The 72089-nt window shown below is 35.3% G+C and overlaps 3 protein-coding genes across 3 annotated transcripts; 2 read left to right on the top strand and 1 right to left on the bottom strand.

Annotated features, from left to right (window-relative positions):
• The first annotated feature begins 45982 nt into the window (after positions 1 to 45982).
• Positions 45983 to 47845, top strand: LOC131804179 (syndetin-like). Its single transcript, XM_059126663.1, has one exon. The coding sequence runs from the start codon at positions 46004 to 46006 to the stop codon at positions 47843 to 47845; it is 1842 nt and encodes a 613-aa protein (XP_058982646.1). The 5' UTR covers positions 45983 to 46003.
• A 12681-nt stretch (positions 47846 to 60526) lies between these two features.
• LOC131804285 (DNA replication licensing factor Mcm5) lies at positions 60527 to 65206 on the bottom strand. Its single transcript, XM_059126899.1, has 4 exons — positions 64934 to 65206; positions 63765 to 64875; positions 60770 to 61591; positions 60527 to 60712 (listed from the first exon to the last, which is right to left on the bottom strand). The coding sequence occupies exons 1-4, from the start codon at positions 65086 to 65088 to the stop codon at positions 60596 to 60598; spliced, it is 2205 nt and encodes a 734-aa protein (XP_058982882.1). The 5' UTR covers positions 65089 to 65206; the 3' UTR covers positions 60527 to 60595.
• A 4406-nt stretch (positions 65207 to 69612) lies between these two features.
• Positions 69613 to 71153, top strand: LOC131804286 (protein arginine N-methyltransferase 1-B-like). Its single transcript, XM_059126900.1, has 4 exons — positions 69613 to 69771; positions 69829 to 70068; positions 70118 to 70347; positions 70409 to 71153. Exons 1-4 carry the CDS (start codon positions 69769 to 69771, stop codon positions 71028 to 71030), a joined length of 1095 nt encoding a protein of 364 aa, XP_058982883.1. The 5' UTR covers positions 69613 to 69768; the 3' UTR covers positions 71031 to 71153.
• Positions 71154 to 72089: the final 936 nt, after the last annotated feature.

Genomic DNA, 72089 nt, shown 5'->3' with positions numbered 1-72089 from the left:
TGACCAATTCGAACAAATCTAAACTTATTCTAAAATTTGATGTTATTTCCGACATTTTTTGCTTTCACTCAATAAAATTTTAAAAAAAATGTAAAAATTATGCTGTTTGACTTTGTTGCAGTTTTCTTATCTCACCCTGTATTTTGCTTTATACGTTAACTTTGACTGTGAGAAACTTTACATATTATTTTTTTATTATACCCTACACCACAAGATGGTCAGGGTATTATGTCTTTGTGCATTTGTTTGTAACAGCCAAAAGGAAACGAGATAGACCCATAGTTCCTTTTGACGATCTGCATAGAATCACATTCTGAGTCGATTTATACATGTCCGTCCGTCTATCCGTCTGTTCATGTATTTTTGCAAACAAAGTACAGTTCGCATTTATTTCCCTATCCAGATGAAATTTTGCACAAATCATTTGTTTGGCCCAAAGACGAACACTATTGCAATTGGAGTTAATCGGTCAAAATTTAGATATAGCTCCCATATATATCTTCGTCCGATTTGCCTTTTATTGTGCACCAGACGTGTAATATCAGTCCGAATAGTATGGAATTTTGCACGTACGATCAGATTGGACCTGAAAATAAGTATCCCAAATTTGGTGAAGATCAGTTTAGATATAACTATAGCTCCCATATATATGGTATTCCCATATATATTGTTCATCTGATTTGTTATATTTGTTACCCACAGCCGTAATATGCACTCCGTAACAACGATATTCAAGAAAATATATCAAATACAACTCAGAAATATCTTTGCCAAATTTTATCGAGATCGGTTCCGATTTGGATATAGCTCCCATATATATTTTTATCCGATTTCAAATTAATTGTGCACCAAATGGGCAATACAAGTCCGAATTTAAAAGATACAAATGCTTCGGCATATTTAGTCCTTTAGTCCTGAACTTTAAATTATAATTTTAATCATAGCGTGTATGATTGAATTCTTCCAGAAAAACTTTTAATTGTCATGCGCAGCTCTACTAAATTAGCAAAGTGGTGTAGGGTATCATAATGTCGGCCCCGCCCGACTTTAAGACTTTCTTTACTGGTTATCATTTAATATCGCGTACGACACTACTACGATTATTGAAAATTAAAAGTGAAATCTAACAATTCCAATTTTTTTGAGCACATTAGTTTTATTGTGAAATATTAATTTTGTTTAATTTAACGTAAGCTTTTGAAATCTTTATTACAATCAAATTTAAACGTTTGGATACGAACGATTCGAGTGAACGAAGTCAAAAACCGCCTAGATCTTCGTTGCATTGACATCTTTTCATTGCCTGGTGTATGACAGCATTGTAAGGCATTGGTTTTTATACCCTACACCACAAGGTGGTCAGGGTATTATGTCTTTGTCGTTTATACATGTCCGTCCGTCCGTCTGTCCATGTATTTTTGCCCTATCCAGATGGAATTTTGCACAAATCATTTGTTTGGTCCAAGGACGAGCCCTATTAAAATTGGAGATAATCGGTCAAAATGTAGATATAGCTCCCATATATAACTTCGTCCGATTTGCCTTTTATTGTGCATCAAACGAGTAATATCAGCCCAAATAGTATGGAATTTTGCACATACAACCAAAAATTTGATCGAAATCGGTTCAGATATAGCTATAGCTCCCATATATATTGTTCATCCAATTTGTTATTTTTGTCCTCTGCAGCCGTAATATGCACTCCGTAACAACAATATTTGGGGAAATATATCAAATACAGCTCAGAAATACATTTGCTAAATTTTATCGAGATCGATTCAGATTTAGATATAGCTCCTTTTATTGTGCACCAAACGTCTAATATTTGTCCAAATGGAATGGAATTCGGCAATTACGACCGAATTGAGCCTAGACACTAGTATGTCATACTGTTCATCCGATTTGTTATATTTGTTACCCGCAGCCGTAATATGCACTCCGTAACAACGATATTCAGGGAAATATATATTTAATATAGCTCAGAAATATCTTTGCCAAATTTTATCGAGATCGGTTCCGATTTGGATATAGCTTCCATATATATCTTTATCCGATTTCAAGTTAATTGTGCACCAAAAGGGGAGTACAAGTCCGAATTTAAAAGATACAAATGCTTCGGCATATTTAGTCCTTTGACCTTTAAATTATAATTAAAATCATAGCGTGTATGATTGAATTGTCCCATAAAAACTTTTAATTGATATGCGGAGCTCTACTAAAATAGCAAAGTGGTGTAGGGTATCATAAAGTCGGCCCCGCCTGGTTATTATTACAGTAGATCGTTCGTGCAAAATTCCATACTATTCGGACTGATATTACACGTTTGGTGCACAATAAAAGGCAAATCGGACGAAGATATATATGGGAGCTATATCTAAATTTTTACCGATTATCTCTAATTTCAATAGGGTTCGTCCTTGGGCCAAACAAATGATTTGTGCAAAATTTCATCTGGATAGGGCACTAAATACAAAATGTACTTTGCTTACAAAAATACATGAACAGACGGACGGACGGACATGCATAAATCGACTCGGAATGTGATTCTATGCAGATCATCAAAAGGAACTATGGGTCTATCTCGTTTCCTTTTGCCTGTTACAAACAAATGCACAAAGACATAATACCCTTACCACCTTGTGGTGTAGGGTATAAAAATTAATCAAGCAACCAAAAAATCTGGAGGATCTATAACGTTTTTTTCTGGAGGGTTACCAGCATAGTTCAATGGCTATATGGACCGAATTGAGAAAGGCGATTGAAAAGGTGAACAGCGGAGAATTACAAAAAAAAACATTGGGAGTAATGGAAGAAGGGACCAATATTAACGGCGTGGCCAAATTACGTTGTTGACACTTTAGAAGGGTTTGATGCAGTCAATACCAACTCTGAAAAGGTGCAGTTCAGGGCAAGCTGCAGTTAATGAATAGTTGTCATATGTGGAAGACATTCACTTTAACATGTATAGGTATCATTAGGTCCCGACATTGGTCGGTTACAACGCTGAACTTTATTATCTACTAGCAAGTGTCAGCTACTTCGTCAGCGAAAAGTTCACCTTAAAATTTAGATTCGGTCCAAGAGTTTGTGTTAGGCCTTTTTATACCCTCCACCTTGGAAGGGATTGTATATTAACTTTGTCATTCCGTTTGTAACATCCTTAAATATTCGTCGTAGACCCCATAAAGTATATATTCATAATCAGCATAAAATTCGAAGTCGATTTAACGATGCCCGTCTGTCTGTCTGTCTGTTGGAATCACGATACAGCCCACATTATTTGACGTAGAGCGCCAAAATTTAGCAGAGCAATTTGTATTGTGTCTAGGATGGTTGGTATTGAAAATGAGATATATCGGTCCACGTTCTGGTATAGTCCCTATATAACGGTACCTCCCGATATTCGGTATTTTGATTATTTTTGCCACATTTTTTCATGGATTTGTCTAATGGGTTCCAGCAACGGTAGCGAAACATTGCATGTATGGGTCCACGATTTGGTATAGCCCCTTTATAACGGTACCTCCCGATATTCGGTATTTTGATGGTTTTTGCCACATTTTTGCACTGATTTGTCTAAAAATTGGTATTTGTGGGTCGTAATGGGTCCTAGTTCGTGTGGCGAGTCATTGTAATTATAGGTCAACGTTTTGGTATAGCCCCCATATAACAGTACCTCCCGATATTCGGTATTTTGATAATTTTTGCCACATATTTTCGCGGATTGGTCTAAAAATTGGTATTTGTAGGTCATAATGGGTTCTAGCTCCGTTGGCGAAACATTGCATGTGTAGGTCCAAGATTTGGTATAGCCCCCATATAACGATACCTCCCAATATTCGGCATTTTAATGGATGTTGTCACATTTCTTCTAATGTTTCCTTTACCCTAAGGTGGAGGGTATTAAAAGTTTGGCCCGGCCGAAATTAATGTTTTTTTACTTGTTAGTACTCAGAATGCACATCTTTTTTTGACAGAATTGTCTAATCATAACTGCATATATCGTACTTCATTTTAAAAGGTTTCTATATTATTCAAGTTTTTCCCTTTTTTGAAAGAATAATAGGAAAATTTTATATCTTTTACACCAAAAAGTCTTAAAAATCTCTCAATTTCAACTTGACCGAGTAAAATATTAGTAAAACCATTGCAGAACTGACCCACATCCAATTTTTTTGTTCAAAACTATTTCAACGTCTCTAAATGTAAAACCTAAATGTAAAACGAAATTTGAAACAGTTCCTGTGAATAATGTCGCTAAGACCATGAAAAACCGAATATCTGGAGGTGCAGTTATATGGGCCTTTACGAAGACGTGGACCTGTATGATCATAGGATATTGTACCCATTACGAACATCAAATTACAAATTTGAAAAATTTCCGTTCAATAATATCGCTATAATCATCAAAACACCGCATATAGAGAGGTACAATTATATGGGGGCCTGTATAAGAAATTTTCTGCCATAGACTGTAGGAACTTCAAATACGAAATTTGACACAATTCCTGTGAATAATGTCGCTAAAATCATCAAATTACCGAATATTTGGAGTTACAGTTGTATGGGTCTATACCAAAAGGTGGACCTATATGGCCCATTCTCAACGGCTGCACACCTAACACACACCTGAGTAAAATTTTATGAACATACTTCAATTCTTTCGGAAGCTAGAGTGATTTCCACAGACGACAGACGGACGGAAGGATAGACGGACGGACATCGCTAAATCAACATAGAATTCTATGCTGATCTAGAATATATATACTTTCTGAGGTCTAACGTTTATATTTCGAGGTGTTACAAACGGAACGACAAGCTTAATACACCCTCCATACTATCGTGGAGGGTATAAAAATATGACACTCGTCTAGCTTATGAAATTATGGGATTCACAAAGTCACAAAATTCTTTGGCGCTTTACACTTTTCGCAATTAGCTGTCCACTCGGAAATACATTTTTTTCAGCCGTTCAAGTAAAAGATGCGTCACAGATATTTGTTGATGTCACAGGTTTTGTGTATTGTTTTTAGTGGAGATACCCAGAAAAATTACAATTCTTTTAATCTACATTTTGACGCTTCGTCCTGCTGCGACTCCTGAAGTGGTTCTTGGTAGCGATGTGGCGGTGGTTCGAGGAGTTCTGGCTGCCAGCGGCTTGTGCAAATCGATATTCCAAATTGATAAAATCTGGAAACGTGGGATACTCGGTCTCCCATGAATGTTGGACTCGAGGGAGTTTATTTCTCGGTTTGTACTGGCCTTCCAGAACTGCTTTCTAAGACTCACTCCTCGCCCGTTTAACATAGCGGCGAAGTAATTTGGAAGACTTCAACGCATGGAAACAATGTGGTTGGGTGGTTTATGAAAATTCAAGCTCGCTGGTCAGTTGTGAAACAAACTATCCAAAGGCCACGTGGCATACCATCATAAAAATGTTCGAGTAACATCGGGAGATTCAATGGACAATATTGTATCGGACAGGATACCTGACACAATTGTAGCTACCTGATGTGAAACATTAATTTCTAACGTATTCCCATCACAAATGCCTACTGGAAACTGTAGTTACACACATGGCTCGTTGTTATGGGGATAGCGGGACTGGGACTTTAAAAAAAACCATAGACCGTACTTGCCCGGTCATAATACGACCAGGACGCACAGCTCAAATAGGCTTCTTTAAAGATTCGAAGGACATGTGGTTTCAGGCTTTCGAATTTCATTTGCTTGCCAGAACTGCTTTCTAAGACTCACTCCTCGCCCGTTTAACATAGCGGCGAAGTAATTTGGAAGACTTCAACGCATGGAAACACTGTGGTTGGGTGGTTTATGAAAATTCAAGCTCGCTGGTCAGTTGTGAAACAAACTATCCAAAGGCCACGTGGCATACCATCATAAAAATGTTCGAGTAACATCGGGAGATTCAATGGACAATATTGTATCGGACAGGATACCTGACACAATTGTAGCTACCTCATGTGAAACATTAATTCCTAACGTATTCCTATCACAAATGCCTACTGGAAACTGTAGTTACACACATGGCTCGTTGTTATGGGGATAGCGGGACTGGGACTTTAAAAAAAACCATAGACCGTACTTGCCCGGTCATAATACGACCAGGACGCACAGCTCAAATAGGCTTCTTTAAAGATTCGAAGGACATGTGGTTTCAGGCTTTCGAATTTCATTTGGCTGCCCAGCCACTGGTGCTTGTAAAACGTCTTGCTTTTAGAGGTGCACGTTTGCTCCCCAATTTCGCTGGTGTTTGACGTTTAAAATTGGAGAAGAAACAATAAGACAAGGATTATTTTCCCGTTTGATTCCATGTGAATCGTTACACCACGTCCGGGTTTCTCCCCCAACACAACTCTCCTACCACTGGCTTCCATGGTCGTCAACGAAGATTGTAGTAACTCTTCAGATCTTCCCTCGCACTCCGACTTCCTATAGTTGAACTGGCCTCCATTATCCGTGATAAATAGCTTGGGCACCTTAAATCTTGCCACAATTCGTTGTCGGAACGCTTTGATGATCCCGCCAGCGGTAGCATTACCTAACGCCACTAATTCAATCCACTTGGAGAACCGATACGTGTATTATCGTGCTTCGTTCGCGGCATAGTCCAAGTTTGCCAGTGTTAAGTATAGATTTTATTTGCCGTTACTCATTTAGATTTCACGGCTGCGGCCAGTCTCTGATGGCTTTAATTTTTTCGTTAACCGTCGATATGCCTTCCAACGTGCAGCCTCTTCAACACACGTTCGGTCAGTCTCTTAAAGGTTCCCAGGACATTGAAGAGCCCGAATTGCACTCTCCAAGTTAGTGTGTCATCAACTCTCGCGTCGATTTCTTTTGACCAGTACGACCGGGGGCACCAGGTCTAGACCCGTCGTCCACTGTCATCCATTTCAGTCATCAGTTTCTGGACTTCTTATCTTTTTGCTAGGATGTTTGTTTATGGACCTCGCTTCTGCTGTGTTTATTTCATTTGAAACCGCGAAGGTAAGAACATGTTTCCATAAGAGCTGCTTGGCTTTGTTCCTCTGGGAAGGTGATAATTTATTTGTCCACTCTTTGATGTAACCTTCAAAGTGCTTTTTCACCATTTCTTCCAACTTTTCAGTTTTATTTTCCATGTTGAACGCAGCTTCGACCGGTGTACATTGCCCAATGTTAGAAAATCTGGTATATTCTTGGTTGTTTGATAAGTCCAAAGTCCATTGCTGGGCTTCACAATTTTTGTTCGTTGGTACCCATTGGTATTCTAGCTTCAGCTTATGACGGTATAATTTAAATTTCCAATAAGTGTATTTCCGTCGTATCCCATATTTAGCAGAATTTGAACGTTAGACCAATCCATCACTCATGTTTAATACCCTCTACCTTGAAAAGGAGGATATATTAACTTTCTCACTCCGATTTTGCCACATATTCCACGGATTTGTCCAAAAATTGGTACTTGTTGCTCACAATGGATTCTAGCTCCGGTGGGGAAACATTGTATGTATAGGTCCACGTTTTCGTATAGCCCCTACATAATGGTACCTCCTGATAGTCAGTATTTTGATGATTTTTCTACATTTTGCAACGGATTTGTCTAAAAATTGGATTTGTAGTTAATAATGGGTTCTAGCTCCGGCGGCAGAACATTGAAAATTTAGGTTCGCGTTTTCCTATATATACCCACAGATATTCGGTATTTTGATAATCCTATTCACATTTACCCACGAAATTGTTCCAAATTTGGTATTTTATTTGGTAGGTGACAATCCTTGAAGTATGATATTGTCTATGGAGGTTCCCGTTTTGGTATGCCCCCTACAACGGCCTTTATGTTTTTTTTAAATTTTAAAAGCATTATACAAACGATTTCTCTGATATTTGATGTTTAAAGTGATACACGTTTGTATTCAGACACTCTTATATAAAATGTTTTCTTTACCCAAAGGTGAAGGGTATTAAAAGTTCGGACCGGTCGAACTTAATGTCTTTTTACTTATTCATATCTAAATTGAGAACAAAGGCAAATTTAAATATGCATCTATTATGACTTCATTTACAATATCGGCCGCCATAAACTCTAAACATAAGCTCATTCGCAGTCTAACACAATTAAGCGTTGTTATATTTCCCTTTGCAAGGTCTGATCTGATGATGGACTTTGATGTACCAATATCCATTGTCAAAATTCATTGTTGTAACCAGTTGTTGTAAGATTGTGATTTTTCCGCCGAACTATTGCTACGAAGGTTATGGGGTCATGGTCGATATCTTCATCAAACGAATTCATCACACTCGGTCTCCAGTTAACGTATTCTGTAAAATTCGTATTCTTAAATCAATATTCATATTTTCCACCAAACGATTGCTCTCCCCGGATATGTCGCAAGCACCAACCGTTCTACCTCAGTTCCAAAGTCTTTCAACATTTCGTTTGCCGTTCTAGTGCGGCAACAACATCTACATGGTTGTTTCTAGAAGCTTCCGGATTACTGTATATTACATCAGCAGCACTGACCTTCAATGCTAAAAGAAGGGTTATCGCCTTGTCGTTCCAGGAATTTTTGGAAGCCACTGCCTCGGACTGTAATTTGAAGACGTTGAATGGGTATAAAGATATCTCCCGATATTCAGTATTTTGATAATTTTTGCCACCTTTTCCCACGGATTTGTCTAAAAATTGGTATTTGTAGTTCATAATGGGTTCTAGCTGCGGTGACGGAAAATTGCGTATTAAAAGTTAACCGTGTTTTATCATACCTTAGAATCATCTATATCACTAAATTTTCCAAAACCCGCAGCTTTTAAGAATGTTGGTCCTCCGTGGAAAACACTAATTATATATAAATTTAAGAACAAACTCTACGCAAAATTTAAGAGAAGGGGTTCACATTTAGAGTTAAAAAACTATTCTGTTATAAGATTGTAATATATGATCTTAAACAAGCAGCTTTATAATAATTATATAAGTAAAATGAAGAATAATCATATCCCAAATCCTTCTATGGTTTTATAAACAACTAGCTGAAGCCAGGGCGCTTCGCTACCCCTTTTGATTTGATATGCACCCAAGACTTTACATACGAATATTTAGTGGTTTTTAAATTAAAATAAAATAAATTCAAGATTTAAAAAAAAAACTTTTTTATTGTAATGCACATGAAATTACATTTTTTTAAGTTGAACTACATTTTTGTTGCTATTGGAGGGATTCGAGTTGGCAATGCAACTGAACCCACATATTTCCCCGTAGCCTCAATTAAATTGCTGTGTAGTTTTTGTACTATTAACCAAGAGAATTGGAAAGCCGTGCAAAAAACATGTTTAGACTAAATTCCGTCATACATTTCATACTTCATTGACATTTGACATATGTACATAGCGTGTTTGGTGCATCAAATACTTGAAATCGGCCGAAAAAATATATGGGAGCTATATCCAAATCTAAACCGATGTCAATATAACTCGACATATTTATTTTTGTACCAAATTCCGTTACTGATTTCAAATTTCATTAAAATATATATGGGAGCCATATTTAAATCTGAACGAATTTCAATATAATTTGGCAAATTAAGTTTTGTGGAAAATTCCGATGCAGATTCCAAATTTCATTGAAATTGGAGATACAGACAGTGCTTTGTGTATTTAATACCTGAAATCAGCCGAAAATATATATGGGAGCTACACCCAAATCTGAACTGATTTCTATATAATTTGGCACACAAATATTTTAGACAAATTCCATCGCACAATGCAAATTTTATTGAAATTTTACGTAGACAGCGTGTTTGATGAATCAAATACGTTAAGACCCGTTCTTATATCTTCCCTTTATAGTCCACTTTTGATATCCCTTACTTCATGAAAAGTGAAGGAGAAAGTTCACATTATCGGATTCTCTTTCTTACAGAGATATGGCAAGCTTTTTGTAAAAGTAAATGGTAGTAAATTTAATGGTAGTAAATTTATAATTCAGTTCTTCAATATAAAATAAATGATTTGCGTTATCCATTTCTTTATTTAAATATATTTTGCTGTTATTGTCATATTATCAATATAAAATATGGCAACATGAATTCAGTAAACTTTACGTTAAAAGATAAAGGGAAGATGGTCTGGCCTTTTGCTTATCGGACAGTTTTTATTTAAATGAGACTTGTAATAACGAAAAACGATTTATGTGTCCGACAACATCACTTTTTTATCTATCGGAAAGATGTAATAACCGGCCTAAATCTACCTAAAACATATATGGGAGATACATCCAAATCTGAACCGATTTCAATATAATTTGGCAAACTCATTTTTGTACCAAATTTCGATACTCATTCTGAATTTCATTGGAATCTGACATACATATTGAGATTGGTCGATCAAATACACGAAATCGGCGAAAATATATATGGGAGCTATATTCAAATCTGAATCAATTTCAATATAATTTGGCAAGTTAATTTTTGTATAAAATTCCATTACAGATTCAAATTTCATTGAAATTGAGGACACATACGTGTTTGGCGTATTAAATACCTGATATCAATATAACCGATATCAATATAATTTTGCAAACTCATTCAATATAATTTGGCAAACTCATTAACATTTGGACAGATTATTGCAGCTGATGATATTGTAATGTCATATATATTTGAATCTTTCTTTGAAACCACATATTCCACGAAAACGCACAATGATAATTTCCAATACCCTTACTTAGTTTCAGAATTATCATCCATTAATGTTCCTAGTAGAGACTCTTTTAAGTAACTACGACTGTTCCTCTGTATACTAAAAAATATGCCGAAAATCTAGGAATCTAGTAGCGTGCCATTGTTTAAATCAGGTAATAGAATTAATGTAACAAATTACAGAGGTATTGCTTAGCTTAATGTCATACATAAACTTTTTGAAAAGTTGGTTACTTAATCAGTAATCATTTTAAGTAATGTCCATCATATCAATTTTTTTGCATGGTTTTAGAAAGCATCGCTCAAGAGTTACAAACAATTTGGAACTTACTACAGTTGCAAACGCAGGATTTAGAATAAATTGCCAAACAGACTGTGTTTATGTATATTTCAGTAAGGCATTCGATAAAAAAAAACATAAGTAACTAGCTGGCCTGGTCCACGTTGCCGGCCCCCCAATATACATTTTTAGCCAAATCGTTTGAAATAAGGTAAAATCAGGAAGTTCCTTTATATGGGCACTACTGCGAAACATCGACCTACATTGAAATCTTTCTTCACCCCTTATAATCCAAGATGACAAATAGAGGCCAAATCAAAACCAGTAAAGAAAGTCCTAAAGTCGGGCGGGGCCGATTTTATGATACCCTACACCACTTTACTAATTTAGTAGAGCTGCGCATAACAATTAAAAGCTTTTTATGGGAGAATTCAATCATACACGCTATGTTTATAATTATAATTTAAAATTCAAAGTTATAAATATGCCGAAGAATTTGTATCTTTTAAATTCGGACTTGTATTGCCCATTTGGTGCACATTTAAATTGAAATCGGATAAAGATATATATGGGAGCTATATCCAAATCTGAACCGATCTCGATAAAATTTAGCAAAGGTATTTCTGAGCTGTATTTGATATATTTCCCTGAATAACGTTGTTACGGAGTGCATATTACGGCTGTGGGTAACAAATACAACAAATCGGATGAACAATATATATGGGAGCTATAGCTATATCTGAACCGATCTTCACCAAATTTTGCATACTACCTTCTAGACTCAATTCGGTCGTATGTGCCAAATTCCATCGCATTTGGGCAAATATTAAACAAATAACCAGTAAGGAAAGCTCAAAAGTCGGGCGGGGCCGACTATATGATACCCTACACCACTATGGATATTTAGTAGAGCTCTCGTAAAAAGGTTTATACAGGGCATTTCAGAGCTCTATGAGATATTTGGTACAAAATCAAAATCTATCTAATTCTATCGTGCATTTTACGAACTATAGCTATATCTGAACCGATTTTCACCAAGTTTGATGTATTTGATTCTAGGCTGAATTCGGTCAGATTTGCCAAAACCCAGGACATTTGGGCTGATATTGGACATTTGGTGCGCAATCAACACGAAATTGGATGAAGATATATATAGGAGGTATATCCAAAACTGAACCGATATTTGTAAAACTGAAAAAGAAGATATTTCTTGGCTGCATCTGATACCAAATATTATTCTTGTATCGTACATTTTTCGAATTTGAGGGACTTAAAGTACAAATCGGATGAAAGGTATATATAGGAGCTATAGCTGTATCCGATCGATTTTCACTAAATTTGATGTACCAATATTAGCCATTTGCTGCACATTTAATCCGAAATCGGATGAAGATATATTTGGGAGCTATAGCTATATCTGAAACGACTTTTACTAAAATTGGTGTCCTTGCTTCTAGGCTGAATTTGGCCAGATATGCCAAAATTCATGCCATTTCGGTTGATATTGGCCATTTGTTGCACAATTAACTCGAAATCGAATGAAGATACATATGGGTGCTATATCCAAATCTGAACAGATTTTGAGAAAATTAAAAGCGACTACTTTTGGGCTTTATCTGATACCTGGTACCAAATATCATTCCTGTGAAGAGTATATTACGAATGTAAGGGACTTAAAGAGCAAATCGGATGAAACATATTTATCGAGCTAGAGCTATATCTGAACCGATTTTTACTAAAATGTGTGTACTTGCTTATAGGCTGGTTTCGGTCGGATTTGCCAAAATTCATGCCATTTGGGCTGATATTGGCCATTTGATGCACAATTAACACGAAATCGGATGAAGATATATATGGGAGGCATATCCAAATCGGAACAGATTTTAATAAAATTAAAATCAACTATTTTTGGGCTTTATCTGATAACTGGTACCAAATATCATTTCTGTGGAGTGCATATTACGAATGTGAGGGATTTAAAGACGAAATCGGATGAAACATATATATGGGAGCTATAGCTATATCTGAACCGATTTTTACTAAAATTGGTGTACTTGCTTCTAAGCTGGTTTCGGTCGGATTTGCCAAAATTGATGCTATTACGGCCATTTGGTGGTCAATAACCCGAAATCGGATGAAGATATATATGGGAGCTATATCCAAATCTGAACCGATTTCGATAAAATTTAAAACAGCTATTCCTGTGCTCCATCTAATACCTGGTACCAAATATCACGGTTGTGGAGTGAACATTACGAATGTAAGGGACTAAAACACTAAATCGGATGAAACATATATATGGTTGCTATATCTGTATCTGAACCGATTTTCACTAAATTTGATATACTTGCTTCTAGGCTGAATTTGGTCCGATGTACTAAAATTCAGTCCATTTGGACTTATATCGGCCATTTGGTGCACAATTAACCCGAAATCGGATGAAGATATATATGGGAGCTATATCCAAATCTGAATCGATTTCGATAAAATTACAAACAGCTATTTCTGGGCTGTACCTTATATCTGGTACCAAATATCACGGTTGTGGAGTGAACATTACGAATGTAAGGGACTAAAACACTAAATCGGATGAAACATATATATGCTTGCTATATCTATATCTGAACCGATTTTCACTAAATTTGATGTACTTGCTTCTAGGCTGAATTTGGTCCGATGTACTAAAATTCAGTCCATTTGGGCTTATATCGGCCATTTGGAGCACAATTAACCCGAAATCGGATGAAGATATATATGGGAGCTATATCCAAATCTGAACCGATTTTCTCCAAATTTGTTGTATTTACTTTAAGGCTAATATCGGTCACATGTGCCAAAATTCGGGCCATTTGGGCTGATATTGGCCATTTGGTGGTCAATTAACCCGAAATCGGATGAAGATATATATGGGAGCTATATCCAAATCTGAACCGATTTCGATAAAATTTAAAACAGCTATTTCTGTGCTCCATCTAATACCTGATACCAAATATCACGGTTGTGGAGTGCATAGTAGGAATGTGAGGGACTTAAAGATCAAATCGGATGAAAGATATATATGGGAGCTATAGCTATATCTGAACCGATTTTCTCCAAATTTGATATACTTGCTTCTAGGCCGAACCCGGTTAGGTGTGCCAAAATTCAGGTGATTTGGACTGATAGTGGACATTTGGTGCTCATTTAACCCGAAATCGGATGAAGATATATATGGGAGCTATATCTAAATTTGATCCGATTCTCACCAATTTCAATAGGGTTCGTCCTTGGGCCAAAAAAATATTGTTTGGAAAATTTCATCTCAATCGGATAATAAATGCGACCTGCATTTTGTTCACAAGAATACATGGACAGACGGACGGACGGACGGACGGACGGACGGACGGACAGACGGACGGACATGCATAAATCGACTCAGAAAGTGATTCTATGAAGGTTCTCAAAAGTAACTATGGGTCTATCTCGTTTCCTTCTCCATGTTACAAACAAATGCACAAAGACATAATACCCTTACCACTATGTGGTGTAGGGTATAAAAAGTAAATCGGACGAAGTTATATGTATGGCAGCTATATCCAAATCTGAACCGATCCCGATAAAATTTAGCAAAGGTATTTCTGAGCTGTATTTGATATATTTCCCCAAATATTGTTCTTACAGAGTGCATATTACGGCTGCGGAGGACAAAAATAACAAATCGGATGAAAAATATATATGGGAGCTATAGCTATATCTGAACCGATTTCCATCAAATTTGGCACACTTATTTTCATGCCTAATTTGGTTGTATGTGCAAAATTCCATACTATTCGGGCCGATATTACACGTTTGGTGCACAATAAAAGGCAAATCGGACGAAGATATATATGGGAGCTATATCTAAATTTTTACCGATTACCTCCAATTTCAATAGGGTTCGTCCTTGGGCCAAACAAATGTTGTTTGGAAAATTTCATCTCAATCGGATAATAAATGCGACCTGCATTTTGTTCACAAGAATACATGGACAGACGGACAGACGGACTGACATGCATAAATCAACTCAGAAAGTGATTCTATGCAGATCATCAAAAGGAACTATGGGTCTATCTCGTTTCCTTTTGCCTGTTACAAACAAATGCACAAAGACATAATACCCTGACCACCTTGTGGTGTAGGGTGTAAATATAGCAGAACAACATAGCATGTCGAACTGCAAAAATTTCGCGTGATTTAAATAAGTAAAAATAGTTTTATCCATCTCATAATTGAGGGCAGACTGATTTCAGAATAGTCAAATATAATTACTATTTTACACCCATTACCGTAAGATGGGAACTAATTATACCCTCCATCTTGGAAAGGAGGGCATATTAACTTTGTCATTCCGTTTGTAACATCTTTAAATATTCGTCGTAGACCCCATAAAGTATATAGATTTATAATCAGCATAAAATTCTAAGTCGATTTAACGACGTCCGTCTGTCTGCCTGTCCGTCTGTCTGTCTCTCTGTTGAAATCACGATATAGCCCACATTATTTGACGTAGAGCGCCAAAATTTAGCAGAGCAATTTTTATTGTGTCTAGGATGGTTGGTATTGAAAATGAGATATTTCGGTCCACGTTTTGGTATAGTCCCCATATAAAGGTACCTCCCGATATTCGTTATTTTGATTATTTTTGCCACATTTTTTACGGATTTGTATGAAAATTGGTATTTGGTATAGCCCCCATATAACGGTACCTCCCGATATTCGGTATTTTGATTATTTTTGCCACATTTTTTACGGATTTGTCTGAAAATTGGTATTTTTAGGCAATAATATGCTCTAGCTCCTTTGGCGAAACATTACATTTATAGGTCTCCGATTAGGTATAGCCCCCATATAACGGTAACTCCCGATATTCGGTATTTTAATGTATTGTTGGTTTGTTAGTTTTGTTGGTTTGTTGGTCTTAATGGGTTCTAGCTCTTTTGGCGAAACACTGTATGTATAGGTCCACGTTTTTGTATAGCCCCATATAGCCGAATTTCCCGATATTCGGTATTTTGATGACTTTTGGCACATTTTCCCATGAATACGTCTAAAAATTGGAATATAGTCTCTTATGTTTCCTTTACCCTAAGGTGGAGGGTATTAAAAGTTTGGTCCGGCCGAACTTTATGTTTTTTTACTTGTTTTATTTGTCATTTAAATTGTAAATTGGAGACCACATAAAGTCCATATTTTTCATCATACTATAATTCAATGACGATTCAACAAATATTCGGTCCCGTTCTAATTTTTTATATTTGTAATTTGTTCAAGTTTTCACAATTTATTTTATTTTATTGGGGGAATACAAAATTTTCTTTTCTGACCACACATAAGATGTGAAAGTGGACTTGCGGATACTCCAATATGGGGACTTTACTTAAATAAACTTCTATGTGGCAATTATCTGTATGATGGTTCCTTACCCCAGGGTAGCATAAATACAATTTTTTAGCCAAATCAATTGATGAATGTGGTCAAGATCAATATGGGCCCTACTCCGAAAATTTTATGCGAAGATGTTCTCTACCCCCTTAGAAACAAAGATGCCTAATAAGGGCCAAAAAAAGAAGAAATTGGTGAAGACCCCAAAAATAACTTAAATCATACAATGGTTATATATGATCGATATCATGACCTGCAAAAGCGATTTGAGGTATCTTAAATGTTCGGGAAAATTTTCTGGAAAGATAGAAATCCTTTTCTTACTAAAAGTCCCATTCGCTCTACTATTTGGCACCCTTTATATTTGGCATTTTTACTGATTGTACTCCCAAAAATATTTGCATTTTGATCTCTCATTGGACGGATTATTGTCACATGAAAGAAGTATGTCCACGCTTTGAAATGAGCCCCAATAATCTTTTTCGGTCACTTTTGTTTGTTTAAATGTGTGCGCATCTTCTAGCTGAAGCACGATGTAGGCCCTGGAGTTGAAAGGTAAATGTCAGTTAACATTTTTTTTTTTTGATGAAAATCTATATCTATAAAAGAGGAAAATGTTTGTATATTTGTTTGTAATTTATGGACTCGAAAACCGCTGAATAGATTTTCCTGAAAATTTCCATATATACTGCAACATCGCCTGAAAGTAACATAGGCTATATACATTTTTGAATTTCCACTTGGAACTGGAGATATAGCATCAGAATCGGAGGTACCTCCCAAAAATTTAGATTTTATATGCACATATCTATTGATTGGTTGAAGATACAGTCTCCAAATTTGGAATACGTAACGGAATTTGGAACAAAAATAAGTCTGCCAAATTATATTGTAATCGGTTCAGATTTGAATATAGCTCCCATATATATTTTCGACCGATTTCGTTCATTTGATGTCTCAAACACAATATGAATGTTCGATTCCAATGAAATTTGGAATGTGTGACGGGATTTAATCCGAAAATAAATTTGTCAAATTATATTGAAATCGGTTCAGATTTGGATATAGCTCCCATATATATTTTCGGCCGATTTCAATCATTTGATGCACCAAACACGCTATGTATCCCCAATTTCAATGAAATTTGAAACGTGTGATAGATTTTATCTAAAAAATAGATTTCCCAAATTATATTGAAATCGGTTCAGATTTGGATATAGCTCCCATATACATGTTCGGCCGATTTAATGTATTTGGTGGACCAAACACGACATGTATTTCCAATTGTAATGAAATTTAAAATAAGTAACGGAATTGGGAGCCAAAATGAATTTGTCAAATTAAATTGAAATCGGTTCAGATTTGGATATAGCTCCCATATATATTTTCGACCGATTTCATGTATTTGATGCACCAAACACGCTATGTATCTCTAATTTCAATGAAATTTGGAATGTGTAGCGGAAATTAAAGTAAATATACATTTGTCAAATTATATTAACATCGGTTCAGATTTGGATATAGCTCTCATATATATTTTCGACCGATTTCATGTATTTTATGCACCATACACGATATGTATGTTCGATTCCAAAGAAATTTGGAATATGTAACGGGATTTTGATTAGAAAACTAAATTAGTCAAATTATATTAAAATCGGTTCAGATTTGGATATAGCTCCCATATATATTTTCCGCCGATTTCACATATTTGATGCACAAAACACGATACGTATTTCCTATTCCAACGAAATTCGGCATGAGTGGCTAAATTTGGTACAAAAATAAATTTGACAAATTATATTCAAATACGCTCAGATGTGATTATAGCTCCCATATATATACTCAGCCGATTTCACATATTTGATGCACCCAAAGCGAGAGAGACAAAATCTGGCACCAGCAAAAATTGCCAAATTATATTGAAATCAGTTGAGGTTTGGATATAGCTAACATATATATTTCGGCCGATTTCATACATATTATGCACCAAACACGATATATATGACCGATTCCAATGAAATTCAGAATGTGTGGCGGAATTTGGTTATAATAATAAATGTGATAAATTAATTGGAAATTAGTTAAGATTTGGATATAGCTCCCATATATATATTCTCGGCCGATTTCACATATTTGACGCACCAATTTCAATGAAATATGAAAGGTGTGGCGGAGTTTGGTGTAAAAGTAATTTTTTTAAAATTATATTTAAATCGGATCAGATTGGGATATGATTTTAATAAGAACCAAATAGAAATGCCACTCTACTTAAAAAAATGCAGTTTCCTGCATGCTTGGTATTTGCTATGAAATAAATAAATCCAAAGGACAAACCCTTCGTGTATGCATGTCATGTTACTGCTTTTGTAATGATTTTGTTTATTAACGCATTAAATTAGTGCAATATTTTTTTTTTAATTTTTAAATTTGTTTTTCTTTTTCCAACATATATTCGTAAATAAAATTTTGAATGCATATAAAATCAAAAGGGGTAGCGAAGCGCACCGGGTTCAGCTAGTTTATATATATAGTGAAAAATTATACTTTATTTTGTTCACAAAAAATCCACTGAATTCCATATGATAATACAAATTAAAAAAAATTGACAAAAGAAAAATAACAAATTGAAAAAATCTTCAACTTGTTCGCTGATTTTTTACAGCAACTGTTTAAAGATCCTTACAAAGTTTGTCAATAGAATGTACTGTTGTTTTAAAATTCAATTCCATTGAAAATTTGTTTTCGATATTTTCCCGATTTGAGAATTTTTGCAATGAGATCTCTTTTTTCGTGATTTTTTGATTTTGAAAAAATAATTATCTTTTAACTTTGGTGTGACCGCGTTAAATTATTTCGATATCTATATATCTATCTATTCCGTTTCTCCACCACATAATTCGGTTCTACACTTCTATGTAACCCTCCATCAATTTCAGTTCTCAAGAAATCAAGTCAATTAAATAAATTGGTATTAATATTCGAATTCAAAAAAAAAAAAAAATAATAAAAAAACACTACAAATGTACATTAGAAAAAAGTAAGTCAAAATGGAAAAAAATCATGCAAAATAAAACATTACTATTGTACATTTCAAAAGTCAAAATGAAAATGTTAATATATCACATTTTTACGCGATTTTTTTGGATATTATCCTTTTCGGATAGGAGACAATTCCGAATTTGTATGAATCATTAAAATCAGTTCAGCGGTTCTTAATCTATAAGCGTAGTAACTAACACTACTTTCTTTATACCCTACAACACTATGTGTTGGGGGGTATTATAAGTTTGATTGGGCCAAAAATTATGTAACACCTCGAAATATTGGTTTCTCACATAGGAAAGTATATATGGATCTTCCTAGCTCGCCGAGCTGAGTCGATCTAGCTATGTATGTCCGTCCGTCCGTCTGTCCGTCTGTCCATGTTAATTTGTAATCACTCTACAGGTCCCAATTATGGCCCGATCTTCACGAAATTTAGAATGTAGGTGGGGCTTGGACCAGAATAGAACCCTATTGCTTTTGGAGATGATCGCCAAATGTTTAGGGGTTGAAATGGACCAAATACTGAAAAAATGTCGGATTTTACAGTAGCTATACAGGTCGCAATTATAGACCAATCGACGCGAAATTTCGCATGTAGATAGAGTTTAGGGCGGGGAAGAAGCCTACTAATTTGGGTGGTCATCGGATAATATTTAGCGGGTAAAATATACCATATCTTTTGTGTTGAAAAAAAATCAAAATTTTTCATTAAACCGTGATTATTTTAAATCCCGGCGAAATCACAAAGCCATCACAAGGTTACTTCTGACCTTTACATTGATGTTATTATCCAACAAATCGGATATATAGCAAAATATGTGCGATATATATGTCTATCAAAGGAGATATGCTTGAAAGATCTCTTATATGTCGAGAACGGCTGAACTGATTTCGACAATTCTCATTAATTCAGAATGGCCTCTTGGCAGGAAACAAATAACGTCTAAAAAATCGCATAAAAATATCTCTCTAAAGATGAAAATATTGATTTTGTAAAATTTTCTCATATTTTTTCAATTTTGTCATATTTTTGGCATATTTTCATTTTGAATTAAACATTTGGTAATATTTCTACAGCTAACAAAACTAAGTAGTAAGGATATCAGGATATCATATACAGATCTCATTTATGGCCCGATCTTTACGAAATTTTGCATGGGGATAAGATGAGGGTCAGAATAGATGCCTACTCTTTTTGTAGATGATCGCCATATAGTTAGGGGTTGAAATGGACCAAAAAACTGCAAAATTGTCGGCAGGTCGTAATATCGCCCGATCCTCACGCACATTTGAATGGGTGTTACCGCACATTGCAAAAGCCAAGCAGTTTCGGATGGCCATCCAAAAATATTCAATGTGTGAAATAGTTTGCTAACTTTTGTAGACAAAATACGAAAATGTCTGTTCCAATGACTTTTTGGAGAATTCACAAATACGCTGATTTCGTTGAAGAATATAGTCAAATGTCTGTATCTCATATAGATGCGTTTCAGTCAAAAACCAATAATAAATGTTAATCTTTTGCCACTTCTGAGAGGTTATAGGTCTTTGGGAAATATTGGTTCCAGATCTAGGAAGACCATTTACGTGCAACATCTACCAATAAATTGGAAATGAGCAAATTAGTTTAAGTTGCTATTATTTTAAAATTAGAGAACGAAACCTGATGGTTTTCTTTTATTATTTGCCACAATATCTTGTGGAATTCTGTCGAGTATTTCGCCTATATAACTGTATGGTTTATTATAGTGTTGTAGGGTATCCAACGGTTGGCCCCGCTCGACTGTAGCCTTTGCTTACTTGTTTATATATATTGATGTAAAGATAGATTAAAAAGTAGGCGTGGTCAGTTCCTCAGCCCCCAAACAAATACTTAGGGTTGGAGGGAAGGTCAACAGTAGCTCGTGTAATAATTTTTAAACCAATATCTTCATTATTTGGGAAATTTAAGGATTTTAGATCGAAATATTGGGCGTAAAAGGAGGCGTGGTCAATATTTTTTTCTTCAAAAACCTAACTCGGGGTATGACGAACGTTTGTACAAAAAATTATGCAAATCGGTCCAGCCGTTTTCAACTGATTCCATTACCAACAAACAACAATTGATTTTTATATATTAGAAGATTGTTATAAAAGTTTGGGGCTTTAAAAAACCATGGTCTAATGAATTCTGGGATCAATTAGTGTGTATACAGCTTCACATTTCTTTAGTGCGCTGCATCTTAGAGTATGGGTCTGTAATATGGGATCCAGGATAGATCATTCATTCTAATCTCTTAGAGTCCGTTGAAAAGCAATTTAGCAAGACCTTCGTGGTTTTGGATGGACCCAACAAACATTGCCAAGATAGGAACATAGGTTAATCCATATAAAGCTACCTACTTTAATCAGTCGTCGTGTGATTGTAAATGTAATTTTTTTATCAATGGTTATGGATGGAAATATATTGTCATAATTTACAGAAACGTGTCATTTTACAGAAACGTGTCATTCACACCAATGCGAAACTATCATATAAATTATATAAAATCGGACTACGTTTTCCAATAGCCCCCATATTCGGTATTTTGATGGGTTTAGTCCAAATTATATAACTCATTCTTATCTATTAGAGTCAGTTCAAAAGCAATTTAATGTTATTACACCCTCCACTATAATATGAATATTAAGTTTGTCAGTATCTTCATCAAACGAATGTTTATTTTTTCAGTAGGCAGGTTAAGTTCGTAAATGGTCCACGTTTTCATATAGTCCCCACATAAAGGTACCTCCCGATATTCGCTATTTTGATGATTTTAGCGACATTATTTACCGGAATGGTTTCAAATTTGATATTTGAAGTTCCAAGAGGATAGTACAGCCTAAGACAGAAGAATTACTGTGCAGGTCCACGTCTTCGTATAGCCCCCATATAACGGTACCTCCCGATATTCGCTATTTTGATGATTTTAGCGACATTATTTACCGGAATTGTTTCAAATTTGATATTTGAAGTTCTAAAAGGATAGTACAGCCTATGACAGGCCCCCATATAACGGTACCTCCCGATATTCGCTATTTTGATGATTTTAGCGACATTACTCACCGAAACTGTTTCAAATTTGATATTTGAAGTTCCAAAGGGATAGTACAGTCTAAGACAGAACAAGTAAAAAAGCAGTAAATTCGGCCGGGCCGAACTTTGAATACCCTCCACCATTTGGAACGAATTAGAAAATTTTCAAAAAAATTAAATCCAATAAAAATTCTTTTAAAATCTTTAAAATATCTAATAGAGGAAGGTACCGATATATGGGGGGATATACGATATTGTGGACCTATAAAGACAAATCTATGTCTGCGTGTAAAGTACTCACAAGGAACTCCTTGTATGGATTTTCAGATAATTCCATTGGAAAAAGTGGCTAAAATCATAAAAATACCGAATATAGGGGAGTACCGTTATATGGGGGATATACGATATTGTGGACCTATATAGATGATTCTCTGCCGAGGCATAAAGTACCCACAAGGAACTCCTTGTGTGGATTTTTAGACAATTCCGTTGAAAAATGTGGGTAAAATCATCAAAATACCGAATATGGGGGGTACCGTTATATGGGGGATATACGATATCGTGGACCTATATAGACAATTCTTTTTGAGGAGGTAAAATGCCCAAAAGGGACTCCTTTTGTGCAATTTCAGACAATTCCATTGAAAAATGTGGCAAAAATCATCAAAATACCGAATACCGTGGGGGTACCGTTATATGGGGGCTATACGATATCGTGGACCTGTATGGACAATTCTCTGCCGAGGTATAAAGTACCCACAAGGAACTCCTTGTGTGGATTTTCAGACAATTCCGTTGAAAAATGTGGGTAAAATCATCAAAATACCGAATATCGGGGGGTACCGTCATATGGAGGCTATACGATATTGTGGACCTATATAGATAATTCTCTGCCGAGGTATAAAGTACCCACAAGGAACTACTTGTGTGGATTTTCAGACAATTCCATTGAAAAATGTGGCTAACATCATCAAAATACCGAATATCGGAGGTACCGTTATATGGGGGCTATACGATATCGTGGACCGATATAGCCCATCTTCGACCTTAACCTGCCTGCAGACAAAAGAGAGATCTGTGCAAAGTTTTAGCTTCCTATCTTAATTCGTTTAGACTGTAGCGTGATTACAACAGACGGACAGACGGACGGACGGACAGACGGACGGACAGGGCTAAATCGTCTTAGAATTTTACGCTGATCAAGAATATATATACTTTGTTGGGTCTAAAATGATTATTTCGATGAGTTACAAACGGAATGACGAACTTAATATACCCTCCATACCTTTTTTGGTGGAGGGTATAAAAATTACTGTGCAGTTCCACGTCTTCATATAGTCACCATATATCAGTACCTCCCTATATTCGGTATTTTGACGAGTTTAGGCACAATACCCACCGATATTGTTTGATATGTCATATTTATACTTCGTAATGGATGCTACAGCCTCTGACAGAAAATTTTCTGTCTGGTCCAAGTCTTCACATAGCTCCGATATAAGGGTACCTCCCTATATACGATATGTTGATGATCTTAGCTACATTATTTAACGTATATTTCAAGTTATCGAATTTTAATATGGTAATGGCTTATGACAAACAATTCCTTTGTAGGTCCACGTCGTATAGACCCCAATAAAGCGGCTATATTCGGTATTTTTATAATGTAAACAGAATTTTTTAAGGATTTTATTTTTTGAAAATTTCCAAATTCATTCCAAATGATGTATTACTGATTTTTAACTTGTTTTACTTGTATACCCTCCACGATGCTATGGAGGGTATAATAACTTTGTCATTCCGTTTGTAACTTCTCGAAATAATCATGTCAGACCCAACAAAGTATATATATGCTTGATCAGCGTAAAATTCTTAGTCGGTTTAGCGGTGTCCGTCTGTCTGCCTGTCTGTCTGTTGTAATCGCGCTATCTTTCGAACGAATTGAGATAGGAAGCTAAAATTTTGCACACATGTTTATTTTGGCAGCAGGCAGGTTAAGTTTGAAAATGTAGGTCCACGTTTTCATATAGCCCCCATATAACGGTGCCTCCCGATATTCGGTATTTTCATGATTTTAGCGACATTATTCACAGAAATTGTTTCAAATTTGCTGTTTGAAGTTCGTAATGAATGCTACAGCCTATGACAGAAAATTGTCTGTGCAGGTCCATGTCTTTGTTTAGCCCCAATATAACTGTACCTCCCTATATTCGGTATTTTGTTGTTTTTAGCTTTATTATTCACAGAATTTTTTATTCAAGTTTCACATTTGAATATTGTAATGGTTTATGACAATAGTTGCCTATGCAGGTCCACGTCGTCGTATAGACCCTAATATAACGGCCACACTCTGTATTTATAAGATTTTAACAGAATTTTCAACGGATTTTATTTTTTGAAAATTGCCAAAATCGTTCCAAATGGTGGAGGGTATTTAAAGATCGACCCGGCCGAACTTACAGCTTTTTAATTGTTTTCCTTTATATTTTGACATTAATATGTCTAGCCATGAAGCTAAACTGCTTATGTACCCTCACCTAACTTTCGAAAGTATATTCTTCTTATACAGATTTTTGTTCAAGGTAACATATACAACATTTATCATAAGTTATGATTTGGACTAAGCAAGTATAATTGCTGCAATTTTTATCGTTCCGTTTTAAATTTGCTTCTTGCATTTATACAAAACTATTTCTTTTCAAAAGCTTTCGTTTTTCGTCATTGCTTTTTCTGTCATTTATATGAAATCACAAAAAAAATTGACAGAAAATTGCCTTTACGATTTTTTTTTAATTTTCACGCCACGTTGGTTTTTGGTATTTAATGTGTTCGGCAATATTGTAGATAAAAAATTTGTTGCAAAATAGTTAGGCTTAATAAGGCAAGTGTACAAGTAGTCGGCTCTTTTAGGATTTTCGATTTTTAAATCTTTCAACATTCTGAGTGAAATCTTTCAATTGCAGAAAAATAAAGTTGTTCAGATTCCAAATTTTGTTTAGTTTTCGAAAAAAATATAATATAAATAGCAAAATTTGCAATTTTACTAAAATAGTAGTTTTTTGCCAGTAGTCGGCACCATTTTCCAATGCTCGGCATGTCTATTTGCCAGTAGTCGGCATATGGTATTTCAGTAAAAAATATTTTTTTTGTATATTTTTATATTTCAAATAGTATAAAACAATGCTATATTACAAATTCACAGTTTAATCCAGAATTTGAAATTAAATTCGTTTTTAAATAGTTCTTTATTTAATTATCATTCTAAACGAAATATAGGTAGAAAATCAAGAATAGTATGGTTACCTTCAGTAACGTATGGATTTTCAATTAAAATAAAAATGAGATTAAATAAAAAAAAGAAAAAAATACCTTTCTTGTATTTGGAATTTGTGAATTGATCTCTTTCCTTTAGATAGCCAACATTTTTTTAAATGCCACTGCTATCTTAAACGTCAAATAGCTGATTTAAAAAACCTACATAATATAGGAAAGTTGGTCAAAAAGCACAAATAAAAGTAACTGCCGACTCAAAACTATTTTTTTATTTGAGTAGTTTTTGAACCTTTTTAATACTCTTCTCAAGTTTTGGCGAAATTCTTTACAAACAAGCACTATCGCACGCGTTGGAAGACACTCACTGGCGAAAACCGTTATCCTCTCGTAATAAATGATCGGAGCTCATTGTTTATTTAACAGAAAGAAAGTAGAGAACACTGTTCAGGTTTTTTGCAATTATTTCATTATTTGGTCAATTCTATTCTTAGTTATTTAAGTTTAAATTTCAAAACTGCCGACTACTGGGACATGCCCAACTTAGGCGCAACATTGAGATAGGAAGCTAAAATTTTGGGTCCACGATATCGTATACCCCCCATATAACGGTACCCTCCGATATTCGATATTTTCATGATTTTAGCCACATTTTTCAACGGAATTGTCTGAAATTTTACACAAGGAGTCATTTGTGAGCACTTTACCCCCTGATAGAGAATAATCTATATAGGTCCACGATATCGTGTATCCTCCAAATAACGGAACACCCAGATTTTGATGATTTCAGCCACATTTTTCAATGGAATTGCCTAAAATTCCACACAATGAGTTCACTATGAGTACTTTATCCCTTGGAAGATAATTATCTATATAGGTCTACGATATCGTATAGCCCCCATACAACGGTACCCCCCGATATTCGATATTTTGATGGTTTTTCAACGGAATTGTCTGAAATTGTACACAAGGAGTTCTTTGTGAGCACTTTGCCCCCTGAAAGGGAATCTATATCTATAAAAGTGGTAAATGTTTGTATGTTTGATTGTTTGTTTATAATTTATGGACTCAAAAACCGCTGAACTTATTTTCCTGAAAATTTCCAAGTATACTGAAGCATCGCCTGAAAGTAACATAAATTTTTAAAATTCCACTTGGAACTGGAAATATAGCATTTTGGTACCTCCCAAAAACTTAGATTTTATATGTACATATCTATTGATCGATTACAGATACAGTCTCCAAATTTGGAATGCTTAACGGAATTTGAAACATTAAATTTCCCAAATTATATTGAAATCGGTTCAGATATGGATATAGCTTTCATATCGATTTGCGTCCGATTTCATGTATTTAACACGCTGTGTACACCACATTTCAATGAAATTTGGAATGTGTAATGGAATATGTCTAAAAAATGTGTTTTCTAAATTATATTGAATTCGGTTCATATATATTCGGTTCCCATATATATTTTCGACCGATTTTGTTTATTTGATGCACTAAACACGATATGTATGTTCAATTCCAATGAAATTTAGAATAAGTGATTAAATTTGTTAAACAAATAAGTTTGCCAAATTATATTGAAATCGGTACAAATTACTATATAGCTCCTATATATATTTTCCAACGATTTCGTTTATTAATGCACCTAACACGATTCCAAAGAAATTTGGAATGTGTGACTGGATTCTGATCAGAAAATAAATTTGTCAAATTATATTGTAATCGGTTAAGATTTGATTTAAGATTTCGGCCGAGTTCATGTATGTTATGCACCAAATACGATATATATAATCAATTCCAATATGTGGCGGAATATGGTTACTATAATAAATTTGACAAATTAATTGAAAATCAGTTAAGATTTGGCTATATCTCCCATATATATTTTCTCGGCCGATTTCACATATATGACGCACCAATTTCAATGATATATGGAAGTTGTGTCGGAATCTTCTCTATATCTATAAAAGACGAAAATGCTTGTACGTTTGTTTGTTTGTAATTTATGGACTCGAAAACCGCTGAACAGATTTTCCTGAAAATTTCCAAGTATACTAAAACATCGCCTGAAAATAACATAGGCTATATATATTTTTGAAATTCCACTTGGAACTGGAGATATAGCATCAGAATCGGAGGTACCTCCCAAAAATTTAGATTTTATTTGCACATATCTATCAATCGATTACAGAAACAGTCTCTAAATTTCTAATAAGTGACTGGATTTGATTAGAAAATATATTTTCCAAATTATATGGAAATCGGTTCAGATTCGGATATAGCTCTCATATATATTTTCGCCCGATTTCGTGTATTTGATGCATTAAACATGCTGTGCACACCACATTTCAATGAAATTTGGAATGTATGATTTGTCTAAAAAATTTGTTTGCCCAATTATATTGAAATCGGTATAGAGTTGGATATAGCTCCCATATATATTTTCGACTGATTTCGTTTTTTTTTTTTTTTTTTTTTTTTTTTGATGCCCCAAAAACGATATGTATGTTCGATTCCAATGAAATTTGAAATCTGTGGCGGAATTTGATCAGAAAATAAATTTGTCAAATTATATTGAAATCGGTTTAGATTTGGATATAGCTAACATATATTTTCGGCCGATTTCATGCTTTTGATGCACCAAACACGATACGTATATTCAGAAATTGGTTCAGATTTGGATATAGCTCCCATATATATTTTCGGTCGATTTCACATATTTGATGCACCAAACACGATACGTATGCCCGTTTCCAATGAAATTCGGCACGAGAACCTAAATTTGGTACAAAAATAAATTTGTCAAATCATACTGAAATCGGTTGAGGTTTGGGTACATATCCCATGGCCGATCGTATGTATGTTATGTACCAAACACCATATGTATGTCATATTCCAATGTAATTCAGAATGTGTGGCGGAATTCGGATACAATAATAAATTTGACAAATTAATTAGAAATCGGTTAAAATTTGGATATAGCTCCCATATATATTCTCTGCCGATTTCACATATTTTAAGGACCAAACACGGTATGTACCTCTAATTTCAATGAAATATGGAAGGTGGGACGGAATTTGGTTTAAATGTAAATTTTGTCAATTTTTGACCCACAACGCCTTTGCAATGGTATAAGACTAGCAGTAAACAAGTAAAAAACTGCCTGAGCCGAACTTTGAATGCCCTCCACCATTCGGAACGAATTTGGCAATTTTCAAAAAAAAAGAATAAAATAAAATCCGCTAAAAATTGTATTAAAATCTCAAAAATACCTAATGTAGCCGTTATATTATGGTCTATACGACGACGTGCACCTGCATCATCAAAATCATGAGGTACTACTATATGGGGGCTATACCAAAACGTGGACCTACACAGACCATATTCTGTCAGAGGCTGTAGTATCCATTACGAACTTCAAATACCAAATTTGAAACAATTCCGTTGAATAACGTCGTTAAAATCATCAAAATACCGAATGTCGGGAGGTACCGCTATATGGGGGCTATACGGAGAAGTGGACCTGCACAGACAATCTTCTGTCATAGGCTGTAGTATCCACTACGAACATCAAATACTTCCCGAATATCGGGAGGTACCGTTATATGGGGGCTGTACCAAAACGTGAACCTACATGGTCCATTTTCAATACTAAAAGTCCTGCAGATATAATATACATTTGAGTAAACTTTTATCAACCTACTTTATTTCGTTCGGAAGCTAGAGTGATTTCCACAGACTGCCAGACGGATATCACTAAATGGACATAGAATTTTATGCTGATCAAGAATACATATACTTTGTGGGGTTTATAATGTATATTTTGAGGTGTTAAAAACGGAATGACAAACTTAATATACGGGAAAATATGTTTCTACATCGAATTTTCTAATTGCTACAGAAATGCCTCTCAACTTCAAAAGATTGCAGTTTCCGGCACGCTTGGCATTTGCTATGAAATTAATAAATCCGAAGAACAATCCCTTTGTGTATGCGGACCAAATGTAGCATGTTCCTGCTTTTCTCATGGTCAGCTGGCATGTTCACGCGTTGGGAGACCGAGTTATTTGTTTGTTTACGCATTAAAGTATTACAATAATTTCGTTTTTTTTTTTTAGTTTGTTTTATTTATTTTTTTTTAACCAACAAATATTCATATATCAAATTTTGAATGCATATAAAAGCGGAAGGAGTAGCGAAGCGCGCCGGGTTCAGCAAGTCTATATCTATAAAAGAGGAAAATGTTTGTATGTTTGTAATTTATGGATACGAAAACCGCTGAACAGTTTTTCCCGAAAATTTTCATGTACACTACAACATCACCTGAAAGTAACATAGGCTATATCAATTTTTGAAATTCCACTTGGAACTGGAGATATAGCATCAGAATCGAAGGTACCTCCAACAAAAAAATGTTTATATGCACATATCTATTGATCGATTACATATACAGTCTCCAAATTTGCTATGTGGAAAGGAATTTGGAACAAAAATAAATTTGCCAAATTATATTGAAATCGGTTCAGATTTGGACATAGCCCCCATATATATTTTCGGCCAATTTCAAGGTTTTGATGCACCAAACACGATATGTATCTCCAATTTTAAAGAAATTCGAAATAAGTAACGGAATTGGGAACAAAAATTAATCTGTCAAATTATATTTAAATCGGTTTAGATTTGGATATAGTTCCCATATATATTTTCGGCCGATTTCACATATTTGATGCACCAAACACGATACGTATGTCCGATTTCAATGAAATTCAGTATGTGTGGCAGAATTTGGTTACAATAATAAATTTAAAAAATTATTTAGATATCAGTAAGATTTGGATATAGCTGCCATATTTATACTCTCAGCCGATTTCACACATTTGATGCACCAAACACGGTATATAACTCCAATTTCAATGAAATGTGGAAGGTGTGACGGAATTTGATGTAAAGGTAACTTTTTTCACATTGTATTGAAATCGGTTCAGATAGGGATATGATTTTATTAAAAAGCATTGACCCACAAACCCTTTGCAATGGTATAAGGCTAACAGTAAAAAATTACACAACAATTTAATTATGGATACGAATATCACGGGGAAGTATGTTGCTACCTCGAATTCTTTAATTGCAACAGAAATGCCACTCAACTTCAAAAGATTGCAGTTTCCTATACGTCTGGTTTTTGCGTTTAAAATAAATAAATCCGAAGGGCAAACTTTTCGTACATGCGAACTAAATTTGGCATGTTCCTGATTTCCTCATGGTCAGCTGTGACTGTCATGTTAACGCGTTGGTAGATTGACCGCATTAAAGTTTTACAATAAATAAGTTTTTTAAATTTTTGAATTTGTTTTATTTTTTTTAACCAACATATATTCGTATATACAATTTTCAATGCATATAAAATCAAAAAGAGTAGCGAAGCGTACCGGGTTCATCTAATGGTCTATATTAGATGGTCCACACAAGGAATTCCTTGTGAGTACTTTATCCCTTGGAAGATAATTATCTATATAGGTCCACGATATCACATAGCCCCATATAACGCTAACCCAGAAATAGATTTGTCTATATAGGTCCACAATATCGTATATCCACCCATATATCGGCACCTTCTGATATTAGTTATTTTAAAGCTTTTAACAGAATTTTTAATGGATTTTATTTTTTTGAAAATTTCTTAATTCGTTCCAAATGGTGGAGGGTATTCAATGTTCGGCCCGGCCGAACATACTGCTTTTTTACTTGTTTTAAACAACGTTTGTTTATTAGTGGAGGAAGATGGTAATGTTTACCAGAGGGTAAAGCAGGAAATACCTAGGTTTCGGACAGAACCACCAATTCTCATCATTTCGTGGCTTTTTGTGTGGGATATTCTACCCAGAAGTTATTTTAAATAACTTCTATGACGATTTTTTTTCTCCAAGTGACGAGATTGTAGGCTCTTTAAAAAGGAACCAAAGAAATACATTAAACTGAAATCCTTTTGGAAAATCTTGTAAATATTACAACTGCATTTACAAACATTTTCATCTCTCTCCACATCTAATGCTTTCGTTTACCTGAACGAAATAATATAACCATGTAAGTTTGTTTTTTCTGTTACAACATAATAAAAAAGCGGATATGGTCCGCCGCAGAACTTTTAATACCTTCCACCATCTATATCTATAAAAGAGGAAAATATTTGTATGGTTGTTTGTTTGTTTGTTTGAAATTTATGGATACGAAAACCGCTGAACGGATTTTCCTGAAAATCTGCATGTATACTGCAACATCGCCTGAAAGTAACATAGGCTATATACATTTTTGAAATTCCACTTGGAAGTGGAGATATAGCATCAGAATCGGAGGTACCTCCCAAAAATTTAGATTTTGTATGCACATATCTATTGATCGATTACAGATACAGTCTTTGGAATGCGTAACGGAATTTGGAACAAAAATAAATTTGCCAAATTATATTGAAATCGGTTCAGATTTGGATATAGCTCCCATGTATATTTTCGGCCGATTTCGTTCATTTGATGACTCAAACACGATATGAATGTTCGATTCCAATGAAATTTGGAATGTTTAATGGGATTTGATCCGAAAATAAATTTATAAAATTATATTGAAATCGGTTCAGATTTGGATATAGCTCCCATATATATTTTCGACCGATTTCATGTATTTGATGCACCAAACAAGCTATGTATCTCTAATTTCAATGAAATTTCACATATTTGATGCACCCAAAGCGAGAGAGACGAAATCTGGCACCAGAAAAAAATTGCCAAATTATATTGAAATCGCTTGAGGTTTGGGTATAGCTAACATATATATTTCGGACGACTTCATACATGTTATGCACCAAACACGATATATGACCGATCCCAATGAAATTCAGAATGTGTGACAGAATTTGGTTATAATAATAAATGTGATAAATTAATTGGAAATTAGTTAAGATTTGGATATAGCTCCCATATATATATATATATATATATATATATATATATATATATATATATATATATATAAAAGTGTAAAAGTAAATTTTTTAAAATTATATTTAAAAAACAACACAACAATTAATTTGAAATACGGTTATTACGGGGAAGTATGTTGATACATCGAAACTAATTGCAATAGAAATGCCACTCAACTTCAAAAAAATTGCACGCTTGGTATTTGCCATGAAATAAATAAATCTAAAGGACAAACCCATCGTATATGCATTAAAGTGGTGCAATATATATTTTTTAATTTTTAAATTCGTAAATAAAATTAAAAGTGGTACCGAAGCGCACCGGGTTCAGCTAGTTTGGAATAAAGTTTAGAAAATTTCTGCTTAAAAAAGACGCCAAGATTATTGATATACCGATTATCAGAAGATACTGGTATGTGGGGGAACTTGGACGTCGCGATTTCCAAATACTAATTTTGAAATAATTCAGTCGAAAAGTAGCTACACTTTTCTGTAATCTGCAAAATACCTAATACCCATATGACATGAATTTACATGTAATGTATTGATAGCTCAACGTTTAGCACAGTGAAACAGGACGTACAACTAAGTATAAGGAGAGACAATCAAAGCTCACCGGACATATACATCGTGTCTCTAGATCTGGCAATTAAGGCAACCTGTCGATTCATTTTTTTCTCCAGGCTCAGACCACCACCATCAAGAGACCACTCACTTCTGAAAACTGCCCATGACAAAAGATTTTCAGATAGCAAGTAGTTTTTTCCAGGACATCATCAAAGTTGCAACCGTTCGAAATATACCTTCTGTTCAAATACCTGAGAAAAAACTACATTTCCCAGTAGAGGCATCGAAACTAGTAAATAAACGTACGAACTCCAATGATCCCAGGGTCGGGGAACTGGCTCTGAAGTTGAATAGGTTAGTTGGGAAATATAAACGAAATAAGTGGCGAGAGCATTTAAAGCATGGCAACACCAGTAACGGGTCGAGTAAAATATAAAGGTCTAAGAGAAAAATTATTCGCCGTGTACTAACGGAATCTCTATGGTGAGGTTGGAGCAACTGGATAAGCCAGGAGTTTAACTCCTCAACTTGTCTTTAACACACTCATAGTTCCCGATGCCTAGACAGGTGGTCCAGCTACTGAAGCTAGGCAAGGACGCCAACAAAATATATTTTTACAGGCCGATATCACTTTTGTTGCCAGTAGAGAGAGTTTTCCTGTAGCTGATTATCAACACAGATTCCGGAAATTGTATCGCATAACGACAGTCGCTTTACACGGTGTTACATATTAGCAGGAAACCCAAACAGAAAAGCTCAGAACACCCATGGTGGCGCTGGATTTATAAAAGCCATCTAAAAAACACCTGCCCAGCTAGTGGCACAGGACTACAAGACACTGCACCTTATTAATAGCACAGCCAAAACTGTTTACCCAACTCGAGTAGCAATATGAACCCAGCTCATACTGGTCGCTTCCTTTTTATCCAGATATGGGATGAATCAGAACATTAACAGCAGTACGTGCTTCTTCTCCAAAAAAAGGAATAAGAACCTAGCAATTAGAAAAGCTTTAAGATCCACTGGTCTTAACTTTTGATACCTCCTACTCGTTGGGAAATAACACTTTTAAATATATGTCCATATGCGCTGGAATTCCAGTTTCCGAATGGTAAATGTTTTTTTGTCATTGGAAACATTCAATTCGATTCGATTAAATCATTGCTAAGTACAGAAAACTTGAGCCTACATAGTTAATATTCTTTTCCATCCTTTACGAACTCTAAATACCGAACTTTAAACAGTTCCTTTAGAAGATGTCAAAATGCGGTATATTGAGAGGTACCGCTATACGGAAGCTATACGAAACTCGGACCAATAGAGACAATGTTCAGCCATAAGAGGTTTAGCCCATTGCATTGAATTTTAAAAAATTCAATTCGTAAGTCTCGAATTATCGCCCACTCTACTACAAAAATTGTTTTACTAAACATTGATTAACTTGTAGTGATTGGATCAATAATGATCAATAAGTGATTTTAAGAAAGCTAAACGTAAAACTAGGAACAGCTTATGTGAGTCTATGTATATAGTAATACTGTCTAAGGATCACAAACCTATAACCAGTATAAGGCGGTATAATGGTAGGAGGACCAATTCTGCTCTAGAAACTCTTGACATTCTATCTGGTTTTAAGAATATAGGTGGTAGTGGGCAATCATTATCACGTTTCCTACGTTATACATGGAAATTACTGAGGCTCACAGAACTCAACCTATTCCAAGCTTTTAATGGCGATCAACACCATTCAACACATTAAATCCATTGTTCCTGATGGTATGGTACCAGTACGAGTAATGTTGCAAAATGCAAATATCGTTAGATTATATTCACAGAGCTGTGTAACTTAGTCACAGATTTCCCAAAAAAAAACTGACTGATTGACTGATTATACTCTCTCTACCTTACTGAAATTAAGTTTATTTGAATTCTTTCTTCATTTAATATTAAATTTTTCTGATAGCATGTGTTTGATTTCAGGTTGCTTATATCCAAACTAACCACCGTGCAAAGAACCACGTCCTTTTTGACAATCGGAGCTCTAAAGAGCACTCCTCAACCTTCATTGAATGTCATACTAAAATTTCATCCATTGTATCCTCTGGCTCAGTTTCAAGCAGCAAGAACTGAGTTGAGATTACGGAAAACGAGAGACAATTTTTGAACGGAACATAGCAATATAGTGGGGAATAAAATAGCTAGTGCATTAGCAAGAGGTTGTTCCCTGTCGATTGATTTACGGATTAATGACACTGAGGGTGGTCAGTAATATAAAAAGCAGAGCCTGTTCTCTTGTACCAATTAGATCTGATCTAAGAATCGTGGTGGACATATTGACTGGCCCTGCAACATTATATATCTGACATCAAATGGGATTGAATACCTGTTATGCAGATGTTCCATGTTATCAAACAGGCGACATAGGCTATTCAGTAGGTGGCAGACAGAAACTTTCTTCTCAGGCCTAGAATCAATCAAATCTATACGTTTGCTAAACACATCTCCTGGTTAGCTAAACGCATCTCCTTGCTAAACCATCTGCACCTGTTCAACATTTTCCTTTTTTCCCTTCTTTATCTTTCATTTTCTTCCGAGAATGAACTCAATGGACAAAAGTAACAAAATATAAACCTTATAAAACATCTTGAATTTTTAGTATCATATTTTAAGACAGTAAGAAATGTATTTTTGGTGAAAAAATATTTTTTTTTACAACTTCTAAAGCTGTGTTGTTGTTATACCCTCCACCGTAGTATGGAGGGTATATTAAGTTTGTCATTTAACGATGTCCGTCCGTCTGTGCACATTTCTCTTGCTTTTACAGATTCGAAGTAGCACCATTCTTCCCTGTATAATCGTATCAATGCAAAGGTGTTGTTGGTTAATGCTTCTTAATGAAACAATATACCAATATACCAATCTGAATACATGAAATCGGCCGAAAATATATATGGGAACTATATCCAAATCTGAACCGATTTCAATATCATTTGGCAAAATAATTTTTGATCCGAATTCCGTAACGCACGTACAAACATATTCCTCATCAAATAAACGACATCATCCAAAAATATATATAGGAGCTATATCCAAATCTCAACCGCTTTTAATAAAATTTGGCAAATGTATGTTCGTTTTAAATTCCGCTACACATTCCAAATTTCATTGAGATTAGAGGTACACAGGTTTTTTAATGTATCAAATCTGTATCCAAATCTGAACCGATTTCAATATAATTTGGCAGAATTATTTTTGATTCAAATTTCGTTACGCATTCCAAATTTGGGGACAGTATCTGCAATCGATTAATATATATATCTTCTATCTTCTTCTATATATATAAAAATCAATTGTTGTTTGTTGGTAACGGAATCAGTTGAAAACGGCTGGACCGGCTTGCATAATTTTTTGTACAAACGTTCGTCATACCCCGAGTTAGGTTTTTAAAGAAAAAAATATTCACCACGCCTACTTTTACGCCCACTATCTTGATTTATCTAAAATCTTTATATTTGCCAGATAATGAAGATATCGGTTTGAAAATTATTACACGAGATACTGTTGACTTTCCCTCCAAACTTAGGAATTTATTTGGACGCCAGGGAAATTCGGAAATTCGGAATTGTCTCTTGGCAGAAAAGGATAAAATCCAAAAAAATCGCGTAAAAATGTGAAATTTTAAATTTTCATTTTGACTTTTGAAGTGTACAATAGTAATGTTTTATTTTGCATGATTTTTTTCCATTTTGACTTACTATTTCGGAATGTACATTTGTAGTGTTTTTTTTTTTTTTTTTTTTTTTGTGAATTCTAATATGATGTGTAGTCTTTTTGGGCAATAGAAAGCGGCGAAAATTATGGAGTGGCGGAACTGAATAGATGATGTCAAAATAATTTAACGTGGTCAATCAAAAACGAGCATATTGCACTGCAAAAACTCTAAAATAGGGAAAAACTGAGAACATTTTTTCAGTGGAATCAAATTTCAAAATAATAGTAAGGACCAAACTTCGTAAGGACCTTTAAATATTTGCTGTAAAAAAAACCAGCGAACAAGTCGAAGATTTTTTTCAATTTGTTTATTAGTTACTATGCTTATAACTCAAGAACGTTTTGACGGATTTTCACAATTCATACAACTTCGAAATGGAATCTTGCAAAAAAATTGCGTAAAATATGCCAATAAAAATATAAAAGAAAAATCCTTTTGGAGTGAAATTTTGAATAATATAAAAAATGAAATAGTACGCAAAAAGATGTTAAATGGCGATCTTTCATGTCTGAAATTGGCATTTAGCTTTCAACTCCATGATCTACATCGTGCTTCAGCTGGAAGATGCGAACACATTTAAATAAGCAAAAATAACCGACAAAACGTTATGGGGCTCATTTCAACACGCATCACATGACAATAATCCGTCCAAAGAGAACTCAATATGTAAAATTCATTGGGACTGCAATCAGTGAAATACCGAATATAAAGGGAAAAGGATTTCTATTCTTTCAGAAATTCTTCCTAAACTTTCACGATACCTTAAATCACTTTTGCAGTTCACGATATGGGCCATAACCCCCGGATAAGGATACAACCCGATTTCAAGTATATCTTACATTTTAACCATATTTTCATACTATTTTCGGCAAATGTTGGTAATTTGGGAAGAAACCATCCATGCAAAAACTGATCATCATATGATTTAAGGAACCGGACATTTGTTTAATCGTCTTTGAATTATACTGTTACGTGCCGATTTCTGGTCAGCCATCTGCTTCTAGACCTGAGTGGCATGCTAGGTTTTCATCGACTAGCTCTTGTCGGAATGGCGAGGTTCTTTGGTTTAAAGCAGACGGAACACGACAACATAGTATAAGAATCATCATGCCTATACGATCACCAAATAATTCTTTAAAAGAGCAGTATATCTTTTTTTTTTCTTGAACAATATCCATAGCAAATACCTACCTTTGATGACGAGATATTATGTCATCTGAGTGTTTTACCCCTTCCCATCCTTGGTAATCCTTCACTCTATTTTAGTTAAGATTACCCCATATTTGAACTATCAAAATTTGGGCATTTAGGTACTTCATATAATCATATTCCTCTATATAATTAGAATTAGCAATTCATATTGATTATGTTCTTAAATCTAAAGGATAAAATACATAATAATAATAATAATTACAATTTTACATAATAATTAAGTTGTTTCTTATATAATAATTTTAACATTGCAATACTTCTAAAATTTATCGCATGCGAGAATTTTGTTTTCTGTCTTTTGAATTCCTTTAGTGCAAAAAAAAAAAAGTTCTTTGATTCTTATTTTCTATTTGCTTTTGTTTTGATTATAAGTTTCTTCTAATTGATCTTATGCTTCTTCTTATTCTATTTTTTTGGCAATTTAAAGAAATTGATTACGCAGATAAAATGAAATATGAAGAGCAAGCAGATAAGAGAAACGAAGATAAGATGATTTGGAAGAAATTATAAACAAAACCGGTGTTTGACAAAGTAAAGATAAGGAGTGTCTATTTAGTTAACAAGGAAAAGTAATAGTTTTCGGGTAGTAATTATTTAAATTGTTTGGTGAATGATTATAAAGTTAAAAATTGATTTTCTCGGCTATATTTAACATTTATGGATCTAGTGAAATCAGTACTTTGTGATATTATTGTCCAATTAAAATACGGTACCTGCATTAGATTATTGTTGTTGTGATTGCTTGAAGAGGAGACATGTGCAAAACTCGTTAAGGGTTATTGTTGGTGTTTTCCCAAAGATGGATTATATGCCTTTCAGTCTCTCTTGGAATGATGTCCAATGGAAGTTTTTGTTGTTTTGAAGAGGTGTTGCACCAGACAAGGTGAGTTAACTCAACTTATTTAGTTATGTCTATTTCTAAATATTATTAGAGCTGATTGTATGCTATGGATGGGCGGGTATGGTAAGTCGTGGACCAGATGTAAATAGGTTCGCCTTAATTCCAACTGCGAGCTTATTGAAATTTTGCCCACAGATTGGAAACCTCCAAGCTGGTAATAAATGTACAAAAATTTATGTAAGATTTCACATATGGCAGAATAGTTCTCACTATATACAGCTCTTGCTGTTTAATTGGTTTTAACTCACATTTATCTTACCTTCTCAGTTGGGTCGTTTCTCTCTTGTTTTGTCTGGAGAATAATTTAACTTTTCTTGTTTTGACAAAATATTCCTTTTTGAGTAAACTATTTGTTTTTAACTGAATTTAGAAGCTAGTCTAATGGCTCTAATTATTTTTTTTTTTTTTTTATGGAGCCAAGTTCTAAGGATTGATCTCCAAAATTTTGATCTGAATCCCACGAGGTCAACTTAGAAAAGAAATAATTTTAGTAGAGTGCAAACGGAAATAGTTTGTGACAATGAATGACAACTGATGCTGATTATAATTGTTTATAAACAATATGCGTAACATATGATATATGTCATAGTTTGAAGACAACTGCTAGAACTGCCTGTTTATCCCGTTAAATAATCTTTAAGATTCAATTTTTAAAATATAGTATTGGAAAATATTGTAATCCCCTGGAAAAAGTATTTTATAGATACTTAAAGTAGTTGAAATAGGTGGATAACCAATTTTGGTTTTCGTTAAAAAGCAGGACAGAAAAAAAAATCTATAACAAATCTGCTTCGTTCAGCGGATTTATCCGTTAAACGAAAAGAAAAAAGGATTTTTTTTCTTACTTTAACCTCAAGCGTGTGGCTCGACCCACGAAGCCGGGCAATATCATACTGGCATTACCTGCAATTGATTAGGTTCTAAGATCGCTGCCGTGGAATGTCCCTATTATTTTTCCTTCCATACTCTCTATCTCATATAGGCAGTTTCCAACTTTTTTCCTTACCCTGCATTTGATATATTTTGGTAACATTTTCGAATTTATCCCTTTTTGCATATTGCTTAAAGTGTGATTTTTACGAAATACAATTTGTCCTGGGATAAATGATACATTACGCGACCGCAGGTTATATACCTTATTTGCTTTTTCATGCGCATCATCTAAGTTATTCGATATTCTTTCCCTAATTTTGCTGATGCGATCGTTGTGTTGAACTATAGTATCATCTTCCATCATATTAAGTTTTTCTAATAAAGAATATGATGTACCATGTAGACACATATTTTGGCCAAATACAGCATAATAAGGACTATAGCCTATAGATGAATGATAGTCACTTCTTAACACAGTCAATATTTTTGGAATACATTTATCCCAGTTCGTATGGTCTATTTCTTTTTTCAAAAGGAAGCGGATTTTTGAAATTATTTCACGATTAACTCGCTCTGAGGCATTTGCCTGGGGCGAGTAAAGTGCAGTTTTAATGTGGGAAATCCCATACAATTTAAGAAAATCATTCATTTCGTTAGAGATAAATTGCTTGCCATTATCGGTGTGAATATATTGAGGTACACCGAATGTTGAGAATAAATAATTCTGAAGAAAGTCGATTGTGTTTATTGACGTGGCAGATCGCATGGGCTGAAGAAAAATAAATTTTGTAAAATGATCAAGAACGATCAATAGCTGCGTGTTTTTTTGCTTTGAACAAGGGTACGGTCCTAAAAAATCACAGTAAAGCCGTTGAAAAGGCCGATATGTTTTGAATTGTGTACCCATTATAGGCCGCAAAACTTTATTTTCAGGTTTCATAGTTTTACAATCATCGCATTCTTGGACAAACATCCTAATATCTTTTGCCATTTTAGGCCAAAAGTAAAGTTGCCTTACTCTCGCCAGAGTTTTGAAATATCCACCGTGACAAGTAGCATTGTGAGCATTTTCTATTGCTTTTTGCGTTAAACCTTTGGGTAGCCAAATACGCCATAGACTATCTTCCTCATCTACGTGACCTTCTCTGAATTTAACGCGCTTATAAACTTGATTTCCTGAAATATCCAAATCTGGAAGAGTCGATTTGTTCTTAGAAATTAAAGATTTTAAAGCGTTGTACTCTGGGGAGATGAATTCTTCGCTGTTAATGTCGATTTCTGGAAAGGCTGTTGTCAAGTCGAGCTCATCCACATCAATACGTGACAAGGTATCTGGGACAACATTAAGTGACCCTTTACGATGCTCCATATTAAAGTCGTATCGTTGGAGCTTGAGGCTCCATCGTGCAAGGCGACCACTTAAATCTTTTTGGGTCATAAGCCATTGTAGGCTAGAGTGGTCTGTTATAATACGAAATGGCAAGCCTTCTATATATGGTCTGAATCTTTGTACACAGACAATTGCTGCAAGACACTCCAACTCAGTGACAGTGTAATTGCGCTGTGCTTTGTTAAGCTTTTGCGATACAAACGCAATAGGCTTTTCCTTCCCGTCATCTGTGTATTGAAATAAAACACCACCCACACCAACCCGTGAGGCATCGCATTGGACGATAAATTCCTTATTGAAATTGGGTTGTGCCAACACGGGTGCTTTGCTGAGTGCTTCTTTCAGCTTTTCAAATGCTGCTTTGGCTTCACCGTTCAATTGGAATGGCTTGCCATTCTTTTTTAAGCAGTCAGTGAGAGGACCCGATAAGTCTGAAAAATTGTTTATAAAACCTCTATACCAGTTGGCCATACCAACAAATCTTCTAACTTGTCTAGGAGATTTTGGAATAGGGAAATCTTTGATTGCCTTAACCTTGTCAGGGTCTACCTTTAGGCAACCATTACCTATGCGGTAGCCCAAATATTTTATTTCCTTCTGGCAAAACTTGCTTTTGCTAACATTTATTGTTAATTTGGCGTCTCGAAGGCGGTTAGCAACATCCCCGAGCAATTTGATATGCTCATCGAAAGTTGGGCTGCAAACTAGCAGATCATCTAAGTAAATAAAAACATTTTCTCTCATTCTAGAAGGTATTACCTTGTCCATAAGTCTGCTCATGGTTTGTGGACCATTGCAGAGGCCGAAAGGCATGACTCGGTATTGATATAAAGGTTTTCCTGGAACAGCGAATGCTGTCTTTTCCTTCGATGATTCTGAAAGCTTAATTTGAAAAAAAGCATCTTTCAAATCGATACCACTAATAAAAAAGGTATCTTTCAATCTACTTAGCAGCCCATTGATGTGGGGTAAAGGATATGAGTCCTTTTTCGTCAAGGCATTTACCCTTCGAGAGTCAAGACAGAGCCTCACTTTACCGGGCTTACGAACTGTTACCACTGGACTACACCATGGCGAGTTCGATTCTTCGATAACGCCTAGTTGAAGAAGTCTTTCTATTTCTTCGTACACTTCCTTCTGTCTAGGGGGAGATAAAGGGTAATGTTTTGATTTAATGGGTACTGACTCGCCCGTGTCAATGTGATGCTCAAGTAAGTCGGTACACCCTAAACCACATTTTTCATATGAAGGAAACTTTAAAATGACAGCATCAAGTTGCAATTTTTGTTCTGGACTTAATTCATGAAACAGCAAATCACCTTCTTCTGAATCAGATTCATCAATAGACGCTATTTGAGGGATTACTTCTGGGGCAAGAGCGAATAATCTCCAGAAATCAACGCCAAGGTAAACTTCTTGCGACAGGGATGGAACCATATAGAAATTAAGTTCCTTGGTAACATTTTTATATCTAATTGGTAATAAGCAATGCCCAATAACTTCTCTTTTAGATCCATCTGCAGTAGATACATAGGATTTAAAACACCGCAACTCAATATTATTTCTATTTAAAAATTCATTACAATTTCTTCCCATTACTGAAACACTAGCTCCAGAATCCAATAAGGCTGTGAATTCATTATCTAAAATTTGAACCTTGACAAAAGGTCTATCATCACCATTTTCAATAAGCTTAGTGGATTCAATAATTTTCCTATATTTCTTCCTAGTGTTAAAGCGTTTCCTACACTTTAAAATCTTGTTTTTAATACATTGAACATTAGATGTTGATAAAAGTTTTATTTTATTGTGCATGATATCTGTATCTTCCTGTGGAAGATAACAGATTATATCCTCGTGAGGCTCGGGGTTTACTTTTGGTAACGAGAGTCCCCGACAGCCATCTCGTTCCTTTTCATGTTTCCCGTATGCGAATTTGGGCAATTAGTGGTGAGAACACCGTGTTGGCCACATTTGTAACAAAATTTATTTCGTTTCTCATCTGGGCAGTATATGTATGAGTGGCCAAAGTTCAAACAGTTCCAGCATTTGATTTTGGAATAGTCTGACTTTGGAGAAGAACGATTTAAATTAAATGCTTCAATTTGTGGATCATTGAGTATGTCTGAAGGATCTTCTTCATTTATGTTTGCATGGACTTCATGCACATGTTTGCCTGTGTTTTGTATATTTGTCTGAACTTTATTTTCCTTAATCAGTTTTTCAGCTTTTCTGGCTATATCCCTAAGGTCCTCAAGATTTTTCGGTTCAGCACTAAATAGCATGAGTTTGAGGTTTGAATTTACATTGTTTTTAATGATTTTTATTAAGGATCTCTCGGATATTGGATCTTGCATGCGAATATTCATGGCTACCAAGCAAGTATGAAATTCATCATATGATTCTTTTGGATGTTGTTTCCTAAGAGATATACGCATCATGACTTCATGATCTGACTCCAAATTGCCAAATTCTTTTGTTATGGCATAACAAAGATAGGGGTAGGTGTACTCCCTGTTTTGTTTAATAAAAAGCCAATACCAAGTTTCAGCTTTACCACTCAAAAATACTTGGAAGTTACTTAATAAGAAGTCATTACTGCACTGATTGCGCTTAGAAAGGGTATCAAGCTTGAATAAGAAATCCGAAACGCTTCCTGTACCATCAAAATTTACCTTCCAGTCTTTAAGTTCTGGTGGTTTTCTAAAGGTAGTTAATAATTGTTGAGAAGTCGAGGTGGTTGCCGATTCTAAAGGAGGAGTGCTCCTCGTGTTACTGATTGACAAATTTGAAATGGTCTCTTTTATCGCATTGATTTCTGATCGAAATTCCGCTTGGGAATCAAGAATAGTTTGATGTATAGATGTCAGGAGTGCATCTAATTCTGGGACATGCTGAGAGGCTACAGGGGCGGTATTATAATCAGCATCAGTTGTCATTCATTGTCACAAACTATTTCCGTTTGCACTCTACTAAAATTATTTCTTTTCTAAGTTGACCTCGTGGGATTCAGATCAAAATTTTGGAGATCAATCCTTAGAACTTGGCTCCATAAAAAAATATACTGCTCTTTTAAAGAATTATTTGGTGATCGTATAGGCATGATGATTCTTATACTATGTTGTCGTGTTCCGTCTGCTTTAAACCAAAGAACCTCGCCATTCCGACAAGAGCTAGTCGATGAAAACCTAGCATGCCACTCAGGTCTAGAAGCAGATGGCTGACCAGAAATCGGCACGTAACATAGATGGCGCCCAACGGTAGACTTTTAACATAATTGTTAATCATTAAATAACATTTTTGAACAATTTCCATTCAAATACCTTAAGCTATACTCTTTCAACTCCATGTAAACGCGATACTTTTGCTTGAGTTATGAAAATATATGAGCCCAGGAAGCAACTACGAACGAAACAGAGTTCTCTTTAGTGGTCATATTATTCATAATACAACGTAAAAGAATTTTCCCAGTCAATCTTTGGATTTCGAAGTCCGATACTATTACTTTAAAGGTGATCTTTGTGTTGCGAAATTTATGTTGGCAATTTAAATATACACTCGTATAATGTACACATGGAATTCAAAGAGAAGTAAAACAAAAATATTGGTCATATAATCTCGTTTTAAACAGTTATTTAAGCAAATATAAGGTTCTACTAGTAGAAGGCAGGTTTGAAATTTAAAACACTTGAAGCGTCTACTTCCACTGCTAGTACGAACCCTGAATTATCTTTATTTTGGCATTTAGGTAGGGATTATAAACATTATTCCTCGATAAAATTTTTCTTACCACATATTACAAGTTAAAATTTTATCGAGGAATAATGTTTATAATCCCTACCTAAATGCCAAAATAAAGATAATTCAGGGTTCGTACTAGCAGTGGAAGTAGACGCTTCAAGTGTTTTAAATTTCAAACCTGCCTTCTACTAGTAGAACCTTATATTTGCTTAAATAACTGTTTAAAACGAGATTATATGACCAATATTTTTGTTTTACTTCTCTTTGAATTCCATGTGTACATTATACGAGTGTATATTTAAATTGCCAACATAAATTTCGCAACACAAAGATCACCTTTAAAGTAATAGTATCGGACTTCGAAATCCAAAGATTGACTGGGAAAATTCTTTTACGTTGTATTATGAATAATATGACCACTAAAGAGAACTCTGTTTCGTTCGTAGTTGCTTCCTGGGCTCATATATTTTCATAACTCAAGCAAAAGTATCGCGTTTACATGGAGTTGAAAGAGTATAGCTTAAGGTATTTGAATGGAAATTGTTCAAAAATGTTATTTAATGATTAACAATTATGTTAAAAGTCTACCGTTGGGCGCCATCTATGTTACGTGCCGATTTCTGGTCAGCCATCTGCTTCTAGACCTGAGTGGCATGCTAGGTTTTCATCGACTAGCTCTTGTCGGAATGGCGAGGTTCTTTGGTTTAAAGCAGACGGAACACGACAACATAGTATAAGAATCATCATGCCTATACGATCACCAAATAATTCTTTAAAAGAGCAGTATATTTTTTTTTTTCTCTATATTTGTGGAAATGGATGGGATTAAGGGAAAATTTATGGACCTATTGCACAAACAGGCAAATCGACAAATGATACCAGCCATGGGCTTTTCAGATTACTTCATACAAAATGTTACTGAAAACAAATCCGATGCAACTTCTTCGAGGAAAAAGGCCAGTGGCGAAGATGGTGGTGGTGGTGGAATTGCTGATGAATGCGATTCATCAGAAGCCAGTAGTTCCCAGAAATCCGATCAAGAAATATTGGAGAGCATAACAGACATTTACTTCCAGCCAGACAGTAATGCAGACATGTATGAATTGCAGAAAGTCTTGGCAAATGGCGTTGATTATGGCCTAATTGAAACAACCATGATGCAATTGCGTACCCAACACAAAGTATTATCCAAACAAGTATTGCAAAACATATTGGAACAGCGAAGTGCCTGCAATGTTGAATTTACCGCCATCAATGAAATCCAAAAGGAATTGGAGGAATCTCTGTGGACATGTCGCAAGGCCCGTTCGTACTTAAATTATGCCAAACAAAATTTAACCACAACTAGTCTGGAAATATTGGCTTCCTATCGTAAACGCGAGATACTTAAAGAGTTGCTCAATACACTACAGGCCATCAAGAAGTTGAAATCTACCGATGTTGAAGTTCAAAAACTTTTGTCAGACTGCAACTATTCCGGAGCAATATCATTGTTACTTAGCTGTAAAGATTCCGCCGATGAATTTATGCAATATAATTGCGTTCAATCGTTGAATAAAAAACTACAAGAGACTCTGCTACTGACCGAATTTCAATTGGATACAGTTTTGAATGAGATGATACTTAACTTTGATATGCGTAAATATTCAAAACTTCAGGAGGCATACAAGCTGTTAAATAAGTCCCTGATTGCCATGGATCAGCTCCACATAAATTTCATATCGGCCATACATTCCTCGGTAAACTCCGTTCTGCGCGGCTATAATGATCCAAATATTGATGATAATTTCAAGTTACTCTACGAACAACTGTGCGAGCAGGTTGAGGCGGACAAATACATTTCGTGTTTGATAAGTCTGTGCAAAACCGTCTGGACCATTTTATCATCATATTATCAAATTGTTATATGGCATCAAAACTATAAACTCTATCCGTTGGATATGCCCGAATCGCCTGATAATTATATTCAGGAAAAACTCAAAAAAGGACAATCACGTATATGGAATGATATTCTAACAAAAATTTGTATATTTTTACAAAGTTCCAAATTGCGTACCCTTAAGTATGATCAGTTCATTCAAGTTCTCAGCATTATACAAAGGCTGAAGAAAGTCGGTCAGGAATTTTGTGGTGAAAATTCAGAGAAATTAATTGAAACAATGCAGCTGCAAAGTGAGGAGTTTTTTCAACGTTATCATGTCTGTTGTTTGGAGGAGATTTGTCTGTTTTTGGACAACGAGTCGTGGACAGTGGTGGATTCCTTTGCCAACATACTACAGCTGCCGGAATTCCGTTCAATACGCCATTCCTTGAGACGTCATAAAACCCCACCAGCCTTAATGGTCACCACGAATACATTGTCGGTTAACAATTCCCCTACCAGCAACAATAATTGTGATGAATTGGTTTCGGTACACTCGCAAGACGGTGGTAGTTCCATTTATGGTTCCTATGGTTATTTCTTACGTTTCAGTGAGAAAAGTTCCCCCTTTGATGGTGGCCTTGATGTTGCCATGTTAGAAGAAGATATTTTGTCGGGAGTTGTTGATGAGGCCTCTTGCTATTTCAGTGAAGAGGACGCGGAGGAAAGCGATGATGATCCTTTTCTTGTTTTGACAAAATATTCCTTTTTGAGTAAACTATTTGTTTTTAACTGAATTTAGAAGCTAGTCTAATGGCTCTAATTATTTTTTTTTTTTTTTTTTTTTTTTTTTTTTTTTATGGAGCCAAGTTCTAAGGATTGATCTCCAAAATTTTGATCTGAATCCCACGAGGTCAACTTAGAAAAGAAATAATTTTAGTAGAGTGCAAACGGAAATAGTTTGTGACAATGAATGACAACTGATGCTGATTATAATTGTTTATAAACAATATGCGTAACATATGATATATGTCATAGTTTGAAGACAACTGCTAGAACTGCCTGTTTATCCCGTTAAATAATCTTTAAGATTCAATTTTTAAAATATAGTATTGGAAAATATTGTAATCCCCTGGAAAAAGTATTTTATAGATACTTAAAGTAGTTGAAATAGGTGGATAACCAATTTTGGTTTTCGTTAAAAAGCAGGACAGAAAAAAAAATCTATAACAATACTATGATAAAAGATATGGAAATTATGGGGTCTCCAACGCGCATTTTCAATGATACTTTAAAAACAAGTAAAAAAAATTAAGTTCGGTCGGACAGAATTATTACTTTCATCCATCTGAGGGTAAAGGAAATATTTTTATATAAAAGTATCTAAATTCAAGCGTGTTTCACTTTAAACTTCATATACCAGTAAGACTGTTTGAATAATGCAGTTAACTTATCAAAAAACCATAAAGTGAATGAGGCCGTTATATGGGGCCATACCAAAACGGGAACCTCTGTGGACAATTTTATACTTCAAACCTTCTAAAATACCAAATTTGAAACAATTAAACGCGTAAATGTGTGGATTATCAACATACCTAATATAGGTAGGTGTCGTTATATGTGTTAGACAAATCCGTGGAGAAATGTGGCAAAAATCATCAAAATACCGAATTTCGAGAGATGCCGTTATATGGGGACTATACCAAAACGTGAACCGATAGATCATTTTCAATACCAACCATCCTATACACAATACAAAATTTTCGGCTAAATTTTGACGCTATACGTCAAATAATGTGGGCTGTATCGTAATTTAAACAAACAGACATACAGACGGACAAATCGACTTAGAGTTTTATGCTGATTATGAATATATATGCATATTTAATGGGGTCTATGACGAACATTTAGTGATGTTACAAATGGAATGAAAAGTTAATATACCCTCCTTTCCAAGGTGGATGATATAATAGCATTAAAGACTAAAATTAAGGGCCGGCAACGCGGACCGGGCAAGCTAGTGTGCATATAGAATGTAAATTTTTGGGAGGTACCTCCAATTCTCCAGTTCCAAGTGGAATTTCAAAAAATTTTATAGCCTATGTTACTTTCAGGTTCTAGTATACTTGGAAATTTTCAGGAAAATCTGTTCAGCGGTTTTCGAGTCCATAAATTACAAACAAACATACAAACGATCTGCATAGAATCACATTCTGAGTCGATTTATGCATGTCCGTTCGTCTGCCCATGTATTTTTTTAAACAAAGTACATGTCACACTTCCCACAAATCATTTGTTTGGCCAAGGACGAACCCTATTGAAATTGGAAAATTTAGATAAAGCTCCCATATATATCTTCGTCCGATTTGAATTTTTTGTGCACCAAACGTGTAATATCAGCCAAAATAGTGTGAAATTTTGCAGATACGACCAAATAAGGCCTAAAAAAAGTATGCCAGATTTGATCGAAATTGGTTCAGATATAGCTATAACTCCTATATATATTGTTTATCCTATTTGTTATTTTTGTCCTCCGCAGCTGTAATATGCACTGTGTAACAATATTTGGGGAAATATATCAAATACAATATATCAAATACAAATATATATACCGTGGGCTTCAAATGTGTGGATGTGCTATACAAACATATTAAAAAGTATATATCAACCTTATCCCCATGTAAGGGATCAAATTAATTTTTAGTATGGTAAAAATCGTAGCAAAATTTTCCAGTCAAATGAGCAGTAATTTGGAATTTACTGTATTTTGTACACCTCATAATGATTTAAAAATAGCCAAAGTTAATTGCTTTTTGTAACCCATTAACGCCTTAGATTGTGCATTAGAGTCCTCATAAGTCCCCCTAACCATGTCCGTCTGTTTATCCGCCAAAAGATGGACTTGTGGGGGTACTATTACATGGAGAAAATTCTAAAATTTGTAGATATGTTGAAATTTTTGTGTAAGATTTTCACCCCCCAAATACACATTTTTTGTCAAATCCTTTGAAATTTGGTAAAATCAGGAGGTTACTTTTATATGGGCACTTCTCCGAAACATCGACCTACATTGAAAACGTTATTCTACCCCTTATAATCCAATATGACAAATAGAAGCCATATCAAAAATATAGCTATTTTACACCCATTACCGTAAGATGGGAATTAATTTTATTTGCCATTTAAATTGTAAGTTGGAGACCCCATAAAGTCCATATTTTTCATCGTAGTATAATTCAATGACGATTCAACAAATATTCGGTCCCATGCTACTTTCTTATATTTGTAATTTGTTCATATTTTCATATAAATGTACATCCCAAATCTACGTTCCCAACCAATATTCTCTTGGGGGTTACAAATTCAATAGAATACAAAATTTTCTTTTCTGACCACACATTAGATGTGAAAGTGGACTTGGGGATACTCCAATGTGGGGACTTTACTTAAATAAACTTCTATGTGGCAATTATCTGTATGATGGTTCCTTACCCCAGGGTAGCATAAATACAATTTTTTAGCCAAATCAATTGATGAATGTGGTCAAAACCAATATGGGCCCTACTCCGAAAATTTTATGCGAAGAGGTTCTCTACCCCCTTAGAAACAAAGATGACAAATAAGGGCCAAAAATAGAAGAAAGTGGCGAAGACCTCAAAAATAGCTTAAATCATGATCTGCAAAAGCGATTTCAGGTATCTTGAATGTTCGGGAAGAATTTTTGGAAAGATAGAAAAATTATACTATTTTGCACCCTTTATATTTAGTATTTTACTGATTGTACTCCCAAAAAAATTTACATTTTGAGCTCTCATTGGACGGATTATTGTCACATGAAAGAAGTATGTCCACGCTTTGAAATGAGCCCCATTAGTCTTTTTCGGTCATTTTTGTTTGCTTAAATGTGTGCGCATCTTCCAGCTGAACCACGATGTAGGCCCTGGAGTTGAAAGGTAGATGTCAGTTAACATCCTATTTCGCACTTATTTCAAAAAAAAATTGTATATAGTGAAAAATTATTCTTTATTTTGTTCACAAAAATCCACTGAAAATCCACAATATGATAATACAAATTGAAAAAAAAATTGACAAAAGAAGAATAACAAATTCAAAAAATCTTCAACTTGTTCGCTGATTTTTTACAGCAACTGTTTAAAGATCCTTACAAAGTTTGTCAATAGAATGTACTTTTATTTAATTATACCCTACACCACAAGGTGGTCAGGGTATTATGTCTTTGTGCATTTGTTTGTAACAGGCAAAAGGAAACGAGATAGACCCATAGTTCCTTTTGATGATCTGCATAGAATCACTTTCTGAGTTGATTTATACATGTCAGTCCGTCTGTCCGTCCGTCCGTCCGTCTGTCCATGTATTTTTGTGAACAAAATGCAGGTCGCATTTATTATCCGATTGAGATGAAATTTTGCAAACAACATTTGTTTGGCCCAAGGACGAACCCTATTGAAATTGGAGATAATCGGTAAAAATTTATTGTGCACCAAACGTGTAATATCAGCCCGAATAGTATGGAATTTTGCACATGCAACCAAATTAGGCCTAGAAATAAGCATGCCAAATTTGATGGAAATCGGTTCAGATATAGCTATAGCTCCCATATATATTGTTCATCCGATTTGTCATTTTTGTCCTCCGCAGCCGTAATATGCACTCTGTTACAACAATATTTGGGGAAATATATCAAATGCAGCTCAGAAATACCTTTGCTAAATTTTATCGAGATCGGTTCAGATTTGGATATAGCTCCCATATATAACTTCGTCCGATTTACCTTTTATTGTGCACCAAATGTCTAATATTTGCCCAAATGGGATGGAATTTGGCACATACGACCGAATTGAGTCTAGAAGGTAGTATGCAAAATTTGAAGATCGGTTCAGATATAGCTATAGCTCCCATATATATTGTTCATCCGATTTGTTGTATTTGTTACCCACAGCCGTAATATGCACTCCGTAACAACGATATTCAGGGAAATATATCAAATACAGCTCAGAAATACCTTTGCTAAATTTTATCGAGATCGGTTCAGCTCAGAAATATCTTTGCCAAATCTTATCGAGATCGGTTCAGATTTGGATTTAGCTCCCATAAATATCTTTATCTGATTTAGAATTAATTTTGCACCAAATGGGCAATACAAGTCCGAATTTAAAAGATACAAATGCTATAGCATTAATTAATCAGTATTAATATTGTCATAACAATAGCTCGGGATTGATGACGAAACTATGTCAGTTCCATCTAAAATAGGTGAATGGTGGAAACGCAACGAGACACCTGCAAGTACTCCTGGTACTCCCGACACTACAGGTTCGAACTGCTCAAAAGCCAAAGGAATTTTGTCAGAGGTAAGGTAAGAGTAATATTTGTGTAAGCATAGTTAATGTAGTTTTTTTATTTAATATAGGATCTAACGGAATTGTTAACACATACCTCGAAGGGGAAACTAGCGCTTGAATGTAGTAGCGTTAATAAGAAATTAAGTGACGAGCAAAGAGATGATATAATTAATATAATTTATGTAATTGGTTTCGTTCAATAAAATACTTTTCAAAAAATGTCGTTTCTTCTACTAAGGGTATAAAATGGAAAAGGAACGGATATCAAAAAATGACCACCATTGATTTCAATCTGACAACGGGCGTTGACAATCCGACAACGGAGCGTTGACAATCTGACAACGAAGCGTTGACGATCTGACAACGAAGCGTTGACAATCTGACAACGGGGCGTGCTCGAAATGACCACGTATGTGCTCATTTCATGCACATCTGTTGTTGAAATCGTTGCCAAAATCTCGGTGTCAAAATGACAACAGCGTGCTCATTTTGACACCAAACGTGGTTGATACACTATCATACACGGATGTGGTCATTTCATACACGGATGTTGTCATTTTTTCTCTGGGTGTACGGCATATTTAGTCCTTTGAACTTTAAATTATAATTATAATCATAGAGTGTATGATTGAATTCTCCCATAAAAACTTTTACTTGTTATGTGGAGCTCAACTAAATTAGCAAAGTGGTGTAGGGTATCATAAAATCGGCCCCGCCCGACTTTAGGACTTTCTTTACTGGTTTTATTTTAAAATTCAATTCCATTGAAATTTTTTTTTCGATATTTTCCCGATTTGAGAATTTTTGCAATGAGATCTCTTTGGTGATTTTTTAGAGTTTTTGAAAAAGTAATTTTCCTTTAACTTTGGTGTAATCGCGTTAAATTATTTCGATATCATCTATTCCGTTTGGCCACCACATGTAACCCGCCATCAATTTCAGTTCTCAAGAAATAAAGTCAATTAAATAAATTGGAATTAATATTCAAATTAAAAAAAAAAGAAATATATACATATATAAAACACTACAATTGTACATTAGAAAAAAAGTAAGTCAAAATTGAAAAAATCATGCAAAATAAAACATTACTATTGTGCATTTCAAAAGTCAAAATGAAAATGTTAATGTATCACATTTTTACGCGATTTTTTTGGATATTATCCTTTTTGGATAGAAGACAATTCCGAATTTGTATGAATCATTAAAATCAGTTCAACGGTTCTTAAGTTATAAGCGTAGTAACTAACACAACTTTCTTATATATATATATATATATATATATATATATATATATATATATATATATATATATATATATATATATATATGAAGTTTATTGTACAATTGGTTAATATCCCTCCAAATGGATTGGATTTTGGCATATATGGCCGAATTCAGCCTAGAAGTGAGTATTTCAAATGAAAACCGGTTCAGATATATCTCTAGCTCTCATTTATATGTTTCATCCCATTAGGTGTTTAAGTCCCTTACATTCATAATATGCACTACACAAAAATGATATTCAGTAATTAATATCAGATACACAAAGGAATACTTCGGTCCATTTTTATCGAAATCGGTTCTTATTTCGATACAGCTTCCGTACATATCTCCATCCGACTTCATGGTTATTGTGCACAAATTATGTTATTTTAGGTATTTTGATGGTTTTAGCCAATTTTTTTCAACTGATTTTTCTGAAAATTTGAATTTGACTTCTAGCTCCGGTAGAGGAACATTGTTTCATGTTTCGTTTAGCCCCCATATAAAGGTACCTTCCGATATTCGATTTTTGCTACATTTTTCCATGGATTTATCAAATGGGTTCTAGCTCCGGTGCCAGAATATTGAACATCTAGTCCACGTCCGAATATTCACCGCGTATTCGGTATTTTGACGATTTAAGATACATTTTGCATCGCGCTAACTTAAATAGCTAATTAAATTATATCGGCGATTTTCAATTTTAAATCAATACTGTTTCTATTTATTTCTTCAATAATTATGAAACAACATTGATTTAAAGTTGAAAATGTTGCTTTAAGGTGAAATTTATTTTGAACAAACGCCATAAATTAAAAATATTCAGGATTAGCATTATATCACGACATGGTAGATTTTGTAGAGTAATTTGGCGCCCATTTAAAGGCACCTCCCAATATTCGGTATTTTGATGGTTTTAGTCACATTTTTCTACGAATTTGTATTAAAAGAGCTATTTATAGTTCGCAATGACTTCGGTAGCAGAACATTGTATATGTAAGTTCACGATTTCATATAGCTCCATATAACGGTCCCTCCCGATATTTGTTTTCCTATCGCGTCCATATATTGATACCTTTTGATATTCGATATTTTGACGATTTGAGCTGGGTGTTTTGTACAATTTAGTATTTGTAGTTCATAATGGGTTCAACGACCGCTATCAGAACATTGTCCTTATTGGACCATCCACCGATTGATATTTAAGACTTGCAATAGATGACAATTCTTGTAGTAGAAATTTGTCTCTATATGTCACCATTTAACGGTTCCATCCACTTTATTGTTTTTCAAGAACTGCAACAACATTTTCCAACCGATCTCACTAGTATTTGTAGTTTAAAGCGGAACACGTTTGAATCCAGATACATTTATTTAAAAATCATGCTCTAGAGCAGTTGGCAAATGATCCGTTGTTTTATCGCAGAATTGTGTTCAACGATGAGGCGCATTTTTGGCTTAACGAGTTTGTTAATAAGCTAAATTGCGGCATATGGAGTGAAACCAATCCACAAGAGACCCTACAGACTCCATTACATCCAGAAAAATGCACCGTATGGTGCGGTTTTCACGCTGGTGGCATCATCGGACCTTATTTCTTCAAAACAAGATGGCGCTACGTGACATACGGCAAACGCAACCATCGACTTACTGACAATCCCACGGCAGCGGGTTCTACGATACCGGATTGACCCGAAACAACAAGATTCCAGTTTCGGCCAGCGGCTGCCAACCCAGTATGTACATGTTTGTGTTTGTTTATTTTTCTGCATTGGGAGCAGCATATCCCGGAATGCTTGCTCCGGATTTTATTGGTCCGTGCCGGGATTGAGGAAAACCCCGGACCTTGGTTCTGCTCGGTTTGTCAGAACGTCATCCACCACAGATCTGTCTCGGTGCGATGTAATGGATGCAGAGAGTGGGTGCACTTCAAGAACTGTTCCGGATTAAGGCGTTTGCGAGACTACAGCGAAAGGGATTATGTTGCGACTTGCTGCAGTAACGTAGTCCCCAGCGAGTCCTCTTCTTCGTCGTCCTCGTCAGAGACGTCGTCGGAGTATGGCACTCCACCGCAGTCTCCAGAACAGCAACCATCACCGCAGCACCTAACGCCACATGTTGCTGTTCCAACTCCGGATTGTGCATCGTTCTTGCAATTCAATTGCAACGGACTTCGAGGCAAAATAGATGAGATAGTGGAATTTATGAGTCGGAGGAATATTAAGATCGCAGCGGTGCAGGAAACCAAGCTGAATGAAAATTGCAGCCTACAACGTTGTTATGGTTACAACGTACTAAGGAAGGATCGCACCAGAAGTGGAGGTGGGGGATTAGCGTTCCTGTTACACCATTCTGTTCAGTACAGGCCTATCTCGCTTGAGCTAGTCTCTAGTGACCCATACATGGAATGTATGGGGGTAGCAGTCAAGTGTGGAACTGCCGAGGTAGAGGTGCTTAATGTGTATATCCCGCCGATTAATAGCTGTGAACCGCGTTATTTGCCTGATATTAGCCCATTATTGGTAGGCAATAACCGCCTGGTACTAGGGGATTTTAATGCCCACCATGAGTTGTGGCATTCCGTCCTAGGTAATGACCAGAGGGGATCAGCGCTGGCAGAGCAGATTGACTGCTCCACATTCTGCACGGTTAACGAGGATGCACCCGAATAAGAGGAGAGTGCCACAGTTCGCCAGTCTTAACCATAGTGTCACCCGGTCTGATAAATGACGTGACTTGGCAACCCGTCATTTCTCTTGGCTCAGACCATCTCTTGATAATCGTCTCCATAAGCAGGTCGCCCGATTTCATAACCTCTGAACGCCGCATTTTCCTTAACCATGGGAAAGCTCACTGGCCAGAGTTCAGAGAATTCACCAACCGCCGCTTCAGAGAACTGCCCAACCCTTCTGATGTTCGGGTAGCAGAAAGGATTTTCCGAAACATCATCAGAGCTGCAGCCGCTCGCTATATACCTGCTGGTCGAAAACCCGAGATAAGACCAAACTTCCCAGCAGAGGCAGCGGGATTAGCAAATGAGCGTGATGATCTCCGTCGTACCAACCCTACTGATCCTAGAATCAGTGATTTGACAGTGGAAGTCAACCGGTTGGTACAGGAGCATAAGAGGAAAAAGTGGCTAGACCATCTGAAGTGCTGCAACATTGGAACCGATATGAGTAAGCTGTGGGTAACGGTTAAATCGCTCTCGAACCCTGGAAAAAAGGATGATAGGACCTCAGTCACTTTTAACGACGTAACGGTGACTGATCCGAAGAGGTGCGCGGAATATTTTAACCGACAATTTGTCGAGCACCCCGAGAGCGATAGGGCGAAGCGAAGAGTACTACGTCGTATCAGGTCTCTTCCCGCCGAGGAGGAACCACCACAGTTTACGATGGGTGATGTTGCAAATGTCATCCGTAACGCTAAGTCATCCAAAGCGTTGGGCCCGGACGGAATCTCAATGGTAATGTTGAAGCAGCTGGATACGCCGGGAGTCGAGTACTTAACGAAAGTTCTCAATTTGTCGCTAGCCACCCACATAGTGCCCGAAACCTGGAAAATGGGCCGGTTGGTCCCGCTACTGAAGCCAGGCAAGGATGCCAGTAAAGGCGAATCGTACAGGCCGATTTCGCTTTTGTCGCCAGTAGCAAAGACTCTTGAGGCTTTACTCCTCCCCAGCATTAGAGGAAGCTATACAGTTGCCAACCACCAGCATGGATTTCGTCCACAACATAGTACCACAACAGCATTACACGCCATTTCCACACATATTAGTAGAGGACTGAACCAGAACAGGCCGTGTGACAGAACAGTGTTGGTAGCCCTTGACCTATCAAAGACATTTGATACGGTCAATCATGCCACACTGTTTGAGGACGTACAGAGAACTACCCTCCGGCCAAGTTTGAAACGTTGGATAATCAACTATATGTGTGGACGCCAGTCGTACGTGGAATTCCGGAACAAGAAGTCCAAAGCCCGTAGAGTGAAACAGGGAGTTCCCCAAGGCGGGGTGATATCTCCGGAACTGTTTAACCTCTATCTTTCCGGAATTCCTCGCCCTCCAGACGGCATTGAGATCGTAACGTATGCGGATGATTGTACGATCATGGCGTCGGGTCCAGTGGTCGATGACATATGCGAAAAGTTGAACCCCTATCTCGCGGAGCTTGCCGCATACTTCCACGCGAGGAATATGAAAATATCCGCCACGAAATCAACGGCCACACTCTTTACCACATGGTCTGCGGAGATGAGAACACAGCTGAATGTTCAGGTCGAGGGGAATCTAATACCGACCACGAACTACCCCAAGATTCTTGGGGTAACGTTCGACAGCATGTTCAAGTCGTCCGCGCAAGCCACAGCTATCTGCGACAAGATGAAAAGTAGGAACAAGGTCCTCAAGGCGCTAGCCGGCAGCTCTTGGGGTGCGGACAAAGAAACCTTGTTGACCTCTTATAACGCGATAGGTCGGTTTGTGGTCAACTATGCGGCTCCAGTGTGGTCTGCGAATACTAGTGCTACGCAGTGGAAGAATATCCAGACCTGCCAGAACGCTGCCCTGAGAACTGCGACAGGGTGCCTCCTCATGACACCAGTGGACCATCTACATGAGGAGGCGAAAGTCCTCCCTTACGTCAGCATAATCATATGCTTTCGTTGCAGTACCTGCTTGGGTGTTACCGTGAGAGTCATCCCAACCATCATATGGTGGATAACTCTCCCCCACCCAGGCGTGTCAGGAAGGACATACATGATCTAGAGAGGGAGGTCCAGCGCTACAAGAGAGAGCCTCTAGATCAAGAAACCTATCAGGCAGGTCTGAGTGGCATTCACACCGATGCAGTCGCGGATGCTATTAGCAGTTACAAAGTGAATGCCGTCCTCGGAGTCCACCCCCCATCCATTGCAGCCGAAGAACGTCAGCTGCCTAGACAAACCAGGGTAGTTTTGGCGCAATTACGTTCAGGATGGTGTAGTCGCCTCAATTCTTATTGGGCACGAATTGATGAAGATGTGCGTGACGCCTGCCCGGCGTGCGATACAGGCCCGCACAATACGCTACACCTTTTTAATTGCTCAGCCAAACCTACCCAACTCACTCCAGAGGATCTCTGGCTACAGCCCGTTAAAGTAGCCGAATTTCTAAACCTGGAGCTGGAACCAGATTAGCAGAACAGAAACACACACATGTACTACTGCTACAACAACAACAATCGACTTACTGAAATCATAATTTGGCGATAAGTTGATTTCGAGAAGTGGACCTGCCAATTGGCCTCGAAGGTCGTGCGATTTGACACCTCTCGATTATTTTCTGTGGGGCTACGTGAAGTCACTGGTTTATGCTGATAAACCAGCAACAATTGAAGCCTTGGAGGCCACAATTGTTCGTGTTATTCGTGACATATGGCCAGCAGTGCTCGAAAAAGTGGCCAAAAATTGGACGCCAGAATGCACTTCGTCAAGAACAGCCGCGGTGCCCATATGCCCGAAATCATTTTCAAATATTAATGTCACGTATTGATCTTTCGAATAAAAAAAAAATATTAAAATTTAATTTTTTGTGTTATTTTTTACAATTTCAAGTTCTATCGGGCTTAAAAAACACCCTTTACTATTTATATGGGGTTACCGAAATACGTCGAACGTAAAAATGTTCAAAGATGAACAATTTCAACATTGACAGAACTAGTTTTTTTTCTATTTTAAAAATATAGACGAGCATGGTTCACATTCATAGTTATAAAGAGCTGCATCAATTGTAAACAACGTGATACATATGTATGTACTACAACTTAATAGTCTGTCCAAAATTTCCCAGTGGCAATAAGAATTGATGATCATCGAGAATGGAATGCATTAACACTATGATTTATTGAGTCCATAAAAAATTATTGTTAACACGTGTATATCCTAGGAAAGTCGTACATTTATACAGAGCTAGCTTAACACAGTGCGATTCGCTACGCCTTTCGCTTTTAAATGCATTCAAATTTAAAAGAACCTGGAAAAGTATTGTCATTCCCTTTTTAACATCCCTAAATATTCGTCGTAGATCCCATAAAGTGTATATATTCATGATCAGCATAAATAAAAAAGTCGATTTAACGATGTCCGCTGCCTGTTGAAGTCACGATACAGCAAACTTAAACAATAAATTATAAAAACTTAAGTTAAGAAAAGAAGAAAAAGTTGAGAAAATTTAAAACTTAAAATTTAAAGTTTACAAATTATTACTCTCTGTTTATAGAGACAAAGAAAAAACATTGCAATATTTTTTTTTATTTCATAACATATTCAATCACAAAATAATTTTGAATTTTGAATGCATCTGAACATCTGTATCAAAATCGAAACCGACTTCAATACAATTTGAAAAAAATATTTTTGTACAAATTCCGTCACTCATTCCAAAATTCACTGAAATTTGAAATGCATGAAATTCGCCGAAAATGTATACATGAGCTATATCCAAATTTGAACCAATTTCAATATAATTACAAAGGATTTTTTGCACCAAATTCATTCCCTCATTCAAAATTTGGTATTGGAATCAGACATAAGCCTAGTGTTTGGTGCATCAAATACATAAAATCGGCCGAAAATATATGTGGGAGTTATAACCAAATCTGAACCGATTCCCATTTAATTTGGCAAATTTATTTTTGTACCATTTCTGTTACACATTCCGAATTTGAAGACAGTATCTGTCTGTAACCGGTTAATAGATATGTGCATACAAATCTTAAATCTCGGATGCAGCATTGTTGGAGACTTGTAAGAAAATCTGTTTGGCGGTTTTTGAGTCCATAAATTACAAATATACAAACATTTTCCTCTTTTATTGATATAGATTCATTGTTTATTTGAAAAAAAAAAAAATACCAACGAAATTAGAATTTTTAATCTTAACATAAACGATATAACATTTTCCGTTGCATACGATGTTGAAGCTCTCCTCGACGAATCATGGTATGAATAACTTTTAAAATACTGCGTTCTTCATATCTCTGCCGCAAGAAATCCTGTAATTATAAGACATATGAGACAAGATTGCAAACATTGTAATTTTTATGCTATACCTGTACAACGTTCTGTTCCGAAACTTGCGACCCAATGGCAAATCGACGTTTTAATTGTTTTTCAATTCGGTTCAATATTTCCTGATCCTCTTCAGTAGTAAAGCCTTCTGCACCAGCTAAACTTCCTGTCATCGCAGCATCCAATGTTGAAACCTGGAATAATCGTAGGGATTCGTTGACATGTTCATCCGTTGCAAAAGGCAATAGTCGCATTTTGGCAAGAGATTCAGAAATTCGAATTATAGCTTCCAACTGGCGCACGGTAATGGGAATACTTAAACGTTTATCAGCTGATTTTTCCTGCTGATTAGCTCCACTTCGCATAAGAACATAACGGCTTTTTAATTTTTCTCCAGCTTCTTCACTTAAACGTGGGCCACAGTGTGTACGGCAGTAATGAATATATTTCTTAAAAAGGGACAATGGTATTTCTCCCTCAGCTTGCTCGGCAATTCCAGCCTTATTTGACGAAAGGTGTACGTTAATTATATGTTTTGCCAAAGTAATATCTCGTGATTCGTCGTGAACATCCTTCACTATGAAAATCATATCAAAACGAGATAAGATAGTTGGCATAAAATCAATATTTTCTTCGCCTTTAGTATCATCCCAACGACCAAATATTGAATTAGCAGCCGCCAATACTGAACATCGAGAGTTTAATGTTGTGGTAATTCCGGCTTTGGCAATGGATATAGTTTGCTGTTCCATTGCTTCGTGAATAGCGACACGATCATCTTCTCGCATTTTATCAAATTCATCAATACAGACAACGCCTCCATCAGCTAAAACCATTGCACCGCCTTCCATAACGAAATTACGCTGAAATGCAAAAAATATATAATTAAAAATCTATTTCAAAAACAATTATTTCTTGATTGCTTGAGAAATTAAAAAATACACATTGTTCTTTTATGTGCATTTTCAACAACAGCATTATAAAAATATTTATTATTTTTCACGCTCATGGTCATGTATTTTAATTTTGTACTACTTCTATTTATCAATATATATGTTATGTGAATTGTGACAAAGGAAATTTACGTACTTTCATAAAATAATTGATTACTTATGATTAGACTGCGAAGCTGTTTCCTGTATATATGCTTCGGTAAAGAAGTAAAAGAACACAAGATATGATCAGAACTCTAAATATGATACAAATGGTTCATTTGCATAAATTCAAAAAAATTGTGAAACCTTTAATTTTTTGAGCCAATCACTAGGAAGCAACTCTGAGTTTAAAAATAAGGACGAGCCCTATTCATTATTATTATTGCTCTTAAGTTGGATACAGTTCCCACAAATATATTTCATCTGACTTCATTGTGCACCAAATGCGTAATGTCTAACCAAGTATTATTGGGACTGATACGCAACTCGTAGCAGCGTTCAAAAATAAAAATTGATGTACTGTATCATAATGTTCTGTACCGTACCGAAGTGGATTGGTACCCTACGATAACCTACCACCACTAATCCCATCCATTGCAGCTGAAGATCGTCAGCTGCCTAGACAGACCAGGGAGGTTTTGGCGCAATTACGTTCAGGATGGTGTAGTCGTCTCAATTCGTATTGGGCACGAATTGATGAAAATGAGCGTGATGCCTGCCCAGCGTATGATACAGGCCCGCACAATACGCTACATTTAATCATTAACTTTTCATTTTAAAGCATTTTCAGAAAAATACATTCGAATGGTTACGTAGTTATAATCAGTTAAAGGATTAAGTGTAAAAAAATAACTTGTATATATGAATGAATGAGGATATCAAACATTAGTGCCACAAAAATGTATTCTGTAGTAAAAAGTGAAAGGAAAATCTGTAATGAATATTTATTTCGCAGATCAAACGGATTTCCAAAGTATGGATGTTGGTTTAAAATCAGTTTTATGATTTCAATTCAAATATAACCATAAATATATACAACTAATAATTAAAAAAAAATCCCGCTACCTAAACATATTATTCTTATAGATATCTACGAAATTTTTGTAATTTTAAAAATTATAAAAGATCACTCAGCCGTATACAAACTAACGTCGAACAAAAGCTTGCAAAATGAAAATTGTATCTATAAAATATTACTACAGAAAAGTTTAAATTCGAGAGACATCAAAATAGCAATTGTGGAACCATTCGCCTAAAATAAACGTCCTTTGCACATGTCATAAGTGCATAAGTATTTTAATTTGGCTATTAAAATAATTATGAAAGCATTGTTGGGAATAACAATCAATAAGCATAACATTCATGTTCATGTTTTTCTCTTTCTGTTATTTTCTACCTGTTGATATGTCTCTCTATTTACTCTAAGTTCGTAACTTACAAACTCTGCAACACGTTCCAAACCTCATTGAAATGTGACATACATAGCGCGATTGATGTGTCAAATACACGAAATCATGCGAATATTTTTTGTTGAGGTACCTCTGATCCATTTGGAAGGAACTTGAAATTTAAAAAAAAACTTCCGCAAACTACCACTTAAATGAAAACTGTTATATGAAGACTATAACAAATTTGAAGCGGCGAATAATGTCGCTAAAATAATGAAAATATCGAATATAGGGAGTTACCGTTAAATGGGGCTATACGAAAACGTGGACCGACATGGTCCATTTAATAACTTAAACTGCCTACTGGTAAACTATGCATGTATGCAAAATTTTAGTCTTCTATCAAAATTCGTTCGAAAGATAGCGTGATTACAACAGATAGACAGACGGACATCGCTAGATCGTCTTAGCTGATCCAGAATATATATACTCTGTGGGGTATTTATAAATATTTCGAGGAATTACAAACGGAATGACAAAGTTAATATAGAATGGTGGAAGATATAACAATGTATATAGCCTATATTTCTTTCAGGCGATGTTGTAGTGTACTTGAAAATTTTCAGGAAAATCTGTTCGGCGGTTTTCGAATCAATAAATTACTAACAAACAAACGTATATTTTCCTCATTTATATATATACATAATACTTACAGTGGCTGGATCTTTCATTACAGATGCTGTTAAGCCTGCGGCACTTGATCCTTTTCCGGATGTATATACACCTATGGGTGCCACTTTCTCTACGAACTTCAATAGTTGAGACTTTGCAGTGCCTGGGTCTCCAAGTAGAAGGACATTGATGTCACCACGTCTACATAAACCATCAGGCAAACGTTTACGAGAACCTCCAAAGAGTAGACATGTGATTGCTTTTTTAATGTCGTCTGAGCCGAAGATACTTGGAGCTAAAGACTTTGCTAAGCGTTCATATATATCTGTAGATGCAGCCATACGACGAAAGGTCTCCTCTTCTTCACTAGTTATGTTGCTGTATCGTGAAATGGCACCAGAGCCTTCTGTATCTACCGTTATCCCAACTACACGCATATAGGGTGCTCGTACGCCAACGACGGCTTTCTCTCGTCCATCCTGTCGTGAAGGTTTGCCCACTTTTCTTATAGAATATATACCCTGTATTAGTACACGGTTACCAGGGACAACTCGCTCACATAATGACCTGTCGCAAAATAGCTGTAAATGTCTAGGAATTTCACCTTGTGGTACGAAGTCTGGTAGTTCTTGTAACTTTAGAATTTGAAAGTCCACACATTTACATTTGTCGGGCATAACAAAAAAGGGATCTAACGGGCATTTAGGTCTTCCTGCTTGATCCGTTGTACATTTACGCGGCAGAGCATAATCCTCCAAACCGGGATTAACTTTCAAATTAGGAATGACGGTATGACAAGACTGACACATAATGGACATACGTGTTGCCTTCGCCTTAATTCCTGAAGCCGCCACAATGATACCAGCTATTTTTACCAGCTTCGAGACGCTGTCGGACTTTATATCGCGAATGTTTGTTGGATTGGCATTAGACATAATCAAAACTTGAATATCGTGCATATTTTCTTCTTGTTCTGGTCGAGGCGCTGTTATTTCATCAGCGACTTCGCGAGCAGCCTCTTCAAAGATTTGTAAGTGTTCCGTCGGCTGTTTTGTTAACTTATCAGCCAACGACTCATCAAACCCCGCCAGATCCTCCATCTCTACCTCTAAATAATATCGTCCATTAAGATAATTTCTTTTCAATGTGTCTCTGGAAAGGGTAATACGACTATGAAGTAAATGACAAACAAAATATTACATTCTTTTACCGATATTTGTAGAAAAAATTATCTTCATTGAATGTCCGAATAAATTCCTTGTATTTCTTCTTTACGGCTTGCATATTAATTTGGTTCCCATCTTGTTGGCCATCTCCGAGCAAATTATCAGAGAAAAATACTCCAGCTTCATCAAATCCTTCCATTTTTAATTGTTGGTCTTATTAATTTTTCCAAAAATATTTAGCAAACAAATCCTGTGCGAAATGTGAACAGTTCCCGCCTAAACCGATTCTGCGAAGCGTCAAATAATTTATGAGTTAGGGATACGTAGGTCGACTTTCTATGCAAAAAAATCACTGTTGGTGTTAAAAAGTCTAATCATGGTAGAAGAATATAGGTAGATGCAAGGTAGATCTAACAGGTAACCGCATCGGCGAATTGCTACAACAAAGCAACTTTTGTGGTCCCCTCAAATGTCAAAATTGGCATCTAAGGCGAAAAACATAGATTCGCCATGACATTTAAAAGTTGCGGAAAATTTGTTTCAACCAATCAGAAACGAGGTGTTTGTTTACATTTTATTTTGTGTCCCTCTCGTCGTAAACGAACGTCGCAATAAAAGTTTTTATTGTAAAACAAATAAGACTAAAATAAGTATTAATTGTAGTATTGCGATATTTTTTAAACAAAGAAACTTATAATGACTATATTTTACTGGTTTAAACCGAAAGTTTTCCGGAACTGCAAATGACAAGAGTCTAATTCTTGCACTACTTCCCGTGATGTGCTTTGGGAATCTTAGATGTTGAGGCTAACTTAATTCTTAAAGCTGCACTCCATTCTAACCTCCTTCCTTCATGTTCTTTTAATTTTTTACTGGTTTCACTCTTAACTTACTCTTAAATTATTTGAAATATTATAAAAAGATACTTTTAGGGAAGACAACATAAACAAATTTGTTGTTGCATTCATTTAGGGCGAATTCTTCATTACAACAATTCGTTTTGACATTTAATGGTGCCGTCAGCTGGGCTGATGCGATTGCCTAGTACATCTACCTTGGGTAGATGCATTGATGCAGCCGCTGAGACAATGAACTGTACTGTCAACCCAATTTTGGAATTGAAATGAAAAATTATTTAAATTTGTAAAAATTTTTGAAAAATGCATATCTGAACAACCCACGATTTGTGTCGTATAAGAAAACATATAAAAATTTACTTATATTTGAAAAGAAATTTAAAAGTTTTTGACATATCAATGCTCCCAAGCTCCCAATATAAGATTTGCATCTACCTGTATTTTTCTGCCATGAGTCTATTGTAGTCTAATGTACCGTTTCCACGATACTTTTATCAAGTTCTCATGGGAATTTAACTACGCTTTTCGGCCACAAAATCACATACACTATTTATCTCGTTCTGTTATTCATAATTGTTGTTATTTAATATTTTTGGAAATTTCAGCAATTTTTGGAAATTTCAGCTGATATTACTCTTTTAAAGAGTAATTGCGTCATTACAGGCCTTATCGGATGGAATGGTTTTTAGATATGTACAGTCCCTTTTATTATCCATGAGTATTTCTTAGTGTATGTCAAAATTACCATTGTGCATATGATCAATAATTTTTGATATCACATACATGCATATGTGTTTTTTTTTAATTTTTGATTACATTGTTATTATATTGTATTTTATATAAAAAAATATTGTACTTTTTTACTTCCTTTATTTAAATTTTATCATATATATAAAAGAAAGTTGTGTTGGTTACTATCCTTATAACTCAAGAACAGCTGTTCTGATTTTAACGATTCAGACAAATTCAGAATTGTCTCTTGCGGGAAAATATTAAAAGTGATAAATTTGATATTTTTCGGTTTGACTTTTGGAATGTACAATAGTAATGTTTTATTTTGCATAATTTTTTTCATTTTGACTTACTATTTTCGAATGTACATTTGTAGTGTTTTTTTTTTTTTTTTTTTTTTTTGAATTCTAGTGTGATGTGTAGACTTTTTTGGGTAGTATAAAGCGACAATGGAGAAAATTGTTTTTTTTTTTATAGATTTTATGTATTTATTGGGTAAGTGGAACTATACGAATAATACCAGAGTATAAGATATGAAAAAAATCAATATTTTATCGCGTACGAACGGTTTTTTTTCAAATTGATTAACATTATTGAATTGACTCGATTTTTTGAGAACGGAAATTGCAGGCGGGTTTTGTACCAAATTATATGGTGGAAGGGAGACTAACTCATTGCAAAAATTTTAAAATCGGGAAAAAACACCGAGAAAAACCTCGATTTTATTGTACCATGGGTAGAACCATGATACAATTACAAAAGGTAGAACAAAGCTAACCCCTATATACAATTTTTTCTTTTGCTGTCCTTATTCTGTCAAAACATATACACATTTTGTGTATGTGTGTGTGTATTGTTTTGAATAAAAATACAGTCATTTGAAATAATTTCAAATTCAGTTGCAAAATAAATGAATATTTTCGATGTCAACGGGCAACAAATTGTACTATATTGGGATAAAACTGCATTGTCCTATTATTTTAGATTCAATCTTGTGGAATAACCCCAAAATTCCATTCTTGTTTCGCGGGTTTTCCCAATATAAGATTTTTTTAAAAATGAAAAATAAACGAAACCAACTATTGTGCATTTAAAAGTCTATTTGACATTATAAGACTCCAGCGCAGAGTTTTTTCTACTTTCTTTGAAGTTGAGCAACCTTTCTTATTGAGCCTTGGGTAGAACTACGATGATAAAGTCATGCAAACATATGTTTAAATTTTTTCACAAGTATACCTTTAAAAACATCTCATAGTCAAAACGTTTATTCTTTAACCCTTTGCATAAATACAAACCAAAACTGGGAACCTGATTTTTGTGGAGTTAAATTGGACGAAGTAAATTACAGGAAATGCAGACTTTGGATTGTTTCTTTGAAATGAGGTTACCTTCATTTCATTGTACCATGAAGGAAAGAATTATTTTATTCAATCAAGGCGAAAAGTTCAGATGGGTTTATTTTTTTAATTTTACAAAAAATATGCCATGAGAGCATGAAAATATTTGAGAGCATGCTCTATATTTCAGAAAAAATCGTTATATGGGGATATACGATATCGGGGACCTACATAGACAATTCTCTGTCAGGGGTTAAAGTACTCATAAAGAACTCCTTGTGTACAATTTCCATACAATTCCATTGAAAAATGTAGCTAAAATCATCAAATAACCTTATATCGGGGGGGCTATCGATATCGTGGACTGGAAGAGAATTATAGGTCCACGATATCGTATAGGCCCCATATAACAGTACCCCCCATATTCGGTATTTTCATGATTCTTCGCCGGAATTATTTCAAATATCTTATGTGGCGTTTCCACTGCACTTGATTCGCTCTCTATTCGTTGTTTGACCCTTAACTATGAAAAAACTACCTAATTATTCACACAAAATTTCCTGAGCGAACACTCATATTTGTACGTTGTTCAAATCAAATCACTCTCAGAACAACGAAAAAATATGTCCCATCCCTAACAAATGAGAGCATTTAACGAAAAAATAAATTATGACATTTAAAAATTAAAAATAGAAAAATTTGATGAAATTTTAAAAATTTTTGGGAAGACTGAAAATTATGAATGAAAACTACAATGTTGAATGGCGTATGTACATTCAAACGAAAGTAAATTTTGTTTTCTCTCTCATTCGAGGTACGCATTTTGTCCACGAGTTAAAATTTCCACAGAAAACGCAAACAAAAGAGGCAACATTTTCAAAATGTTTCTATCGGCAGAAAAAATGTTTGACAAGTGTCTCTCCAGCAGAATTTAAAAATGGAAAAACACAAAAATGTGTTCAAAATGTCAACATTTACACAAAAAGTTGAAATCGTGAATGAAAATTGTAAAAGGAAAACAATAATTTCTTCTATTCATATTAGTGAGAATTTCATGTATTTTCGTATAAATTCCCATTAAAATCAACAAACAAAATTTTTGAAAAAAGGAATTATTTTACTATGAATTACGAATCGTGCCGTATGAACGGGTTAATTCGTGTACTTAATTCTGAGAGCGAACAACGTTGTTCGGTTTCCAATGGAAACATGCTATTACAGAGATATGGCAAGTTTTTAGGAGGAATTAGTATTCACTGCATTTAGTCACTTTATTTTAGTTTAAAATTAATAAACAAAATGCGAATTTGTGATTAATTTCGTGAAAAAAATTTATAATTCAGTTCTTCAATATAAAATAAACGATTTGCGTTATCCTTTTTTATTTTGCTGTTATTGCCATATTATCAATGAAAAATATGGCAACATGTATTCAGTAAACTTTATGTTAAAAGATAAAGGAAAGATGGTTTGACCTTTTGCTTGTCGGACAGTTCATACTTAAATGAAACTTGTAATAACGAAAAACAATTTATGTGTCCGACAGCATCACATTTTTATCTATCGGCAAGATGTGATAACCGGCCATAGTATCTTTAATAGCAACTGTCTTAAAACACTTTGCTCTTAATTTATGTCTTGATTTTGTACGACACGTCGAATTTTGGGAAATACTCTGGTGTATACTTTACGTTGCTGAGTAACTTTCCCACAAATGTAATACATATTTATCTTTGTCTGGTTACAGGGTGATACAGAAGTTTCAAAATGTGCCCAATGGTCGCGCGAAACTATTGAGCACGCTTTAATTTTATATCTTGGCAACACTTTGTCTTCTCGCTTCAACGTTTACAGTGGTGGGGCACAAAATAATTAGAACCATTTTTTACACTTTTATTGCAGTCGCGAAATTTAGTAGCGATTTCTCACATTTCTATCACGGAAAATCCAAGAATGGTAAAGTTTTTTTGTTTTTATTTAATTTCATGTTGATAAAATTTGTTGTTCTTGCAGTCTGAGGATATAATTATGAACTCCACAAGCAACGCCAACAATGTATCAAATAACGTGATAAAAAAAGCATCATCTAAGGGTGATATACCGGCAACATCGGCCGAAGAAATGACTTCTCGTGATTATTATTTCGACTCTTACGCCCATTTTGGAATTCACGAGGAGATGTTGAAAGATGAAGTTAGAACCATTACGTATCGGAACGCGATGTACCACAATAAACACTTATTTCGTGGAAAGGTAGGAAGAAAAGCATGTTTTATTCGTTTTATACATAAAGTAACTTTAGGTCGTTCTGGATGTTGGGTGCGGGACTGGCATTTTATCAATGTTTGCCGCTAAAGCTGGCGCCTCCACCGTAATTGCTGTTGATTGCTCTAATATTGTAGAATATGCTCGACAAGTGGTAATTGACAATAACTTGAATGAAGTTGTAAAAGTAGTTAAAGGTAAAATAGAGGACATTGAATTACCGAACGGCATTGAGAAGGTGGATATCATAATTTCCGAGTGGATGGGGTACGTATATGTTTCGGAATAATAACAATGTTTATTAAATAAACATTATTGACTCTTTAAGGTACTGCCTCTTTTATGAGTCCATGTTGGACACCGTGCTATTTGCTCGAGATAAATGGCTGAAAACTGATGGAATGATGTTCCCCGATCGTGGTACTTTGTATATTACAGCCATCGAGGATCGACAGTACAAAGATGAAAAAATAAATTGGTGGGATGACGTGTATGGTTTTGATATGAGTTGTATTCGCAAAGTTGCTATAACTGAGCCGTTAGTAGACGTTGTTGATCCAAAACAAGTCGCGTCAACTTCTTGTCTCATAAAAGAAGTTGATTTGTATACTGTTCAAAAATCTGATCTGGAATTTACTTCGCCATTTAATTTAGTTATAAAAAGAAATGATTTTGTACAGGCCTTGGTGACCTATTTCAATATTGAGTTTACGAAGTGTCACAAACGCCTTGGATTTAGTACCTCTCCGGAAGCCACATATACCCATTGGAAGCAGACAGTGTTTTACCTTGATGATTATCTAACTGTAAAGAAGGGCGAAGAAATTAAAGGCACATTCAAAATGAAACCAAATGAACGAAATAACCGTGATCTGGACTTTAATATTGAAGTTCACTTTAAGGGAGAACATTCTGAAATGAATGAAAACAATACATATAGAATGCGTTGATGGCTTCCCGACTAGGTAAAAAAGTGAAAGACTAAGTTAGATTATAAGTTTGTTTTAGTAGACGTCATTGTAATGTGTATATTATCCTATTAATAAACATAACAAAGATTTTCTACAAAAGTTCGACATTTGGTTATAATAATAGGTACTTATTATCAGTCCTATGCTTGGATCATTTTGAAACTATTTTCGAGGTAGATATTTTTACCCTGATTATGACAAAGAAAATATTTCTGAAAAAAATATCCGGTTACCCCAATATTTTAAATGAATGCTCGTACAAAAAAAAAGAAACAATATCCGATGAGAAACAACAATATGGATGGGTAGTAGAGTAGAGTTGTGTTTCAGAACACAATAGTCCTACCAACAATCCTGATGGAGAGTCTCAAGGTACTTCAACTACATTTAATTCTATAATACAAAAACTAAAATGAATTCTATAATACAAAAACTACATTGAATTTTATATCAACAAACACAACTATGCCATTGTTATTCTTCCCGATTTTTTTTCAGAAGAAACAATGATACGACGTCTATCGGAGGTTGTTATGATATGCATTTTTTTTAACAATTTTGACAAATTTGAATAATTTTTGGCTAAAAAATTTCAATTCCATAATTGGTTTGACAGTTCATTGTCCCAGCAGCTGTGTTGATGTGACTATCTGTATTATTCTACCATGATACAAAGGATTTAGGAAGCAAGTACATAAGAAGCTTGAAGTCATGGCTGGGCATATTTTGTGACATTTCATAAAGGAATTACAAAGCCGCACTAAAATCCTGCCGTCGTTTTCCTTTATAATTTGACATTAATATGCCTAGCCATGACTTCAAGCTTTTTATGTACTTGCTCCTTTATGCATGGTAGAAGAATATAGGTAGATGCATGGTACAATGATATCAAGGTAGGGCTATGATACCATATGATTTCAATTTTTTTTATTTTCTTGGCTTAATATGTCATCTTTATTTGTTAATGTATGTGTTTTCTTTTCAATAACAAAAAAATTGTTCAAAAAACATTCAAATTCGGATGTTGTCAAAATGTTT

This window comes from Musca domestica, unplaced genomic scaffold (assembly GCF_030504385.1).
Source record: "Musca domestica strain aabys unplaced genomic scaffold, Musca_domestica.polishedcontigs.V.1.1 4, whole genome shotgun sequence".
NCBI classification, from domain to species: Eukaryota; Metazoa; Arthropoda; class Insecta; order Diptera; family Muscidae; genus Musca; species Musca domestica.
Note: the sequence above shows the minus strand (reverse complement) of the source record. Positions and strands in the feature narration are given on the sequence as shown.

Coding starts and splice junctions, on each gene's coding strand:
- LOC131804286 (XM_059126900.1), top strand. Junction 70,069..70,117: donor AACACTTATTTCGTGGAAAG/GTAGGAAGAAAA, acceptor AAGTAACTTTAG/GTCGTTCTGGATGTTGGGTG. Junction 70,348..70,408: donor ATAATTTCCGAGTGGATGGG/GTACGTATATGT, acceptor TGACTCTTTAAG/GTACTGCCTCTTTTATGAGT.
- LOC131804179 (XM_059126663.1), top strand. CDS start 46,004: ATGGATGGGATTAAGGGAAAATTTATGGACCTATTGCACAAACAGGCA.
- LOC131804285 (XM_059126899.1), bottom strand. CDS start 65,088: ATGGAAGGATTTGATGAAGCTGGAGTATTTTTCTCTGATAATTTGCTC. Junction 64,876..64,933: donor AATTTTTTCTACAAATATCG/GTAAAAGAATGT, acceptor TACCCTTTCCAG/AGACACATTGAAAAGAAATT. Junction 61,592..63,764: donor TAATGAAAGATCCAGCCACT/GTAAGTATTATG, acceptor TTTGCATTTCAG/CGTAATTTCGTTATGGAAGG.